Raw genomic sequence first — 72,089 nt, 5'->3', positions numbered from 1 at the left:
CTGCATGACTATAAAATATTCACCTCCCACTATTGCTAAGCACATTATTTAGTGTTCTTCTCACATTATTATACCCTATTTATCTCAGAAACCAGATGGGCTTGATTGAATGAGGCGGCTAATCCCTTGCACTGTGGAGGATGAAAAGGTTCATTTTACTGTAGTGTTATTCGCCGAACAGATTGTTTATATGTGGTGTGAGCTTTTGTTCCTTAACTTTATCAATCATATTGCCACATAGAGTAAGGCAAATACATTTCAATACAAAGACGTTTAGTCTTTTGTGTTAAATAGGAGGGTAATTCGTCAGCTGGTTGTCAACTTGTCACACAGCCAGTGATGGAAGAAGTAGGCTACTCATATTTTTTACTGAAGTAAAAGTATCAATACCACAATGAAGAAATACTCTGATACAAGTAAAAGTCCTGTATTCGTAAATGTACTTGAATAAAAGTACAAAAATATTGGCATAAAAATGTACTTAAAGTACCAAAAGTAATTATGCAGAATGTCCTCATTTCTCAAGGTTTCACAATGTTTTGAAAATAGCCAAAGTATATTCTGTATAGGGCTGAAGTGATTATTGTATGTTTTGTAATAATAATAAAAATCTACAAAGTAACTAGTAACTAAAGTTTTCAAATAATTGCAGTGGAGTAAAAGTACAATATTTGCCTAAAGAGATGTAGTAGAAGTAAAATGAGTGAAAATTGGAAATAATCCAGTGAAGTAATACTTAAGTACTTGCGTAACTGTAATGAGTTACTTTCCACCACTGCACACCGCAATTTGTAGACAGTGTACAGTACCTTGCTGTTTAAACGGAGCATCTCAGACCTAAACTAGTGTTCAAACTTAGAGGTCGTATTTGTGCTCAACATGTGATTAGATAAAAACACAGCATCAGGTCAGCTTCTTGTGAGCCAGAAAACCTGAACCTCTTGTTATTTAAAAGGTTATTAAATGATATTCAAGGACTATCTGACAGTATCATATGAAAAGTATGCTTAAGGGAGTAGTTCACCCAAAAAAAATCTTATTTTCTATGAATTGACTTATTGACTTATTGATGGACTTTTTTTTCTTATTTTCTATTAATTGACTTAATGATAGACTTATTCTCTACCAATTACACACCCCATGAAGCCTTAAATTCATGGAGACTGTTTTGTTTGTGGGTGTGTAATTAGTAGAAAATAAGTCATTGTTTGCGTGAACTACTCCTTTAAAGGACCATACAGCCATCAGTACATTTCAAAGTCTATTCACATCAGCTTCAGTCATATGATAACATGCAGTAGACCATTTTCCCGCTAATGGCTTTATTGTCTCCGCCAGGCCGAAAGGCATGGCGAGAGAGTATGTTTTGCCCCCTGTCCGTCCGTCCGTGTGTCCGTCCGTGTGTGTGTGTGTGTGTGTCATTCTGTGTACAGCTAATCTCCGGCACCGTTGGCTTGATCGCAGCGAAACTGTGCACACACACTCCCTGGATGCCACAGCAGAACCTCTGCCCCAAATGTTTCACATGGCCCTTTTATAGCGCCCCCAGGAGGCCGCTTTGTGCAAAACATATTTTCTGACAGTACTCCTACAGATTTTGTCCAAAAATCTTGCAAATCGGTACACGGTATCTCTATAGTCATTAAACGAAACAGGTCTTTCAGATTTTTCATATTCCATCCTGATTGGCTAAAAATGGCTTCCAAAGTTTGCAGGAGTGCTCCGTTTTGAACTAAATGCCTGAAATCATGAACACAGCATGCAATTTCCGTGACATTTCGCATGCACATTCCCATTAGGCTGAGGAAGAAATGCCACTTAAACATTTTCAAAACAGCCTCATGGTGGCGCTATAACAGGCCGATTCGTGTTTTTACCTATAACTAATCTGTGTAAAACTTTGTATGCGCACTCCCTAGAGGTCAAGGAACAACCTTTGCCCTGCATTTTTCACATTTGCGTGTTATAGCGCCACCAGGAGGCAGACTTATGTAAAACAATTTTTTTTATATTACCCCTTCCGATTTTATCCAAATTTCACGCAAATTGGTAAACAGGATGTCTATAGTCATGTGATCAAGACGGATGTGTCTGATATTTCATATTCCATCCTAATTGGCTAACATTGGCTTCCAAAGTTTGCAGGAGAGGTCCGTTTACAACAAAATGCCTCAAATCATGTGCGCAGTGTGCAATTTCCGTGAATTTTTACACACACATTCCCACTAGGCAGAGGAAGAAATGCCACCCTTTTCACATTGGCCTGTTATAGCGCCACCAGCAGGTCTAATTTAACAAAACATATTTTTGGAACAAAATGCCTCAAATCATGAATGCAGTGTCCGATTGCCGTGAAAGGCCTAAGAACAAATGGCACCCTTTTCACCTTGGCCTATTATAGCGCCACCATGAGGCCACAATAACCTACCTGACCTGGCGGAGACCTGTGCTCCGAGGAGCACTTTTTCTAGTTTTTAGATTGTGTTCACATTCTTTCCATAGTCATTACAATGTCATCGAACTCACCTGTCATTGCGCAATTAATAAGTCATGGATAGACGTTCGAATTTTGGTTGTAAATCAATCTTTTCATCCGGGAACTATTGTTGGCTATACTTTCCAGATGAGTATCTTTGACAGAAAATAAAGGCAAAATGAGGCTCAGTGTTGGAAGTTGATTTTCATGCCACGCTGAAATTAATGGGAATCCAATGGCTTACTCAAAAATCAAGCAAACCATGTTATGAGTCATAACTGAGGCTAAACAAGCCAGGCCATTTTGATCCTTCAATATGAATTTGCAAACTAACCCAGCATAGCACAAAAGCATTATGAAGCATAGCAAACACCCACTCCCCTCTCAGTTTGAAATCATAATACAATCATGTATACCTGTTAACCTTCCATTAGGATAAATATTAAGAATGACAGAGTCATTATTTGTCATGAGCAGGGAACACATGTTCTAAGAGCACCGGCAAGATAATGAATCACAATGCAATCAAAAGGGCTGCCTTTCCTCTGAGCGCCATACTGACTAGAGATATTGTTTTATAATTGCTCATTAGAAAATGTGTCTGTGACATTTAGACTGTGAATTTACATAAAGCTACCAGCAGAGGGAGCCAGAGGCTATTGCCTGGATGAGCCAGTCAGTTCCTCCACTGTCAGTACTATGTGTCCTTGTGCATTGGAATACTAATACTCTTGTATTGTTAAGAGGCAGTGCTATGACAATCAGCTTGTGTTTTATACTACATTCTATATTAATAACATCAGATGAGGAATTAATCATTCAGCAGGAATAAATGGGTTCGGCCCAAAGTCTAGTAAGGTGTCTTTATTATTGCTTATTAGCTAATTATAATATAGGATAGGTTGAAAAGAAAATACATAACACCATGTCAGTCTTTAATAGGTAAAATAAAAGCTAGACATTTTCAAAGTTGTGTATGTGTTATGAGTAAACTTAAAGTTAGGGTAAGTGATTTATTTGGTTAAAATAAATGTTAAATAGCTCTATATTCTGATAGTACTCATTTCTATAAAGTGTTTGTTCAGTAAAAGGAGTCTCCCATGTCTCTCCAGCTCTTTATTAAACAGAAAATGCATTTTTAGTGCTCTCTCCTGATTGGCCTAAATGTTGTCACCTACCTGAAAATGTATATTCTGTTTACTAAAGAGCTGGAGAGACCCCTGCGACCAAACAAACGCTCTGTAACAATGATTACTATTGTACTTTAGTACTTTAACCATTTTTAACAAAATAAATAATAATGCCAAAAAATGTCACTTACTCTACCTTTAAGTACATGTACTGTGGCTTAACATTAGCATTGTATATACAGTATATATATATATATATATATATATATATATATATATATAAACATACATACATATGTATACATACAAAAGAACACTCGTCTAGACCCCATTAATACAAAACATGAACCTTCAAAAGAAGAAACCGCACACTCCAACAGAAATGCAGCATGACTTGCTTTATTGCACAACGTGTTGTGTACACACACACACACACACACACACACACACACACACACACACACACACACACACTCACACTCACACTCACACTCACACACACACACTATTATTTTTACACCATTATATACTGTATATAAAATCAGCTTTGAAAGAGCCTTGGAAGATAATGCCTGTATTTGAGTAGGAATCTTGGTGATAATAGTTCCTTTGTTTTCATGTGTCACATTTGGCTGATGGTCTTGGACCCTGTGTCTCGATTGTCCAGTTCTTCTGCAGTGTCCCCTGGTTCTGCAGTGTCCCTTGCTTGATGTGGTTGAAACGCTCTCTTGGCGATTTTTTGGAATGCAGGGCTGGAGAGGTAGTAGACAACAGGATTCAACGTGCTGTTGAGATAGGTCAGGGTAAGGGCGACGTAAAATGCTTCGTCCAGATCTTCCACTTCGTCGTGATGGCCATGATCGTCATGATGTTCAGACGCAGAATGGCTCTGGATCCAGGCCTGTACCTGTGTAATGTTACTTGGGAGGAAGCAGACAATGAAGACGACCACCACTGCTGTGATGAGCCACAGAGCCTTTTTGATCTTGGCATGTTGAGCCAGCTGTCCCCTTCTCAGATGAGCAATGATTTGGAACGTGCAGTAGAGTATTACGACCAGGGGCAGCCAGAAGGAGAGCACAAACACAGATCTATGCCACGTCAGACTAAACCCCTCTTCTTCCAACTCAACCGTAAAGCTCTCGCAGTGGATTGTATCGTTTCTTCTTGGTATAGCCAGGATATGAGCAGTCATGGAGATGGTGACCACCCACAGTCCAGCCGCACAGCACACGGCTTTGCAGATACTTAAAGAATTGATGGGATGGTGGGGATGCACCACACGCACATACCTGTCCACAGCAACAGCCAACAAGAACATGATACTTCCGGTGCGGTTCATTGCAAACATGAAGAGATTGACGTTGCAGAAAGTATAGCCGAACTCCCAGTTCATCTCAGATAAATAGTAGCTTGCACGGAACGGCAGAGCTGCAATGAGCAGAAAGTCCGCCAGTGCCAGGTTGAATAGGAGGACGGTGCTGCTCTTCCAGGGCTTCAGATGGAAACAGAAGATCCAGAGAGCCAGGCCATTACCGACAACACCCAGAATAAACTCGATGATAAGTACTGGAGGTAGCGCTTGGATGAGCAAAGTTTCGTTGAAATGGTGGTGCATTTTCGCGTGCGGTATGTCTCGGTTTGTTGGATACAGGTCCACCGCACCGAATAAGCAAATTGTTATTGCGTGCTTATAAGAGGCGGCACTTGCTGAGCATACTGTGGAAGCACTGTGGTTTGGAGGATGGCGCTTTTAGTCAGTCACAGGAAACCCACCAAGGGGGTTTATTAGAAGATGTTTGTTTTTTGCACAGCACATCCCCAAAATGTGGTCACTTTACTGGCGCTATGTGCATGTTAGTATAAAACGGAACCTCTCTCTGCGATGCGAGTGTGTGTAATGCGTATAGCCAACGCCCTCCACTCCTTCCTAACCCATTCGATCCGGGAACTCATCTATGTCATTTTAGATTTATTTGGCTATTAAAAAATAGCAGATGTACAAGCTCGTGAAAATTTGTGCAAATCTTTGAATATGTATAAATATTTAACTCAAATCTTTGCCTCTGCATGTCCCTGAAACAAAATATTTTGAGATGGGGCCAAGTACATTTTGGGTGGTCCTTGACAAGTTTGAGAACCACTGATATTATAGCAACATATATGTTTTTTTTCTAAAAAAAAAAACTGTTAGGATTTAGAAGACATTTGTAGAATCCCCAGAAGCAAAGATTTCGCTTTAAAAAAACTTTTTGCAGATCTACAAGCTCTTTCATTCAAAAATAGCAGATCTTCGGTGCCGCGCTACAAGCTTGTAGATCTGCTATTTTTGAATAGCCCAAAGTATACAATAATGGTTATAGCAAAAATGTAAAATGACACAGTATGTGTTCCCCGATTGAATGGGCTAATAATATCCAGCATCAGGGTCTGGACCGCTGTCATGCCTCAGTCTGTCCACGTAGGTGGTGCTCCCCCTTCCCATCCTAGTTGTGCCTTGAGTTGGCTCCCACAGTATCAGTGGCCTGTGCCTGACATAGTGCCCAGCCAGCCTAATCCTTCTCTTTCTGTTATTACCCGTGACCTGTGGACTGAAATGTTTTTTCTTTCCCTCACTCACACCAGTGTTAATTTCGTCGACTAAAACTATGACGAAAAATGTTTGTCGACTACCTTTTTTTCTTTGACGAAAACTAAATAAAAACTAAGCTATGATGACTAAAACTAAGATAATATATCTATATTGTCAATTTTGTCAACAAATAAAAAGTAGACGTTTTTGTGGAGAAGAGATCCAGTAGAACTAAGACAAGTAATTTTATGTTTGGTTGCACTCTGGAGTTGCCCTCTGAAAATAGTCGATCTACATTAAGCTCACAACATGTCGCGCTGTGATGCGTTGTGAGCTTATAGATCGGCTACTTTCAGCATGCAACCAAGTGTAAAATCAGGCACTATACAACGCCAACAAGGCACCGCCAAAATACATTTTAGTCGACTAAATCAACTGTAGATTTAGTCGACTATAATCTTTTGATATTTAGTCGACTAAAACTAGACCAAAACTAAAATATTTCAGATGACTAAAATATGACTAAAACTAAATGAAATTTTATTCAAAAGACTATGACTAAAACTTAATAAAAATGTACTGTCAAAATTAATGCTGATTCACACACAAAGGTACCAGACACAGTAAGTAAGTAACACAGAAAGTTACAAAACATCATACTGCACAAGAAAAACCTCATACCAGACAGGAAATGCAATAAAAAAAAGAAAAAAAAAGGAACTGTCTGTGGCATGGTGACTGGCATTTTAAGTACTGTATATTGTGCACACCCGAATGTAATGAACAGAGTAGCCATGAATGACAGAATAAAATAGATATTGAATCAGAATAAAAACAGAGTGATTAGGCTATTACTAGATTTCTCTCACAGTATAATTTTTTTTGCATAATAAAAAAATCATGCCTAACACATACCTCAAACTAGAAAAAGTGGTCTCCGCCAGGTCAGGTAGGTTATTGTGGGCCAGCAATGTTCGGAATTCGCCAATCAGAATGGAATATGAAAAATCGGATGGAACCATCGATTTGCATGATGTTTGGACAAAATTTGTATGAGTAATTAAAAAAAAAATCAGCCTCCTGGTGGTGCTAATAGGGCAATGTTAAAAGGGTGGCATTTGTTCCTCAACGTATTGCAAATGTGCGTGCAAAGTTTCACCGCAATCGGACGCTGCGTTCATGATTTGCGGCATTTTGTTCAAAACGGGCCACTCCTGCAAACTTTAGATGTCAACACACTGGTTTCATTGCTTTATTTATTATTGGTCACTTATAAGGGTTTAATGTTGGCAGTTTTTGCAGATCATGCCGCTTTTCAGTAAACTACAATCGAATGTATGACATTCCACTGTTCAGTCAATCAGAATGATTTGGTACATTTACTAGAATGGAGGATGAAACTCTTGTTGAGCAATAGTTAGTATTAATTATACGTATTCATTCTGATGTTTAACTTGCACTTTATGGAGCAGTTATCACATTGAAAGTTAGTTGTAGCTCAGCAAAGGGGCAATAATAAAATTGATTTATTATCATCCTTGAAAACTGCCGGGAGTGTCAGCCAGGTATAATATCAGTGTAGCTATTGCTGTGCTACAGAGCTTGACATAGAATTAAGCACCGGTAAGCAGGCTTTCTGTCGTTATTAATCTTTCAGCATCATCCATCGAGACCGTAATTAGAGAAACACATGTTACTGGGATTTTCAGATTCTTATTGCTGCTGCTGAATTATGTTTTGTTCTAGGCTGGGTCTACAAACATGTTTAATTGGGTAATCTTTATTAAAGCACATTTCATTTTGAGCTGTAAAGAAGATATTGACGGAGGAAACAACTAGTGAATACTTAAGGCTAACTACCTTCAGGTATAGCTGTATGAGCTGTGTATTGAAATTGTTTTAAAAAACGTCTGAATTGATTGCTGAGCCATTTGGTTTCATTAACAGCTGTTGTATTTAGAGTAGAGTAAGAAGGGTGTTTGTGATAATTACACAAAGCACTGTTCCTTGTCGTTTGGGGATATAATAATCAAAACAAAAATAATCTGAAGGTAGAATTGGACCTTCACCTTCCGAAACCTTAATCTTTTAAACAAACCATTTACCTGTAGAACATGGGCAGAGGACGACAAGCCCATTCACAAACACTTCGAAGGACCAGTCAGTGTTTAATGTTTTGTACCTGTTCTGTTCAGCTGGTTGAAGTATTCCCCTCACCACACTTCTTCTATCAGCATAAGGTAATTTTATGACAAAAGGAGCTTAATTGAAAGAGAAACCTATTCAGCATCCCTTCATTTGGTCCAATTAGCTGTACTTTGTTCTGTGGCCAGGGTGACTGTTTTTAAAAGAAAAGGGGTCTAAAATAGATGTCGAAGGCTACATTGTACATAAACAAGGGTGATTCTTCTTGTCGCATGCATTTAGTCTACCAATGCATCTGATGTAACTGTCCCCTGTGAGCTATTACAACGAAAATGAGCACTTATGTTCAAAGCTGGCTCGAGTGGTAATGTGGTTGAGTGCCGATGAATCACTGACGTTATGATGTGTACAGTGCTGTGTTGTCCTGATGTGCCACAGGGTACAAAGCTGCCGTTTGCATGGTGATTAATGATCCTAACCTAAGGGGTTAATTGTCTGTTACCCGCCAACACTTAAGTGCTAGAATTTTATTATGTGCTATAGCTTATATTTAAATTTATGCCACACATACATTAACATGGGCCAATAACAGTGTATGGCAGTGATTCTCAACCTTTTTAATTTCAAGGTCCCCCAGTTTGATGTGCATTAGGCCACAGACGCCAACTGATATTGTTTTTTACGGCGTGGCTCTGCAGAAATCTAGTCATCTAGAAACCTGTCTGTCTGTACTGATTAGTGCCACATTTATTGTGCACTCTGCCTGTAGAACCAATATGTATGTGATGTACTCACCTGCATGCTCACGCCCTCGAGTTTTTTAAATTGAGTTCTTTGGAACATTTTTAACCATACAGTAGTTTTGACTAATGTCTTCCGGCCTCCTGTTCAGCCAGAATTATTTTTGATCAATTCAGTATGAGAGCAATGTGTGCTTCGTTGATTGAAGTCACTTTAGCATCCAGCAGCTCTTTAAGATGTGAATTCGTTAATTCTCTGCTGTTCTCTCAGGGACTGAATTGGAGCTTGCTACTTCATTGAGTTTTATTTAACTTTTATGGCTTATAACAGAAAGCAATATTATATGATGGGGGGTTATTAAGACTTAAAGACTGCCCCAGGAAAGCCCAGAAGCTCAGAATGTAATGGAGACAATTTATTTTTGCTATCACTTTCTTTAGGAGTTTACTGTATGTGTCTGTCTGTGTTTGAGAGAGAAAGTAATTGATCTTTCTTCTGCTATTCCTCCCTGTAGCAAATAACCTGAATATGGTGACGCGAGGAAATTATCTCCCCAAAGCCTGTAGAAGAGTAAATGTTTGTGTTTGCTTTTTTTATTGATGGATATTATTGAGAAAATCAACACGATCTCACCTGTTTTTTCTCTCTCTCTCTCTCTCTCTCTCTCTCTCTCTCTCTCTCTCTCTCTCTCTCTCTCTCTCCCCCCAATGGTCCTTCTCAATGACTGGATTGAAATGTATTATACTAGATTTATGTGCCTTTTGTGTGGTGCTCAGTTTATACATGAAAATAAAAGTAATATTTTGGCCATTAGACTAGGGGTATCAAACTAATTTCAGATCATGGGCCTGATTAGTAAAACAGTAACTTCATGCAGGCCTGCTTCTGCATTATTTTCTTCATGCTGTCCCAAAAAAAAAACAGAAGTCTCGCTAGACGAGATTGAAATCTCGAGATTTCAATCTCGTCTAGCGAGACTTCTGTTTTTAAGCTGTGGCGGCTCAGGGGTGGAGTTATGAAATGTTTCTACTGTACCATTCATCCTAAGATATCATAACGTCATAGAAAAGGTAAGAAAACTTTAGTCCAAAATTCTCCTTTAACACATTGGGTGCCAGAGGTTTATTAAAATATTATACGTTGAGTGCCAGCATTTCTTCCATCCACTTGCGTTATACATTTCGTGCTGTGAGAAGCCCCGACGCGGAAATGCATGTAAACAAAGCGTGCGTGCGAGACGGCGGAGGGTCCCGACTAACGCCTGGAACAATAATATTTCCAACGCGACCCTCCATTGCAGCGTGATCGCCGATCGAAAACGGCTCGTTTCCACCACATTAAAAAGAAATGGAGATATTAAGCTTTTAATCAAGGAGATAACATTGAAAACGCCGACCGGAAGGATTTTTGACATGGAGCCTCATCCAGCCTCTTCTTCTCAGAAACTGCTTGGGTGATGTCAAAGTTTCGTTTTAGCGCCCCACGTGGCCCACATGTATAAAAATAGAATTGGGTCAAAAACGGTCCGGACCGTTTTCGGCACTTCTCGTTTGGACCCTCAAAAACGGTCCGGACCGTTTTTGGCATTCAATGTGTTAACTACAGTGCCTCATTTTACAATTTTTGTTTTGTTACTGGTATTACGTTTGTAGGCTACAAGAAATTGTAATGAGAGATGAAAAAAAAGACGTGTCCATCCTGAACTTGTCTGTGGATTGCAAATATGTTTTAATAGTAAATAGGAGCACTGTGCATCTTTGTTTACATTAATTTGGTTTAGATTTCTGACAGCAATTTGGAAAACACAAAGCCTGGTTAATTCCACTAAATAAGCATTTCATGTCTGCAAAGTGTTTTGCATCGTCAGAACCCAATCCCCCCCACTTTGTGATCCCTACCAGAGACGAGCTCCTCTATTGATTCACTCTCCTCCTCCATTTCATCTTGGTGAACTCTGCCCGTCATATCTCATGCCGTGGACAGTGGCTCCAGCCATCGTCTGTTCATCTGCCATTTAATTCCCCCCCCCTCCCCCTGTCTGCCTGCTCTCACTTTCCCTGCAAAATCATAGACTTCATTGACCTTCACGTGTAAAGTTGAACTTGCCTGGCACTTTTCAAATGAAGGATAACGCACTGTAAATCAGCGGTACAAGCCTGGCCCTTCGAATAGATAAGACTTAACGTCCGACGGCTTTGCTGTACAAATGCGTCCGTCGCGATCGCTCAGATACAGTAGCCGCACTGCCGCTAATATGCCTAAGATAAATGGAAAGGAACATCAATGTTATCGGCTGCAGCACCTTGCCCTTAGCATTGTGACACTATGTCCACTTGCAGATAACGCCATTGACTGATTTAAACCATTACAATGGGGTTCAGACATCCTACAACATGTGTGGCGTCCGTCAGTGCAGTCCATTAACCTTGAACCACAATGTGCGCTTATAACGTTGTGACCTACTACCATGATTTCTGTGATTCTACCCTTATATACTTGACCGGGCCCCCCAGGGCTCTATACTAGATTCTCTTGCAAACTCTGTTTCTTCCCAGGCCACATCATCATTATGGTTGCCCCCAAAGGGTCGGTTGTAAATGTGAGACTATTATAAATGTATCAACTTGTTATCATAATTAAATAACTGCCTCTGATTTGACTATTATTGAAGTAATAACTAAATAATTAATAATTACCTCTGATAGCAGATTTCTAGTAAAAAAAATAATAATGGCAAGCATTCACGTGTACAGGAAGAGAAAGTCTGTAGTTTGTTATAGCTTGGAATCCCCATCGACGATGTCATTGGTACAGGCAGGTTTCTGAACAGTCAACTGCCCACTTTTGAGACACATAAATGGTGCCACCTTATAATTAGCATTAGTGAGAGACAATTATAAGAAGATAGGGTTGAAAATGGGTGAAGTGCTCCTTTAAGTGTATCTCGAGAGTTTGTCATTCGTGCGTTGTGGACGAACAGTCTGCAAAAACTCCAGCATACAGTATGCTTTGGGATTTCATCAGGCCCCTATGCTATATATAGCAAATTAGCAGCAGTATGATTTTGTGAGCACATGGCTACATGCAATGTGCGACAGTGTGATGCTGAGGAAGACCTGTTATGTTGAAACGCGTCCGTTGCCCTGTTCGTGGAGAGGTAAAATAAACGATGTGAACGATGTGAAAAGGACTGTATGCTGGCTATGTTTTTCTCAGTTACAGTACATGTGTGTGTGTGAGCTTGCAAGATCCCAATGCGTCCACAAACTAATACCTCCGTGAAGCAGAAACACCCCGTGCTACTCCCACGGTTGATTGCGCATGCAGCTTCGCCGAGGGTCACCCCGGTTCAGAACTCATAATTGCCTTCTACTTCACAGGCACTCTGCTTCTGCAAAGTATGACAGGTTCATTTTGGGGTGCCATCCAAAAAACACAACACCGAGCCACAATACTGTTTTGCATGCCTGAGTGACTTCCAGGTGTCACCTAATTACATCACCCGAAACGTACTGTAGCCAGGCTGATCCGTAAACAGCGGCACAATCTCTTCTCTGCCTATTTGCCCATCTGCCTATCAGCGTCATTTTGATTGATGATGGCTACAATTTACGATACAATATCTTGTAGTTTCACGGTTGCCCAATTTCTACCCCCATAATCGTAAGGAAAGATAACAGCTGTGCAGGAGTTAACAGAAATTAGTTATCCAGGGGCTGTTTTGATGAATACACTTCAGTTCAGAGCTACATATTTTGGAGAAAATAGAGAGTATGGGTACGGGTCCACACATGAACAGTTTTAATTGCCTGCCCACCTGTGACATTAAACTTATTTAGAGATTTACTTTTTGAGAATCATCTATCCTGGTTTGACAGCATATGAATCCATATGGTTAGATTCAGGTGTTACAGATGATGTTTAGGAGGCCCACAGCCACACATTTACTGTAGTAGGTTTGTTTTCAAGCTATGAATTGTATTTGTATCCGGCCAATGGCCATGCTAACGGGAGACTTCAGTGACCTCTACTACTGGCTTTTGTGTCCTCTGTCCAGCCATCCCAGACAAGGGGCGATCAGATCCTCCCCCTGTGACTGCTGTGCAGAGGAGGGAGCAAGATGGTGGCACGTTGAGTGAGAAGAAAATGTAATCTCCCCCAAAATCAATGTCTAATCCATTAAAACCGGGAAAGCATCTGTGTCATCTTAGATTTTAGCTATATATATATAGCACATTGGTTGGCTATTCAAAAATAGCAGATCTACAAGCTCATAGCGCGTCACTTCGTGCCGCGCTATGAGCTTGTAGATCTGCTATTTTTGAAAAATCATGAAAATTTGTGCAAATCTTTGAATATATATTTTTCAAAGCAAACATTTGTAACTAAAATCTTTGCTTCTGAGGGTCCCTGGCACAACATATTTTGGGATGGGGGTTCACGGCCAAATACATGTAATTTTGGGGGTCAATAAAGGACATTTTTATAATCGTCCTCAGGTCTTAATGGGCTAATAGTCTGCAGAGGCAGATGAACAAAAAAGGAGCCCAGGTTTGTCATTCAAGCTTATCCCACTCCATCACGCTGATAAGCAATAGGGGAGTTGTGGAATAAAGACATGGACAGCATCGACGGCCTGACATTTCAGACTTTGTCATGGTTGAAGGCACCCCTTGCTAGAGGTTACGGAGGGGAAGGCCGTGGAGGCTTTTATTCTTCTTTGGAGACACGGGTGGCATGTGGTGATTTGGGTGGGATAAGCTGCCATTGATTGTATTGTGCCGTCTGGAAAGTTCAGAGATGGTAATCAGTGCAGGGCAGGATTGCATCAGGGAATAGGCTTTTTTGTAAAAGTTTGTTTCTAAACTGCCATTTACCTTCGTAACGATACGAAGGTGAAACACTCAGCTGTAAAAGTCACATTTATATTACTTTTAGTAGTCTGGTGTTGTTTAAATCCTCAGAAAAATCATTATAGTAAAAATAGACCAGTGCCCTTTCGGCACTCGGGGACCAAACAAAGTTGGGAACGATGCAAGTTGGGAATGCAAGTTGGGAACAAACGTGAAGCAAAGCTCCACCAATCTGAAGCCGATGCCTACACCCCCCTCGAACGCACAGCGATTTGGCACGTCCTCCACAGACCTGCGGACAGACAGATACAGACATTTGTGGTTTCTAGTTTCTTAGAAAACATTGGTCCGACCAAATTGCACACCCTCGGGTCATCTGAGATGCAGATGGCAAGTTTAAAATCGGTCAGACGGTGTCTGAGTTATGTCCTAGACAGACCACACACACACACACACACACACACACACACACACACACACACACACACACACACACACACACACACACACAGGTTTCTGCAATTTATAGATATAGCTGAAGCATGGAGGAAGTGCAGTAGACCAGATATACTGTACCAATATCTGCTATTTTTCATTGCTACAATGTAGCTACGATCCTTACAGTAACTTGCAGATGTTATATGGCGTGGTATAAGGTTATGATTGGTCTGTCATTTTTAGCATGTTTGAATAACTCAACACCTCCCAGGGCCTGTATGTAGAGCCTATCCATCAGGGTAAAAGACTAGAGGGCCACTGCTTACAGTGTGTTGCTGTGTGATGTGGATGTACATGTATGTTCACTGATGTGGTGCCAGTATCCACATGCTGGCACCTCTACTGTGAATTTGATATGGCAGCCCATCAGACGTTCATTGAGCATTTGGGCGTGCACGATAAAGTCTCTGCTGAAGAGGAGAGCCCAGGAGGTCAGTTGACAAGTGGGATACTTTCTTTCTGTGGACTAAAACCACGCTTCTTCTCATTTATTATTACACAGCAAACTTTATGAAAGTTTATGAAACAGAAAACATACTCGATAAGATATATGCTGATGTATTATATAGATTGTATTATGAGAATGTAGATGCTTACTTTTACTCTAACAGAGTATTTCTACTTTCACTTTAAGCAGCACTATGTAACTTTCCTCTTTTACCTCGGATTTGAACCCGGTTTCCTGCGCAAGTGCTGAAATATTTACCAATCGGCCGATAGAGCCGGCCTGCTTGCTCGGGAGATAAATTGAATCTTGACTATCAGGTCAAAATTCGTGCCAGATCCTGTGTCAAGGTGAGACATGACCTTTGACCAGGGGTGTATTGGTGATTTCTTTCCGGCCAAACAGTATTTTAATGACATCACGCGCATGCACTGCACGCGCACGCACTGCACGCGCACACTGTGCGTATTTTATTTTGCCATGTTTGTATAGGAAATGTTTTTTAGCTTAGTTTTAGTCTTTTTAAACTAGTCTTTTTTTTAGTACTTTTAAACAGATTCAAGGAATGCCATGAATTATAGAGCTGAAACTAAAAGTTTGCTTTGAACGAGTATCTTTCTCTTACTTCGACGGTGGCTGAGGCATTGCTGCGTGCAGATAGGATACTGGCAGCAGAGGCTACTGAAGCCAAGATGCTGCATTGCTTATAGGACACATTTTCACACTCACATGTAAACCTGTTATGCAAAGTAGCCATTTGGGTAATTGGCTGGTGAATCTAGTGCAAGTGCGCGCACGCGCGTGCTGTGCTCTGTACCGTGCCGTACCTTGCGCGTGCAAAATTTACCAGCCACACACTGTCCTACTCCGTGTGTGTGGCCCCCATGACACCACTGCCTTTGACTCTAATATAAATGTCTCAATAGAAGAGCAGGGAGATAAAATACACAACCTTATCAGCTCAGGGACATGTGCATTGGTAGAGCAGACGTTTAGATCAAATAGAATAACTTGCAGTGCACATTGTCTTCACTTGCTCAATAGAGAAAACTTTTGGGCTGAAATGTTGCCTTAATAAAAGTGTTCTCTATTGAGCAAGTGAAGACAGTGTGTGGGTTATTCTATTTGATCTATAATTTCACATCAGAGTACTTTTCCCTCCACTGCTGATTTCACACAATTACAGCATGATATTCACAGTGTTTTTTTTATTATCTATTTATTTGTTTAGCCTTCTGTTGTATGAGACATCCATACTAATTAGCCCTCACATAGCCAACAGCCATGTAGATTACAATTTACAATTTAAATGAACTGGAATGACTTTGGTGTCCTTTTCAAAAACCACATGCTACTAAATTATGCATGTGGAAAGAGGGAAATATTGATGTTGTCCAGATTGGAACAAACACAGACAGATTAAATGTAAATTAATGTTTCTGTGGACAATATTCCTCCTTTGGAACTCGCAACTTTTTCTTCCTTTGATGAAATACAAGCCTCATAGGTATTGAATCATTTATTATTGGAGCATTTGATGAATGGTTCCGTCCCATTATAGTATAGTCAACTGTCATGTTTCAAATCATGTGCTGGGTATTGTGTTTGCACTCAGCTGGTTATGCCAATTGTTTAGCAATTGATAAATGGATTGATTGGTTTTCCAAAGAATAAACTGCCAGATGCCACACCAAGCTACTCTGCATTTCAGATTGTGTTCTTAAATGCCTCTCAACCACCTTTGTTCCAATCTGGGTACCCAGTAGAATCTGTCTTGAGAGATTACTTCTGTTTTTACTTGTTATCTATAACTATCCCCATACGGCCAGTAGGTGGTGCTATGTTCACTCTTAACTAAGTGTATTTCTTCTTTCTTTCACTCACTCATCCACTTATTTACACACAGACAATTTATACAAGAAAGAAGAGTGAGAGAAACAATTTATCATTACAAGAATGTTACATCTTGATGCAACCAAGAACACTATAGGCTAGGCTGATGAAGCATATTGAACACACAGGCTCATTCGAGGTCACTGCCATTGATTGGGTTCATGAGACACTTCATTTAAAGACAACTCAATGTCACTGAAATGTGTTGGATAGAGATTGAGAGGTACAGTATAGTATAGTGGAATTGAGTTAGAGTTGCCTTTTAAATTAAGTGTCATGGTGAACCCAATCAGTGGCCTTTAAATTAGCCAATGTGATCAATATGCTTTATCAGCCAGGTGCTCTTGATTACACATGTAAAGAAACATATTTAATGTAACGTTATATCGTTTCGCTCACTCTTCAGTGTCCTATTTTGTATGGCTCTGATAGGCTCTTTGCTTTAATCAATGTTTTATGAGTGATGTGATCTTTCCTTTTCTCATTGTTACAGGGGAATTAGTAAACGTTTATTTTGCAAAGTGAGACATGAATAAGGTTGGTTATTATCATGAATGAGCTTGTCATTATTTCCTTTTTTACATCTTGTTTGTTATTGTTGTTGTTGTTGATATGAATAATAACAAAGAAAAGAAGGCCCTATAACTGGCTACTCAGCGTACTTGTGAAAGCCACCTTTGGTTACTGCTGGTAGGATATTTAGAAGGCTTCATGGCCATTCACAGCAAGTCCACACCACAACTATAATGAAGACAATGGTGAACGATATAGTTTCAGTTATCGTTACAGTGCTTGATGTGTGAAAGGCCCTTTTATTATTATTTTTTATTTTATTTAACCTTTATTTAACCAGTAAAAACCACATTGAGACTAGAGTCTCTTTTACGAGTGTGAACTGGCCAAGAGGCATAAATGTTACACAGCTTCCCCAGTAACAATAAATACCGGACAATAACATCTTCTAGCGCTTCAACTCCCTCCTCTCCCTGCTGTGTCCCCTCCCTCTCTCACTGCCATGCTCATATCCACTCCCTCTCCCCTGCCCTCCCCTCTCTGTGAGGCAGACTGTGCCTGAAAGAGTGAGTACGAGAGAGAACCGGAGTAGAGTACAGCAGAGTTTGTGCTCGCTGGTTTTTCAAGCTCTCTCGCATGTCATTCGGGGGAACAGAGAAAAAAGTGCCAGAAGGGAAGAACGTTGAGGTTTCTGGGACAAGGCATTCATTCCACACCGAGTCAACAAATTCTTGGTGACTCCTGGAGATCAGGCAGATAGAACCTCTATGACTTCAGAATCTTCACAGACCTGAGGCAGGATATCGCTTCTTGACCTACTGACCTCGCTCCCAGCCCTCCCCCCCGTCCCCGTCCCATCCCAACCTTTGCCCAGACTGGATTTAGGGAGTGAGGAGCGGGAGGCAGGCGGGTGCCGCGGGGCGCCTGGCCCCTGCGTGTGGGCAGGCGCGGAGGTGGAGTGGACACTGGGGAACTGGAGCGCGGAGGGTGGCGGGGAGGGTGGCACGGCCGGAGTCAGCCCCGAGGGCGAGGAGGCCGCCTCGGGCTCCGGCGGCTCCGGGTACGGGTCGGGCAATGGTGGGGCGGACAGGCACGAGAGCGGCAACATGCTGAGCGTCTTATGGGAAACGGAGGGTTTGCAGACGGTGGGAATCGTGTTGTTGGTGTGCGCCTCCATCAAGCTGCTGCACCTGATGGGACTCATCAACTTCTCAGAGGGTAAGGCGAGTAAACGAGGAAGGTGCGTGATGAAGGAGCAGAAAGAGAGAGAGAGAGTGGGTGAAATGAAGAGAAGGCGACATGCCTTGCTGATAGAGGCAGATGCAATGTCTGTCGTGGAAACTGGTGTAATTGAAATGGCATTTCCAGTGTAAATGTAAACTGGGTCACCCTTTTGTGGCCAATGCTCTTTTGAAACAGATATGAGGTTTCTGAAATGGAAGTTGCACACGTGAGTAGGTCACGTTACAAGAGAGCGATTGACTTTATTGAATCTTATCTGTACTGCGCTGGACTGGAATGGTCATTGAATTACAAAAACAAACGTGAATGTTTGTTCCAGAGAGTTTGAGGAGCTTTGGGTATATAATCGTATCTTATTCACATTAAAGTCCCCCTTAGTTTTCCCTTCCAAGGCTTTGACTTTCTAAAACTGGTGTGTATGTGTTTATTAATAAAAGAAAAAGAAAAGATTAACACTTCAGAGTCCTAAATAAGGCGCCAATGAGATTCTCTGAAGAGCTCTCTGTGGCCACTAAGTATTACTAATGATAGCCTGTTAACGATTGTCAAGTCAATTGAGAAACAGAGTTGGCAGGCTGTGTGTGTGTGCGTGTGCGTGTACGGTACTTACAGTACTTACCCATTTGTCTGTGTTGCCATGTAAAATTTTGGTCATGATGAAACTTCAGAAGTACAAATGCAGTCATGTGTTGAAAGTGGAAACCACTGCACGACCCAGTATGTGTTCAAGCATTGTGTCGTGTACAGTATGCATGCTTGTTTGTTTGCTTTGTCTGCACGTATGTCCCTCGACTCTACCCCCTCACTCTGCTCAAAACTCGGTCATACGAGGTGTAAATTACGGGCCGCGAGTAGAGTACTCGGCACACGCGTCTCTGTGTGCACTCTAGGGGAAGCGGCCCCCATCATAATATGCTACTAAGTAAGGGCAGAGCCGGGTTCGTCAGGCACAGAACGTGTCAGGCCCTAAATAAACTGTTTAGCTTGGCCCTACCACAGTGGTCTCATTAAATAAAGTAGAGCAGCACAGTAAGCAGTTTGCCATCCGTCACGGCACTGTTTGGTAAACATGTTTTATCTCCTAATTAACATAATACATCAAGCGTCCCTGATGCCGTATTCCTAGTTGCACGACTGCAAGTAAATAGAAAAGTGATACGTGTATTAAGAGAGATATGCAGTTGGAAAACGCTGACCCCGACCTATGGTGGGTGGAAGATGTTTCCATAAGGTGCTGAAAGTTTAGCGTCTCCTGAGCTGGTTTTGTTCCCCTGTGAATCATTAAATGGTGTGCACTTTTAGAAACTGTACAGCATGTCTGGAACTTTGAGAGCACATCGTAAAAAACTGCTGCAGTTTCTGTGCATCTGTAAAAAGCAGCCAGTTGGAAATATAATGCCACCCCTCCCACACTGTCTCCTACTTGATGCTTGTCTAACTATCATATTATTGATCTGTCGCCAGGGAGGGCGATAAAGAGATCAAAGCCAATTCGTTGAGTTGCCATTCATCGGCTGCGAGCCGTATTCCACGCCACACGTCGGTTGTGTGCAATTACCTTCAACGTATCTGCTGTCTGTGCATGTGGTTCTCCCGACAGCCACTCAATGAAGAAGGATGCTAGACAATCCCAGTCACATTGATGAAACCATGTAGTCACTATAGCTCACATCTCTATAACCCTTAGGCCTCAGGGTATACTTGTGTATGTGTGTACATGTCCAAATATGAGATATGCATGCTTGTCAATACCTTTCGACGTGTGTGCACACGATTGATTCCTCGCAACGTTGCCCTGTGCCTCGCAGGTGAGCTCATAGCATTGAATCATCAAAGGAAAGTCGGTATGCTGCTGCAAACTGACTCCATGGAGAGCAAACGCGGAGAGCAAACTCTTGATGTATATTGTATACCTGTTTGACTTTACGGTAGTATAAACTTGCATCATCCCAGAAGGTGTGCATGTATCCAGTCAGTGAGACCATATAATAATAATAATATTAACTAGAAAATGTGCTCCTCGGAGGACAAGTCTCCGCCAGCAGACCCGTGCTATTTTAATAGCACGGGTCGTCTTGGTAGAACGGGTCGTCTTGGTAGAATGCGCGTGGTTTTTGGTGTTCTATAGGGGCGACTGAATATGTAGTGTCTGCATCTAAAAAATGTTCTTCTTGAAGCAATGTGTCATATGGGAGTCCTCGTAATTGACTGGTTTGTTCAAATGCTTGTTTGTCTTCTTCATCTTCATTGTCTTGAACAGTTTCAGCAGTTGATTGGTGTGTTTGATCTATGTCAGTTTTCTCTAGTGCTACATAATGTATTTGATCAAGGTGGCCAATTGTTACAGTATTAAGACTTCGGCCTTGTTGTGGGATCAATTAAACTCTATAGTCCTCTTCTGTGTTACTGTTGTAGATGAGTATGCTTTCTTAGCTTTGGCCTTCTGCGCCTTTGCTTGACCAATGTTAGGTGTTCTCAGAGGGACACACACACGCACGGACGGGTGATTTGTACTGATTGATCCTGTCTTACCTCACTTCAAAAATGTAAACAGCTTTTTGAAGTGACACACCTATTTATAGAATTTTATTTCGTCATACGTCCCTCTAGCCAATCAAAGGCATTGGTGTCAACATATTGTCACGTGGAGCTTGACCAATGTTAGCTTGGCTAGGGGCCATGCTCACACACGGCGGGACGAAGCGAAAACATACTCTCCACCTACGGCGGAGACAATAATACAACTCTTTGTGCTTTAAATACAACTGAGGAAATAAAATACAATTGGATCAGCAAGAGAATAAAACAAAAACACAATAATGACAGTGGCCATGGCAATTTGCTCAGGAGGTAATGGAGAATGGCCGACTTGCATTGCTTCCTCTGCCATTGGTGCGTAACTTTGTGTGAATGGGTGAATGTAATGCAAATAGTAAAGCGCTTTGGAGAAAGGCTCTATAGAAATGGACCATTTACCATTTATGTATGTAATGAGAAGAGAAATAAAACATTAAGAGTATCAAACATCAAACATCATTTCCAAATTTGACATTATGGAAAGGCCTTTCTGTACATAGGGTTAGGGTTAGTAGTTACAAGAAGGGATTAAGCCTGAGCTCCTCGGGCAGGTCGATCAAGAGTTGAGGAACCCCAACAGCAAAGGTACGGTCTTTGCTGTTAGGGTTTGTCTTCAGCCTCGACTCGGCAACAACCGGCAGGTTCCTGCCACAGGACATCAGGCTGCGCACATTCTTGTAAGGAGCTGTTCATTTCGTCGATTACAAACTATGACGAAATGTTTTCGTCAAATACCTTTTTTCACTGACCAACACTAAATATAAACGAAATAAAAACTAAGCTATGATGACTGAAACTAGAATAAATATATTGACAATTTCGTCAAAAAATAGAAAAGAGATCCAGAAGAACTAAAAGACAAGTCATTTTATTTTTGGTTGCGCTCGGATGTTGCGCTTTGAAAATAGCAGATCTACAAGCTCACAACGCGTCACGTTGCGCATGCAACCAAGCGTAAAATCAGCCATTGCGACGCCATCAAGGCCTGCCAAATTTATTTTTTTGATTTAGTTGTCTAAACATCTTATGATATTTAGTCGACTAAAACTAGACAAAAACTTTTTAGATTAATCAAATTTTACTAAAACCGAATGAAATTTTATTCAAAAGACTATGACTAAACTAAATCTAAATTTGCTGTAAAAATTAGCACTGGAGTTAATAGAAAAGGTATTTAGGGGGCCAGGACATGAAAGTAAACCGTAAAATCTTAAAATCAATCCTGAAACAGCCAAGGCAACGAGTATTCCCATTCATAGCAGTACACCCCATGAGATGAGCACAATGCTGAGTTTTCACAATTCACATATTGTCAATCACTTCTCCACAGAATGAGATTCATCTTCAGAAGTTTATTTTTATTTTTTTCCCTCCCATTTATGCTTTGACATTTCAGAAAATATTACATGATCATTGCGTCAGACATCGTTTGTCGCCTGCTCTCAGTAGTTTAATTATAAATGTATTGGAACAGATTTCTGTATATCTACTTTTGCTAACTATCCAATACCGCCTGAGGAAGAGTTTGAAATGCGTAGCATGCAATATGCATGTACGTCTTGCTACAGCCTCCTCCTGGCTGTAGCATGTTCTGTATAGGAAACAATCTGCATGCCCCGCTATATACCGCCTTCTCTTTCTTTTTTTTACTACGTTTTTTATCCCAAGATTTTGTAAGTTTTTCAGCCAGTGCCAATTGCCTATGTAATCCTAGGCGCTACTCTCCCTTTGTTAGCTTGGGGAGAGCCCAGAACTGAGCTCATGCCTCCTTCAATGCATGAGGAGCTAGCAAGCCGCTTCTTATCACCTGACACGTAGCACATGGAAGGAACATGTTATTCTAACCAGTTCCTTTCCCTCCATCAGGCACCCCAGCTGATCGGGGGGGGGGGGGGGGGGGCAGTATAGAGACCAGCAAACTCCACACAGAAAGGCCTTCTCTTGGCTGTAACATGGATCCTGCTTCCTGCTTCCTGGCTTCCTGGCTTCTATGCACTTTATAGCTTAAAGCTGCAATTCAGAACTTATTTTAACCAATCTGTATGGTAGAGCAGGGGTCTTCAACATGGGATCCGGGATCCCTAGGGGGTCCTTAGAGTTACTACAGGGGGTCCACCAAATCTTTGTATGATGGGGAACATTAGCCGGAAATAGCAGATCTACAAGCTCACAACGCCTCGCGTTGTGAGCTTGTAGATCGGCTATTTTTGGAGAGTTGGTGAAGAGGGAAAAAGAGCAGACCAACCAAGTACAGAGCCAACGGTCAAGTTGACTAAATATTAAGGGTTTAAAAGGTTAACTGTATCTGAAAATACACATGAATCCAACTATCTATGAAATCTATGAAAAAGTTTAATCTGCAACACAATTTTATACAATATGTAGTGGGGGTCCCTGCTTCATCTCTAACTTAGCTACTTAGCCTAAAAACATCCCTATGGTAGAGGATGTATATAACTACTGTTGGTGGTCTGCCTACCTACTCTTCCATTGAGAATTTTAGACCCTGGTGTCGGATAGGACACTACCAGTTGACGAGTAATACTGCCTGAAGCTGATAAGTGCCTTGGCCAAGCCGTGATTTCCTCATGAGCAGTAGAAATTTGGTCTCTTGTGTGGTAGACCCACAACAACTGGTATGTCCTACCAGGTTTAGTAAGACATAAAAAGGTACGGACTGCAGCTTTAATTACAGTAGATATTCACAGTTGTTGGATCTAAGGTGCTTCCTGCCTGGTACTATAATTTGTATGTTTTGGGGCCTGCATGGAAGCCAATGTTTTCAGTGACTAACTAGCCAGGCTGTCACAGCCTTAAGATTTGAATAATAGTTAAAGGATATTATGTGTGTGGGTGGCAGAACAGTCTGCTGAATGTTGTTGTTTGGGAGACTCAGTAATAAATTAGATATTTGGCCTTTGTCGAATCTGATTATCCGTGTCAGAGGCAGATTTGGCTGCTCTGCGACATCCTGTAAGCAGCTTGCAAAGACGTATAATGCAAAACAACCAAGTGTGCTCCAAAAGTTAAATATATTTATAACCTCCCTCCACGCAAACACTCACCCCCCCCCCCCCCCCACCATGATTTCACATGCATTTCTACGTAGACTTGAACACCCCACTGTGTTATTAGTGCGCTGTGCTGAGCGAGGTCTCATAGGGCCCACAGACTAATCAGTGTGTCAGAGGATGATAAATATTTCTCTGGTACAATCAGAGAACACGCACGCACGCATGCACGCACACACACAGGCAGGGATAAAAATGCTGTGTCAATTTAAACTTGCATGTTTGCAAAAAGAACATTTGAGAGTATTGTAGAGCAGATAACGATCCACTGTAACAAGGTCTATGTCGTCTCTGAGGATTTATGGCCATGCTACAGCGTTAACTGCCGCCCCTGACCAAGGTGAGGTTCGGTGGTGTGAAATGTGAGATTAAAAGCCCATTTGGTCAGCTCTTGCTTATTGGAAAGCATTGTGGTCTCTCCATGATAATCAAAGGGTCCCGTTTGATGGCGAGTGTCCTGCTTGGAACAAGTTGCAGTCAGGGTTTGATTTGCATGCTTAATCGCACTGCAAAAAAATCCTCTGGAAACATTCCAGTGTGTGTGTGGACTCCACTTTGATTATCACCAACACCGAAGCAGACGATTCATTGCCTGAAACAGCGGCCAGAGTCATCGCAGGACTTTGAGGATCACTAGAGGGCAAAAGAGCGCCTGATGGATCAAAAACGTCTAAGGATGAATGAATAAAACATGATTTCCGATAACAGTATTCCTCTGTAATGCACAAACTCAACACTGGCCCTTTGATTTATTTTGTATTACATCATTTTATGAATAATCTTTCAAATGATGATATTCAGCCAGCAGATTTTAGACAGATTATTGCATTAGTGATAAAGCAGGCCTGGGAGTTTGTTTGTTTGTTTGTTTTTTGTTCTTTTTTTAGAAAGAATGTTATTATCTGTTCTTCTATATTGTAGAGAGCACAGCTTTTTACGTTTTTCTCCCCTTTACTTCCAATTTAGTTGTTATTCTAAATCCCAATACCCCCCCACACTAGTGTGTCACTGCTGACCCATACAGTTGGTCATGTGGGAGGTTGAAGACTAGCATGTGTCTCCTCTGATAAACAAGATAAGATGCCGGCCACGAGGAGTTTCACTGGGAGGAGGTACAGTAATGCGTATGGAGGAATACTCTATATACGTATCTTTCTGCTGAACAAGCAACTTGACCAACAACTTGACCAACGTCCCCCCGTCCCCGTCCCCACTTCCCAACAGCCAATTTGGGTTTGTAGTACAGCAGAAAGGAACATTAGAAAGAATAATATATACACATATATACATATATACAATATATACATTCATATATCTATCTATCCGTCTATCAGTCTATCAGTCTATCAGTCTGTCTGTCTGTCCTTCTGTCTGTCATGACTCAATACAAAGTATGCGTACTGTATATAATAATTTTCCAGCCCCTGTAGAGACTTACTGTAGGTTGAGAGTCATTGTAGATAGTGAGAGTTATCTTGTTCAGGTTTAGATTAAGCATAAAGGTTATGTTGTATTGCAGCTTAGGCTAGCATGCTTTCTTTGCTAGAATAATAAGTAGCCTGTATTTAAGCTGGCATTTGTGTCCTGAGTGTAGTATAAATCACATTGTGACTTTATGGGCTAGTTTTTATGGAGTTATCAAATTGGAGCCATTGACGTTAATTACCTTTTCATTGTTCATGACACATTTTCAGCCAGGTTGGTCTTTTGAATTGGGGCGATTCATCACCTCTCTTTCTCCCGAAATTGCTTTGGTAATATCCAATGGAACAAGTAATTCACACGATCCTATACCACCAGGCAATTCTAATTTAATAGAAGTAGCTTTGGGTGATGGCTTGTATCGTACATTTTGTCATGAGAAATGACATGGTCGATGGAAACTCTCTTCGCAATTTTTCTAAGGTTATTAGAGGACAACTTTATCAGCTTCCCCACTTAGGCCTGGGGAGAGCGCCGACATGAGTGACTGCATGGTTTGATGGAGCTTCATAACTTATGGGTCTCTCTGGTGTCTTTGATCGCAATCATAGGAAGGAAGCACATGAAGTGAGTTCAATTGAAAGGAGGCAGACTCCCGACTCTCACCATCATCAATTGCAACTAAGAAAAGGCAAAGTATCACTTGAGGAATCAATATTGATGAAACCATCACAGATAATCAGTTGCGATGATGGCCGAATGTGAGATAACGATGCGCTTGAATGCAAGAGTGATATTGAGGTTGTTACTGAGACGCGTAGACTATTCTCAGAGATACGTTTCATTGAATGACCTCTGCTCAACAGCATTTGAGAAAAGAGTGTTTCACATAACAATAATTCATTTCATTATATAATGGGAACATTACTGGGCAAGGTGACCATGAATATGAAAGTACACCTGTTGAGCTGCTGGGGTTCATTAACTTGAAACCTCAGTGAAGGAAACCATAACGGTATTTTCATTCATAGACGAAGAAAAAATTGCATCATTAAAACGTTATTATAGTGCTTTCGATATGAAAAAAGTTCGAATTTTGTGCTCCCATTGAACCTTCTCAATTTTCTGCCTGGACAGCTTTGAAGCTCTGTATGTGCCCTAATGGAACTGATCCGCTATCTATTATTCAATCAAAACATTATACGTGTTGTGCTCATTCAGCACTTTCACCAGTTTAATTAACTATAGCTAAATGAATAGGCATGATGATGGCGCCACAAAATTCCAGCAATATCACTTTACATAAGTATGCCATGGTCATAGGTGCTCATGCATAATGCAGGACTATGCAGACATTATGAATAAACGAGGGCTTTTAGCAGTTTGTTTGTGTTTGCAAATGTTCAAGGCTGCTAAGAGCCTGTCCATTTACTGAAAAACATTGCCAAAAATCTATTATTTTTCGAGATCTGGAGTGAAAAAAAAAAAAAGATTTATAGCATGGATTCATGTTTGCTCCACTCTATTATAATGCCTAAACCTGTGTATTATATACAGTATTTATTGAGATAAGAAATGTGGTGAGAAATAGCCTGTGTACTCTCAGCAAACTTTTAAACCAGTGGGGGTTTCTTTGATACAAAGAATATTGCTACCCAGCAATGGAAAGTGCTTACTTGTGCGTACGGTGAACCAATTTAATTACCAGTGACTCATATAGCATGATATATAGAAACCATTAGCTATACACTGCTCCATTGTAATTTGCTTTGAGTCTGAAAGTTTTATTGAATTGGATATGACAAAGTGCCATGTATCATCAGCTGCCAAACCAACAATGCCAGGGAGCTCAGTTTGGACTATACTGTAGCCTATATATGACAATAGAAATGCCTACAATTTTGATTCCTGCTATCACACAAATCACTTTACTCCTTTTAGGGAAATTGGCTGGTGCCTCTGAAGTTCACAGCACATCAATCATCATCAACACCGTCAAAATAAATTGCATTGGAAAGATGTGAGCAAGCTTTGGCTTCAACCCTCAAGCCAATTGTGTTTGGCTGTAGCTGACTGACTATATTCACACGGTGGCCATTCTGCTCATACGTCATACTTGGGGGTATATGACAGGCTATGACATACGACTAAAGAGCAAAATGGCCACCGTTTGAGTATGGCCAATTGTTGGGTAACTCTCTGCATGTCAATTAGTTGTCACTGTCTCGGATCCCAAACTGTTGAAGTTTGGATACTGATGGAAGATTATTTATTTTTTGTTAATCACTTGAACCCTTTGTTGACCGGAGTCCCTCGGGGTCTATACTAGGCCCCTTTATTTTCCCCCTACACCAAGTATCTTTGCAGAATATAGACGAGCTTACACGTCGCTCCCAGCATAGGAACGCTACTACGCTAGGGTTCAAGTGGATAATGATGACAATGCATGTTCCATGACATCTACATGCAAGTTCAATATGAACTATGGTCCTGATATGTTCCCTTTGTTTCCTCCCTCCTTGTTTTTTTTATCATAATCTTTGAATGGATTCTGAGGACAGAGGTAATTAATTTCCACTCAGGGACAGGCTAGGTTTTTTCTTTTTAGACAGATTAATGTATTGCACTATATATAGGCCTACTTCCAAGTGACAAACTATTGCAATTAAAAGTGTAGATTACTGTTATCATGGCCGGTATGAAAGCAGCCCTCATATAGAAGCTTGGCACCTTGGCACTGCTCTCCATCGCAGTCAATCATACTCAGCTCATAACAGCCAAGGACAGCCTTTCATTTTGACATCCCACTGAAGAATAGGAATGCATCTGAGACTTAAAGGGGCAGAGGGGGGAGAAGAATAACCAACATCTTCTATAGGTGCTTATTTATTTCGTCCTAATTTGGTCCTGAGAATTTGTTGTTGTTTTTTCACCTTGTTCCAACTCTTTTCTTTTTTTTTCTTTTTTCTCTTTTGCAGCACATTTTTTACACATGTGCTGCAGTAATTTGCACAGATTATGTGTCATCGCAGTAATATAGTAAAATCTGGTTCATTTATGATATGATAATGGACTGGTACAGACCCACAAGAATCCATTTCTACATGGACCCTTTTAACATTTTTACTGTTATAAGTAACACTCAATATTTTGCTGTGTAGATGTCTTTGGCCAAAGCATTATTTGGCCACCAACAGAGCTGGTTTATTTTGTCATTATATACAGTACAATTTGTCTACTGTAAGGCAGGATCCAGTGCATGCTGACTAGCAGAGTATAATCAAGAGCTCTGTACAGTTTAGTCCATATCTGATGTAAGTCATTGTACTGCCAGTCCTTTGCGCCAGTGTCTCTGAGTGACTGATGAAGTTACACCATTGGTTAGCCCTTTGGCTTACTGTAACAACGAACCAGCCAGTCCTGGCATAAACACTCTGTATGCGGTTGTTACGGCCACAACTGCTAGGGGTGCTTTTTAACAAGCCCTTCAAAAGGGAAGTGAATTACTTATAAACATTCTATGGCATGAGTCTTCAACAGGGGGTCCGGGAGTTAAGAAATACTACAGGGAGGCCATCACATTTTTATGTGATATAATCTTTTTTTTCTTTCTTTTCTGTACATTTACTTGAACCCAAGCATCCCTATTCTGGGGGGGAACATTCGCCGAAAACTTTATATAGGATAAAGTTAAAGTCTGCCGAAGTTTACTTTCTAACAAGCAAGATTGGACAAAGTAGGGTAGTTCATACCATCTTATCATTTGCAGTGCTCTACAGTGTGTGTATTTCACTCGTATTTGCCCCTAACAAGATCATGTAGAGAGAGAGGGAGAGAGACTCCTTGTAAACACTTCCAGATTGCACTTATCTTTTACAGTCTATATGGAACACATTAATTTCTGACGAAAGAACATCTTGGTTCATAAGAGATGACAGACATCCTTGTATTCGTAATGGTGGATATAGCCCCTGTAGCTTATCAAATCATTTGATGATTTGATAAGTTTGGATGAACTTGTGCAGAGCCCCAGTCTGCAGTTTTCACTTCTGCTCTGCTCAGCAGTGAATCAAGTAGAGAGGCACTGGTGCTACTTGTGCTACCATAGTTCCAGTCCAAGCTTGGTTGGTCTATTAAACTGGCACAACCAAACCTCTACTGGAATAATAGGAAAACCTGAACATCACTGACTGATGAAGTTATACCATGGAAGTTACACTGGTTAATTCTTGCCGATTCCTGCATCTATTATTTCAAATTAAAACCACAGTATTTCATACATGGTCCAGCCATATGCTAGGTTCTGACCTACAGTATTTCCTCACTAATAATGACAAGTATCTGCAGTAATTTACCAAAATAATCACCTTTAGTCGAACTCCCCCCCAAGTTTTCAAAGGCAAGGCACTTTCACCTAGAGATGTTGTGTGAAGATTTATGGTCTTGGTGGTGTCAATGATTTTGCCTAAATTGATTTGGATCATACTGTAGATGGTCTAGACTCTACGCAGTATGACCCTGTCTTCCTATCCAAGTCAATTTCTTGCCTTTTTTCACGCCAGCCACATGGAATTGGATCCCGCTTTATTGAGTAACACTAACAGCAACAGCATTGGTCTCCTAGACTCCAATCTCAGAGCCTATTTGTATTTTCACCCTGCAAAAATAAGAATAAACGACTGATTTTATTTACCGCCATACTTTATCTTCTTTCAGACTTTTCCATTATAGAGCAGAGAGAGTGTTTTGGAATACTTGTTCAAGATATTGATTTGCATCTCTGCAGATCAAAACTCACAAGAGCAGAAAATTAATTGGAGACGTGACTTTCTGTTGACATCATGTAGCGTTACGTTTGCACATTATTTGTCATTGTGACGGAGCTAAGAGGAATTCATTGCGCAGGAGGAAAGTGAACTCACAACTTTCAGCATGCTCACTGTGCTGTGTTGTGAGCTTGTAGATCGGCTATCTTCGGTTGACTGGGATTCCCCAGGGGTCTATACTTGGCCTCCCTATTTTTTCCCCTCTACACCAAATCTCACCACAAGCTTCTTTTTTTTCTTTTTTTTCGACTGTCATGACATGCCCAGAGTAGGGAGGCTATAGGTCTGTATGGTTAAACAATCATATGGCATTATTCTTTACAGAGTGACACTAAAACATGGTGTGACATTTTGCTGTCTCCCAGTCGGAATTGTCCAGAAAACTGCTGTAAAGATACAGAAACGTGGCAGGTGTGCAGGAAGTGATTCTGGAACATTTGGCTCGTTTGATAATGACTCAATTTGAGCCAGTAGTGGAATGAAGCACATATGGGATATTTCTCTAGGGAAATATTGAGCAAATCAAACCAACGTCAACAAGTACATCACCACCGGCACTGACAGCCTGGCACCTACTGTATAATGTAGCATTTCAACAAGCCACAGCGTTTCTTGAATCCATAATTTGGCATTATGGCCCATGAGTGTGAATGTATGAAAATAAGCGAACAAATTCTGTTTGTGTGTCGATGGAGAGTCGGGAGCCAGGTGTACTCATGAGACAAACAGCAGTTTAAATGTAAAGTAATCGTCGCAAAATAAACGCTCCCAGTGTGTAAGGTGCCAAGGACACCCCCAGAAGAGAAGATTTAAAAATATATATATTCAACAGTATTAAAAAATGTCCTAACATTTTCAATATTTTTCCAAAAATGTTCAAAAATAGCAGATGTACAAGTTCACAGCGTGGCACGAAGTGATGCGCTGTGAGCTTGTACATCTGCTTGTACATCTGCTATTTTTGATTGTGATGCTATGTTAACTGCTTTTGCTGGGGACCCCCCTGGAACACCCCCAAGGATCCCTGGGGGTCCCCGGACCCCACTTTGAGAACCAATGCTGTGAGGAACTTAAAAGTTCTTAATGAATGTCTGTTACCTCCGTCTATCTGTTTGTGCTTGTCTCATAGCAGGATATCTTGAGCCATTTGGATATTTATACTGAAATTAATCAAATTAATGATTAATCTATTGGTTACTACTTACTAAACAAAATGTATCAAATTAACCAAGGCCCACGTATTTTGTTCCTTTGAAAATGCCTCTCATCCCCAGAAACGTATGTAAATGTTTACCTTCGCATTTTCTTGATAAGCTGTTCCTACAGGGTTTTTTAACACATTTCATTTTTGTTATTTAGATTAGATTATTTGATTAGAATGCATTTTCCCAGAGGGAGATTTGTTTTCAGTCCATTCAACACAGAAACACAGTAGCATACGACACAGCAAGATACAGATAAAGACAATAGAATCTCCTTAAATACATCTGTACCTCCTAGCACACAACATTGTGTGCTTTAAAAATGTTTAAGTCCTACAGTTTATCTCCATCCAGATGGCAGTAATGTGAATTGAAGTGAGGAATTTACATTGAGCAACAGATGAGAGACTGTATGTTAGTTAGCCAGGTAAGAGCAGACAAAACTGTGTTACACATTTACTCATTTAGCTTGAATGCAGATGTGCTCATGAACAGACTAACATAATAGTGTGTGTACAATATTATTGTACATGATGTTATATTGGTGTCAAGTCTTGTCATTTCTCTTCATCTTTGATGTTGCTTCAGCTCACTTGTTGTCATGTTGTTTAAAGGCCCACCCCTCAATATGTAATTCATTCAAATTTAGGGTCGATCGGATGATGAGTATACGTTTTTGGCATTCTTTCTAAAATAGGCCCCTCCTTTGAGTGGTATCCAATCGAAATGGAATATGAAAAATTGTTATGATACATCTTTATATCATGACTCCAGAGATAATGTGTAGTGATTTGTGTGAGTTTTGGAATACATTTTTTGTGGAAAATCTAGTTAGGCGGAAATGGGAGTGGCCTATATAGGGAGTTGTTGCATTATGATCCAAGGAATCCAGGGGGGAAAAAAACACAAAAAATGTGAGATTAGATCTACATAGACAAACGCTCGCTCACACACACACACACACACACACACACACACACACACACACACACACACACACACACACATGAAAACATAATTTCCGCCTCCGGCCTTCCGGCCTGGCAGAGATAATTAGCTGTTGTCACATAAAAGCACCTTCCCTTTTTCAAAACCTCAATCTTTATTGCTGACGTTTTACTCAACAGACCTTCATACAGAGCATACAAATAATCAACTATTAAATAATCATATCAGGACGTTTGAGATGATCTGAAATGCCTACTGTTGTCGAACACACCTGACCTCGTAGCATCTATTCCAATATTTATAAATGCAACAGCTTGCACAGCGATTTGCACTATACGATGGATCCCCTGTGCATCATGTCTGGCTTAACTCCCAGACAGACCTGAAAACAAGTAGGCCTACGTGGCTCAATGTTTGTAATTTAGAAAAGGATAGGCAAAGAACTCCCCTCTAATGTTGTGAAGTGGGTCATTATGGGTCAAAACAGTTGCACATCCTGTCAATTGCCTGTTTAGAAATCTGCCAGCTGAGCATGCTTGCCAAAAACATTGGTAGAACAGGTCAGTTTAATGTCAGATAAGCCACAAGAAACATGCCAAATTGGATACAATCCAATACTGGCCTAAATTCACCCATATTTCTTCATTGTTCTTTCACTAAATACTTTTCCTTCACCATTTCATTTTTGTACACTATAATTTCAGCTTGTTAAGCCCAGTCAAATTATTGTCCTCGTTGCAATCAGTATTTAGGCCTAAACACACAGGGATTAACACTCCCTTTCCAGCCAAGCCTTGTTATACCACCATGATGATAAATATTGGATTTACATTGCAAATTTTTAATTACCGTTTTTACAACCACCGTCCACCACCCTTCTGGTTTGCAATGATTAGGTTTAGATTTATTTTTGCCTGAGGGGATTTTGCTTAACTGCAGTTGATGTATTGATCAAATGCACATTTTTATAAGTATGCCATACGTCTATCCCCATGGGTGGATCAATGCTGTGACTTTCAGTAATGAGTTTTGACTTGAAGTCATAATCGAAAGGTTATTGAGTAGATTGAACGATCGCCATAGCATGTTCAAAATCATCAGATTCCACTTATATGTCTTGTGGTAAAAACACAATTTTTTCATTCTATTTTTCTTTATTTAAAACTCAAACAACGATCAACATCAAGGATAACATCCCTCCTTTAATCGTTCCTGGAATTGTCTTTTAATCGGACAGTGTTATAAGGGATTAGCAAATACAGATCACAGACCAATGATTATTGAATGCCTCTTTCAAACTGACACTCACAATAAGCTCAGGTTTAAAGCCATGCCTGCAATTACACGTTCCTCTGCCAGCCTCCTCCAGGGTATGTGGAGATGAGAAACCCAGCAGTTATGTGCATGTTTCTCCTGGTTAATTTATAATGCAAACAGGTACTAAAATAATAATGTAGTGGGATCATTGTGCTGAGAATCATACTCAAATCAAAATGGGAGCCATTTTCATTACAAGAACCATTTCTGCTCATATTCAGCTGACACTCTGGCAATATCAATCTGACAGGCTCAGGGCCCGCAGCGCTCTTTCACACCTTGACTTATTGTCTATGTAGCAATATAGTGCTATTGTATAGTCTGCCCTAGTGCCTGCAGCCATACAGGTATTGTGACCTATCCTGTATACTTTGCCCTTAGATGGACGGTCACAGACACAGCGCAGATTTGCGTTGGAACATGATACCATGAAGTTGGTGGTTCTTAGTTCTCTGTTGTCCTGCCAAGGCTCAAAGCACACTGTATTAGGAGTGGAGTGAGACCACGATAAGATCTAGTTGTCTAAAATGTGTGTGTGTGTGTGTGTGTGTGTGTGTCTACAAGGAAAACAACTTTGTAAGCTTCAGTGATTTAATTTTGATTCATTGCTGTAATAGGATTATTATCCATGTAGGGAATCATTTGTTATAGTAGTATATTTGTTATAGTTATGTAATAGTTAATCATAACAATAAACTCATTTTTGATTTGACAGTGCTACAGTATGTTTCATTGTCAGACTGCAGTCTAGGGTTGTAATTGTCACCTATTCCACAGTTCAAGGTGCTTGAATGAGTAGCTACAAACTACAGTGAACCAAATACCAAGTCATTACTCAAACACTATGTGCATTTAAGCCTGATCTCTTCCGAGGAGAGCAGAGGGTTTAAATGTTTAATGTAGGTAATAATCTCTTATTGAATACATTATCAAAATGTCCCCACTGGCTCTTTCACAGAGGTGAATTTTCAAATCATGGTCAGCCAGAATATTTGTCACATGCCTCAGTTTGTGTTGTTTGAGGCAATTTCTTTGGGAATAAGGATAAAGCGATCCTACTATATTAACCGATCGATTGTTCTCATGTAACCTCAATCACTGACAACTGAACTAGGTCTTGACTTAACCTAAATTGTGTTGTTTCAATCATAACCTTTGTAATAGAAATATAAAAATCACACCCAGTGTGAAGTGAGCGGTGCTATTTATGAGTTATTAGTTTCATGCCGTGCCGTGACGCCACAACATGGCATGGATCAATTCACACCTAGTGTAAATTGAGCGGTGCTTACATTTTTTACATTATTATTAATTTCATCATGCGTCTCGCTAGTCAATCACAGCGCGTCTGCGAAGTTTGAAGTTCATTTCATCATGTGTCTCGCTAGCCAATCACAGCACGTCCTGCAAAGCTTAGCCTATGGGCGTGTTTTCCACAGCATGGCGTCACAGCGAAAGACAAATTTTCACGACCGAAAGAAACTTTCACCACGGATGGGTCCTAAACCCTCTTATAGGAGCGGTTGCACCGCTCAAAAATAACAATAAATAATGGCATGTGGTAGAGGTGTGGCATCCAATGGGTCTTTTTTATTATTTAAAGGGGTTTTCAGATTTCACATCACCTACGGAAACGAGCGTTTCCCTTTCCCCAACAAGACAAGGCCAACGGCCTGGCAAGGTAACTCTAAAGAGGTCACAGAGATTTCAGGCAATTAGACTAAAGGCCTTTGCAGACAGGGTGCGATTAGTCAATCAGTTTTTACCGCATGCGAAAAGATGCACGAATCGAACGGGGTTCGATTGCATCGCATCGCCGCACGGTAAATTCGGAGCCGGTGTGCATAAGGTCATAGCATGTGTTCATTTAAAAAATGATATTGTCCGTTTTTTCCGTGCGAAAAATCGCACCCTGTCTGCAAAGGCCTTAAATCTCCCATTAACTGTAAAATGGCACCGGTGTCCACGCATGGTCAGACATTCCTCACTCCACTGTTTGTAAGCCAGCAGTCACGCTAACCTGTAACGACATCATCATGGGCAGGTGCAAGTTGAATTGTGGTCCATTGGAGTAGACGAGTAGTGGCCTACTTTTGTGCCTTTAATGGCCTGCCTTGACGGTGCCATGGTGCTAACATACCATCTCGCTGAAGTTTATTTGCACTCTAGTATGCAGGTTAGATCCTGTCGGGCTCTTATAAGAATGAGCCTCTTAGAATGAGGCCCAAGGGGCCCAATACCCTGATTCTCAATTTCAATTAGTCTTAATGAAAAAGTTGATAAATAAGTATGGGGATGGTGGTTGGGGGCTTTGGGGACAGATGAAAGAGTGGTTCAATAAATGCAATATGGAAGAGCTCAGAGCTAGTGTAGTAGATCAATGGGGAATATCAACCGTGTTCCATCTTGCCATAACTTGTGAAAGAGAATCGATGAAACTTGATCGTGTGTTACATCTACAGTATAGTTGAGTCCTGCCTTTGAATTTAATCACTTCAACAAGGAGTGCCAGTTCATGTTAAGTCTCAGAGGGTTTTCTGACAGAAAAGGCTTCAAGGGCTTTCTGACTGAAAGGGGGGCGCTTATTTTTTTTATTGAATACTATATTAGTCCAAAATGTAAATAGCACGTGCTACAGTCAGACATTATGGCTAAAAGGATAACACAAAAAAGTCCTGGGGATGTTTCCATTGTGGTCCTATGTATTCAATTAATCAACATAGCATAAAAATAACACAATAATAATGTCATCATCAATTTAGTTGCAAAACTACAAGGAAGAAGTTGGACCAATAGACTTTTGCACAAGGAAGAACATGGGCGTGGTCAAGTTTTTCTGGCAGAAAGCCTTGAGGGAAAACTTCTTTCTCCCTGTCGTTAGTTAGTGCACACGTCATTATGGATCTTGTGGGCGCGAGGAGCCAGGTTAGAATCCCGACCGTATCCGTCTTGTCCCGGATCTCTCTCTGCCCTTATGGTTTCCTGTGTGTCTATACACGGACCTATCTGAAATAAAGCAGGACATGCCACAAATAAATCTAAAAATAAAAAGTTAAGTCTAGAACTATAAGAGTGTAGGCTGGTCACATATCCCAGGACAGCTGAGTACTTTGCACTTTACTGAGGCTAAGTCAGCAACTTTGTGAAATCCCTAAGGGCAAAAGCTACCTTGTATGTAGCCTACCACCTCATTTCTGAACAAAGACCCTGCTAGCATATCAGCAAACTCATGTTTCATGATGTTTCAGCATAAAATTGGACTTACAGGTGCAGGTTGCATTGATTGGGATCAGCCGTGCATGGCTAACGAAATATGGCACTGTACATACAGGTACAGTAGTATAGATTTATCAGAACAATTATTAATCATTTTGTTTTGCCCCATAGACCATATTGATTGAGAATGAGCAGGGTTGGCTTTTCCTTCGAGAAAGGAAAAGCCAACCCTACTACGTTGCTATGATGGATCACTCCAATCAAAATTTCTGTGTGTGTGTGTGTGTGTGTGTGTGTGTGTGTGTGTGTGTGTGTGTGTGTGTGTGTGTGTGTGTGTGTGTGTGTGTGTGTGTGTGTGTGTGTGTGTGTGTGTGTGTGTGTGTGTGTGTGTGTGTGTGTGTGTGTGTGTGTGTGTGTGTGTGTGTGTGTGTGTGTGTGTGCGCGCGCGCGCCAACTGCCAAGTCTACAGACAGAACAGCTGAAACAGCTTGCTTTTCACTGCGAAACGGTTTAATGCGAGCCACGGCGGTATACAAACACTGAGCTTCGTGCAGACATGGGTCATATGCAGTCAGTGTATGCAGTCATATACAGTAGGTGCATATACAGAAGGTCCCAGGCAGACCTATGCTACGGTCTGCTATTGCATCATTTTAGACCCCAGCAGAGTGTTCTGCCCTTTAGGTTGTAATATGTATATATATATTTGTAATGATGACAGCATGCCACACTGCTTGTTGATATTCACTGTTCAAAATATTTGTCTCCGTATAGCCTGTCACTCTGGTTGCACCATAATGATGTAATGAGTCCTTTATTATATCCCTTCCCCACATTGCCCTGTGCCTTTTCATACACGTACACAACCCCAAAACATTGTCATCACTTGCCCCAGACAGACAGAAAGATGGCATGCCTCCCGAAGGAGATTTGGGCTCTAATGAGTGGACATTTCTAGTTAGTATTTTTATTTACTTGCGCCACTGTGTATTTTTGGTGGTTTCGTCAATGCTTTGGTGAAGACGGCACCAGGTAGCAAATGGCTTTTCACAATTCAAGGCTAGTTGCAGTGCGTCCCCCTTGGTAATTTGTTTTTTGCTGAGGTGTAAATTTTTACTCCACTCTCTTCTAACCCTCGCAGGGCATTCAATCTCAATCCCTTGTAATGCCTATAGGGCAAACTGTGTGAGGCAGTCTCTTTGTTACTGACATGTGAGTGTATTAAATACATCAAAGTGAAATGCCTGTGAATTTTCAATGAGCTAGCCCATACAGTGAGTTACCATCTGCAATTATGCTAGGAATCAATATTCTGATAAACCATCTGTTGCCACCAGCTACAGTACACGTTGTTCTCTCAAAGAAGGCAAAAGTGGGACATGACTTTATATTTGCATGCAATTTCATCAGCCCTTGCTCGATGTTCTCTTCAGGACAACAATAAAGAGGTTTTGACATATACTGTAGGCAACAATGTCATAATGATGCCTTTAAGCTATGACACAAAATTCAACAATTTAATTAACTTTGACCATAGTGAGTATGTGGCACTGGCGTGTCTGCTAACTCACAGGGTTAGCTGCTGTCTTTCATCCTGACATCATATCAATTTAGACAATACAGAAAGAAAGGGCAAACGTTTTTTCCCGACACCGCTGGCTGTGTGCCCTTTTCCTGCTCTATTAAGAGCTGTGTCACTCTGGCTCCACGTTACACGTCGCTTTGGAGAACACGTTTTATTAGCTTTTTGTTTGTTTAGTTCCTCGCAAACAATGGTTAATGGATGCATACCCAGGCTGTACATTACATCCAGACGCTGATGTTATTTGCCTGTATTTACCCAAATTGTTATGGCTCTACTATTAACACCGGCATAAATCTGGAGATACTGCAGTCCATAATCTTGAGATTGTGTACGTAATATAAAAAAATTAGCTATTAGAGCCTCTTCTCATCACTATTTGTGACTTGTGCTGAAATTCTAATAGTCGTGTGGGATCCTAAAATCCTGCGTTATTCAGATCCAACAAAATAATGTCTCTTTGTAGAGCACTAATGATTCCAAATCATGTCTGCTTGCCATCACGACCAGTATGCTGCCTAGAGTGATCCATTTCTACAGTTCAGACACCCAGCTCAGTCTTAATGAGGACACCCAGACCTCTCCTTTCCCCTCAGAGAGCTTGTGCGTGTGTGTGTGTCTATTATCTTTAACACAGAGATATTGTAGGGCATCCAGGTGGCACAGGGCTAAAGTTCCTGCTTACCACTGTGGACGCTGACGTTTGATTCCTCTGCGATGCCCCAGCATGACAGGGCGCTCAAATGAACACATGTGTTGGCCATGTTTGTGGTTGGTAAGTTGGCAGGAGACTGAGGGAGATATTGTTTTAAAGGACGGTGTGAACTGGCAATGAACAGTGTAATTTCCTGGGGAATCCTTGAAGTCCATAATACTGGCAATGAAGAATGTAATTTCCTGGGGAGTCCTTGAAGTCCATAACTGTGCCGGCCTTTGACTTTGATGGGAGATAGGATTATTACGGTTTAGTTTATTACGTTGTTTTGGTGCAGCCATTGGCTTCTGTACCTGTGCTTTATTTTGTGGTTGAGATCAAAGTGTATTTTTACTTTGTAACTTCTTCATCTGTCAGTGCAGTTTTACTTATTATGATGCAAGTGTTGCAGCCACATCCTTAAAAGTCCAGGTTTAGTGAAGTATATGTAGGTCTTACTATCTTTCCAGCTCAGAGCCTCCATCCGTAATAATAATAATATTTTTTGCTAGACAGGGCAGCCTCGGAATTAATTATGCTAATTTGCCCATGATTGACAAATGGCTTTCACCCAAGAGTTTAATGCTCTCCTACAGTCAAACCCATCACAACATATTTCACAACAGCCTTGAGCAGGAGAGGGAATTAACTTGTTTTGAACTTAATGACATGCATATCCTTGGCGCGACGCTTAAAGTGGCATTAGACGGTTGATATGTGGTGCTTTTAATGCTCAGCATGCAGGTGAGGTGATGGATTCACACCCTGAATGGGACACTTTACTTTGGCAGCTACAGTATATGCATTACCGTGGTGAAAGCGCTAGACGTTAGCTCTTGTCAAATGATACACTTGGCTGTGCGTGAAAAGAGTTGACAGCTGTGTGTGAAACGAGTTGACAGATGATAATGATAAGCTATCGAATTTCATCCTGACCCAACATCTTCCACTCCATATCATATTTAAACTCATTCACTAATTTACACTGGTGACCGTACAGTATGCTGTGCTGGGATGCATTAATTAGTAATGTGGACCAGTGAACTAGTTGGGGCTGAGCTGCCGTAATGGTGTCTTTAAGTACTGTACCTCTGGCCTGCTGTTGGTCTGTTGCTGCAAATTAGAACTGTCTATATACCTGTATGTATTTGTCCAAGTCAGCAAAGCATTTCGAACAAACAAGCCAACAGAAAATGAGAAAACTCACCACTGGTGTATGCATTCATTCATATAGGCTGCTTGTGGACAGTCAATCTGTCTCTGCTAAAGTAAGATTAGCAATGCAACCCTAGATCTGACTTTCACAGATCTAGGGTTGTCCACTGTTAACAGTAAGTCAGTATCATGATAGCCTACAAGTTAGAACGATTTTCAAGATAACAGAGATTAAGGAGAGACTGATACCAACTACTCAGTGTATGCGAATGGCCCGACTTGCGTATGGATTTGCATAGGCCTATTAGCAACAACCAACATTTTCATATTGTCTTCGCTATACCACATTATTACACGGCTTGGTTGAATGCTCGATTCTGATTGGTCAGTCATCGGTCATTATTTCTGGATAATGACCGATGAGCTCTATAACGGACCGCTGTGTAATCGGAGACTCAGAGCACCTGCTCATATCAACCTGCGCTGCTTGGTTTTATGCTTTATCCAACATGACAGCCATGTAAACAAACAACCAATGTCATTTACAACTAAACGTTGCTCTCAAGAATGTTTTTGAAAACATTTGAAGTGAGAAATAGACGATGCAATAACCGAAAAATGATTCTATTTGATCCACTGCACTTCCTTGTTTATCGTGGCACAATAACGGGGGAATACCAAAACGCTCGCCCCAAAACACAGTCGCCCCGGGGCAAATCCGGCGGTATTACAGGCAAATCGGCGGTATATAGAATGGGGGCAAGTGTGTTTTGGGGGGAGTCTTCTGGTTACCTTATGGTCTGGACTACTGTAATTTTTTTCCGAGGCGAACTTGTCAGCCCAGCCCAATACTTATGGAATACTTTCAATGCCGTAAGCAAGGAAATACTTAGTTTTGTTGTTACTTTTGGGTCAATTTATTTATTTATTTATTAAGTAGTCGTGTAATAAGCGGAATGATGTATGAGGGTGATTCAGGGTGATTATGCACCTCCGCTCCGCGTCGGTGCATAATCACCCTGTCGGGCTTTACATTTCAATAATGACCACCTCCTCATACATTATCCCTTGCTTATACAGCACCACATGTTTATACAATGGTAAATGTACTCCTGCATGAGTTGTTGTCCTGAAGAACCGTCTGCTGCCCACGACGACCCCGAAACTCACATCAACTTGACCACACCCCTTACCACTTTCACTGAGTTCTCCCTGCATGTACTGCACAGTTTATCTTAGGGCTAGTTGGCTGCGTAACTGCAAGACTCAATGCTGTATTTCCTAGGCTATGTCAACCCACAGAACGGACACAAACACGGGGTGAGAGCGCGACTACGGAGCCTTTTTCCATGCTCAACTGCCAAAAAGACATCCTCCAGTATTCAAAGCAAGTGGCTTTCTTCCAAGGCTCTCTCTCTCTCTCTCTCTCTCTCTCTCTCTCTCTCTCTGAATGCGTCTTACCATAAAAACAAACACTTGTTGTGTGTCATGGTTGTTCGGCAAAGTATATATTACCCTGAAGATTATGTTGCTTGACTGCTCTCTCTGTTGTCTAGTGTCATATTCTGTTTTGTCCTCTGTGGTCTTGAAGCCAATATACTATACTACAGTAGATGTAAGCCATGATTACACAGATCTGCTTTAGCCTTAGTTTGGACACACAATCACAAGGTACTCATCAAGTCCTCTTAGTCTTCTCAGAAGGTCAACTGACCAGATGTTTTTGTTTGGATAATGCACTGGATAATCCAAACCTGTCTTGGGGATAATTTCATATTTGAGATGATATGAAATGAGGGAGGGCGTTGTTAAGGCCCTGGGGAGTGGGGGTTGTTGGAGAGAAGGGGAAAAAAGTGAATGACTTGAAAGTCTTGATTTGCCACACTAAAGGTTATTCAAACTATGAAATGTGCACACACAAATTACTACTTTACGGAGAATATTGTGTGCACCAAAAAATCCTGGAGGGGGCGTCAACAAGTGTCATTTGGTAGTGTGGACATCTTGGGGGGGCATAAACAGGTTGACTTAACATTGACCCCCACCAGTATGTCTGCAGCTACTATGCCACGCCCCCTGTGGTGACGACACGTTGGCAAACACTATTGGGTTATAATCTGTATTATAACTTTTGCTAAATGAGTGAATTGGTTGAGAATTGGGTGAAAAGTCGACCTGTAAACAAGGCTGTTATAAAAAATATTAATACATTTATATTATTTTAAAATGCTGATCAAAGGGAACATATTCGATCAAACAATCATAAAACAATTCTGCTATGCAAAAGAAGTGTAATCCTTAATCCACTCTAACACATGCACACAAACACACACTGTTTACCCACTGTACACTAGCTGTGTCTTGCAGCCAGTTAATTTAATAGGCAGATAGGAGACATGGCCTATTGGCAGAGGGCTACACAGTGTGACTGTTTTGGCTAATGAGACATTTAGATGTTTTTGCACTTCAGGTACAGTAGGGGGTCTGCGGCAGCGAGACAAGTGAAACACTCCACTCTAAGGACACTGCCGCCAGTTACAGGGCCCAGACGGTGGCTGTCATCGTTACAGGCCCATTAAAAAGTTTCCACAGAGTCCAGTGGCCGCTGTCTTAAAGAGGCTTTCTGCCAGAGGATCTCTGCACTTGGGTATTCGACGGCACTAATTACCTCTGAAGTCAGAACCAGTAGAGGTGGAAATGCTCGTTTGAGTGAAATAACATTTGCCAAAGAACAGAGAGCTGGCACACTTGTTTCTTAATGGCATCACTTTTCAATGGGTTTTTTCGCTTTGAAGGAGAGAATCTGTGGTAAATGACTCATTTAAAATGGGTCAGGTTAGTCTACACATGATACAGGTTAACAGCAGTATTTGGAACGGCATTTGCTTAATTATTACGTATGTTTGGATATTCATTTGGAGAATGAAATGCTGGCTCTCTACCACCTACAAATAACAGTTATTTTATTTGAATGTTTTTAGCCCATTAAAACCGGGAAAGCATCTATGTCATTTTAGATTTTAGCGTTGGCTATTTAACGCTATTTAAATAGCCGATGTACAAGCTCACAACGCTTGAACATTTTAGAAAAATCTTGAATGAACAACTGGTTTAGATGGCATTTTGTAGAATCTGCCTCAGGTCTTAATGGGTTAAGACAGATAATAACTAGCATCCGTGTTCATCCGACATTAACCCTCTTTCTTACTCGTCCACAGACAGCGTCGAGGATGAGCTGGAGCTATCTGCAGTCCGCCATCGCCCTGAGTGCCTGGAGCAACTGGAGTCTCGGACACAATTTTCTCGTAAGGAGCTACAGATTCTGTACCGGGGCTTCAAGAATGTAAGTGACCCGACAGCCACTGCCAGTACCCCTCACCAAATACATTCAGTACATGTTGCATGAAGTCTTTGATCCCTGATCTTTGTTCTCCTACAGACATCAAAAACATTCCCCTCGGATAGAATTGTTTTATTTATTGGTCTTCCCGCTTTTGAAGAGTTGAAGTTTCAATATTGAATCGGCGGAGAAACTCCAGTAGTTCAGTTTCGTTGAGTTTTTGTTTTCAAGGTTAACCATTCAAACCCCATATGGTTGACCGGAGTCCCTCAGGGCTCTATACTAGTTTATTTTCTGTGTTCTGTTATTGTGGGGAAAGCTTTCGCTGAAAATAGCCGATCTGCGACGCGCTGTGAGCTTGTTGATCTGCTATTTTCTATGAAAGCTTTCTCCACAATACGGATGCTGGGGTTTAAGTGGTTAACTAAACTATTTTCCTGTCTTGATGGTGGAATCTATAGTGCTGGTAATTTAGTAATATCATGTTGCTGAATCACGTTCATATTGCGGTAAATGTCTGTCACCATTCCTAAGGAAAATTGAAATTGTAGCCTATATTCATTCCGGTGCAGTCACTTTGCATAATTAGCTCATGCCTCGAAGCACGTTCTGGAAGATTACTGATGATGATGAGCAATCCAGGTCACAAACGGTTCCTAAGCGTGGCCCATAAAAAGAAATCTACTTGGTACACTGTCACCTTTGCAGTAATGCCGTAATGAGATGACCCAGAATGATCTCAGCCCAAATTGTCTGGCGACAGAAGGGAGAAGGTTGGTGAGTTGGAGCACGTGTCCACGATGACACAGGAATCCCCTAGCAGCTTCAGCTTCCTATTGCACTTACACAAGGATTCAGACCCTGCACAGCCTGCCCATTAGCCAACTGCCCCTGGAGACCCCGACTAAGAAGAGACAAAGGTTTTTAATTTGTGACCCACAGTCTGCCCGATCTCCACAAGTCCTGCAAGCCCTGTCATGTTATGCTAAGGGTGGATTTTTTAATTGTTTGAGGTTGAATCAAGCCCCATGTTTTATAGTTATAGTCAAAATGACTTGTCACTGCTGTGCAATTACTCTAGGCAGATAAGTTGGAGGGGGCTTGGCTTGGCACTGAAAGTTACACCTTGTACTGTACTGAGCTGAGTTCATCGTCTGTCTATTGCTCATCTGTGTCTGTAGCCCAGTGGCAGATTAAAGGCAGGGATTTAAGACCTGACAGACTACATAGGCTGGCACAGGCCCAATTATGAGCAGTTTGGCCCTTCGTCCTTGGTGTCTGGGGTTTGGAAGCAAATCAAACGGCTCCAGGGTTATCAGCTGCGGGCGGCTGGAGGAGGTCATCCGTCTTTACAATGGTCTTTATGAGGCATCCATTTATAACCAACATGTGGTCGAGGTCAGGTCAAGGCCTAGGTTCAGAATAAGCACCAGGGTTAAGAATAAGACCTTTGAACTTCAAGAACTTACGCAGAATGTGACCTTCAGGTATGGCATTAAAACTGTAGCAGTATGACTGCTCACTCAGTCGTACAAATCCCTTCACCCCATCCTAGAAATGATTGTAAAGTATGACCACAATGTCGTCACATCTGAGGACATTGTGGGTCTGGACGTCAAGTCCAGTAGGCTTCCACACTGTATAGTCCAGAATGTCAGCAAGGGGCATTGCATTCTCTGATTAGCGGACACCCGCTGTTTAGACTTTCCCACAATAGATTCATTTCCACATACAGCCTGCAAGCTTTCCTCGATTAGCGCTGGGAAGACATTTCACGCCTGGCTGGGTTTTTTGCTTTTCACAAATTGCATCTGTGAGTTCTGTGGTCATGGGTGAGCATTTTCACAAGCATATCAAATGAATGCAAATGCAGTTTGTCACCTCTCACTCTTTCCAATAATACTGGCAATGAATAAAAAACGTATTGGGATGGACATGGACAACTGGAAAGCTTGCGCCCCCATTCGTTATCCAGTTAACCCAAGGTGTCAGAATGCTGATATTGCAGTTCTAGCTCCCCAGACTCATTCACCTCAATAGAGTTCCACCGTGAGGTGCTGGAAGTGAAAATCCCAATTCATTTTCTGCATAGAGGATTGTATTATCTCCTATAATGCTGTAATAATCCATAGACTTACCACGAGCTACTGTACGTGGTTGTTGTAAACAATGCTATATGCTCCTGTAGAGGACATGTCTGCATGCAATCAGTCTAGTTTTAAGAAAAACATGTTTATTTTGCGATGTCATGGAGAAATTGTCTTCAACATGTGGCCCGGGACCCTCAGGGGGTCCTCAGAGTTACTACAGGGGGCCGTAAAATCTTTGTGTGACAGGAACTTCCTTTTTTTCTATTTTTTTTTACATTATCAAAAATTACAGAAAACAGCAGATCTACAAGCTCACAACGCCTCACGCTGCGAGGCGTTGTGGGCTTGTAGATCGGCTATTTTCGGCAAAGAGGTGTGTAGTGGGGAAAAAGAACGGACCAAGCACAAGTTTTCTGAGTATTGAGGTTGTTAACTGTCTGAAAATACACATTAACATGTATCCAACACAACGCTACACATGATAGTGCTGTCAAACAAGTCTTTGAAATCTATGAAAAAGTTTAATCTACAGCACAATTTTGTAATATGTAGTGGGGATCCCTGCTTCATCTCTCTCTCAGCTAGGGGGTCCTTGGCCTGAAAAACGTTGAAGACCCCTGGTTTATGGGATGAGTAGTTCCTTCACTCTTAAAATATCCACACAGTCTTGTACCTTCATCTTTTTGTGTTTTACAATTCTTTGTTTTGACCCGAATCTAATGTTTTATGGTCAGGATTAATCATGTAGCTGGCTGGCTTGATTCCAGGCTTAAAACTCTTTATATGATTAAGGATTTTCTAAAATGTCTATGGAGTAAATTAATGGGAAATTCACTTTGGGCACTTACTTATTTATAGATGACCATCACTCAGGGTGACACAGTCACACTGCATTTTAGCGGCATTAATCTCAAATATCAATATATCTTCTACACAAACTCTTGTGAGTGAACAAAAGTGCCACTTTTATTGAGCTGTGTTGTAATAATTTGGAACTCAGTTGTACTGACATTGGGCAATGAGATTCTACATAATCACATTGTTACTCTACAATACATGATTCTTAATGAAAATTCTCCCCCTTTGCATCGCTGTGTCTTTGAAAGGGCATGATACAAAAGATCATTGGGAGGAAAGTGCAATGTTGCTGTGCTCTTTGCTTTAATGATCACTACTAGACTAGTCCATACCCGGGGACTTGGGACTGCAACTGCAAATCCCATAGCTTGTAGCAAAAATGCTAATAAACAGCTTACATCTGGGGAGAGTGAAAAATCAGTCAATCTTTGTCAGTCCCTGCATAATTATGCCAATGGTCAATGCAGATGTGAAATTTCAGATCGATTGGCCAACCCACTGAGGAGAAAACATGCCATTGGCCAGTTGCATGTGCCATTTCAGATGGATTGGCCAGCCCACTATAATGAGAAAAATGCATGTGAATGGGTAAGAATGGACAGAGACTTAATTGAGTGTCAGAGAATCTGCTCCCTCACTCCCAGCACATGCCAATGGTCAATGCCCATGTGTGCAATTTCAGATGGCTAACCCACTGAGGAGAAAGTGGACAGAATGAGTTCTCTCCATTTTAAAGTAGGATATATTTTTGTCCTATCATTAATCAGTGTTTTATTTAGAATTGACAGCTGTTATTTTCTAAGTATCCTGTTATTTGCTATGTATCCTCTCTCTCTCCCTCTCTCTCACTCTCACTCTCACTCTCTCACTCTCTCACACACACACACACACACACACACACTTGCTCTGATGTATTGTAAACACACTCTGGCACAAGCATACACAACACGGCTCGAAGCACAAGGCAGGAGGTGAAATTAGATCGTACAGTGTTTAAATTGGTTTTACGTTTGCACTTTTAAGTGCACAAGTATTTGACACTGCACTCTGCACTGCTCTGCTCCACATTAAGAATAGTTGGAGGGCAAGAACACACAACAGCCCCTCTAATTAACTGAGACTGAGAACAAAGCAAGCCAGCAAAGAAATGGTGTATGTCAAATCTGCATTCAATGCAGAAACCATGGTTTATTTTGATTCCTTTTGTTTTACCATTTTTGGAACGGAGAGGATGTTTGATGTCCAAGGTCTGTTCTCCCCCTCTGTCCAATTACTGCACATCCTTTGATATAACTTAACCCATTAAGACCTGAGGCCGATTAAAAAAAAGTTTTCTAAATCCTAAAGGTCCTTACACACGGGGCGATTTTTTCGTGCGAATAATACGTTTTTTTTAAAAACCTTATAAAGTCAATGCAAGCGTACATGGCGCGAAAAAGCGGAAAAGCGAAGCGAAAAAGCGTCTTTTAATTATTCGGAACGAGTCCGAATTTTGCGTATATTCGCACATTCGCCGGTGTGTAAGGACCTTCAGGCTTTAAAAAATATATATATATTCAAAGATTTGCACAAATTTTCACAATGTTACAAAAATAGCAGATCTACAAGCTCGTAGCGTGGCGCTATGAGCTTGTATATCTGCTATTTTTGAATAGCCAAAGAAATCTAAAAATCACACAGATGCGTTCCCGGTCTTAATGGGTTAAACGTTTTGTCTGCTTTTGGGGATAGAGGTAAAACATGTATACCCAGCTTCTGTTGTTGTTTAAAAAATCTTTAAAATGTCACCCGCATTGTTCCATTTTCATCCCTGCATTCCGCTCCTGACTGATATAGAAGTTGTCATTATTAACGTCAGGATGATCAATATTATGAAGCTATACAGTGAAAAGTAATAGAGGCTCAGCTTAGGAGGATTTTATGAAGATGCAATGAAATGGAATTCAATTACACTTAATCTCCTATACTATAGAATCAGGTCAAGATCAGAAAAAGTTATACTCCGGTCCCCGGGATAGACTTGAGCTCATTTAGTTTCCTTCATCTTCACTTACCCCAAACTTCAAAGCAAAGCGAGAGACATTCTTGGCCTTGCCTGGCAAGACGTGAAACTGGGTTTTTGAAAAAAACTAAAATACTAGTCTCAAGGGACCTTTGCAACAATTCTGGAGGCATCCTCTTCAAGTGGAAACACAAACAGCCTGTTTGACACAAGACAAAAGAGGCTCTATCTACTTTCCTCCAGTGGCCTGCCCTCACACAGCCTACAATTTTCTCACTGATGGAGTGGTTGGTCAAAATGGAAACGCGGTCACAAATTCCTCACTGGAGGAGTGGTTGGGCAAAATGGCAACGCGGTCACAATAATAAAGAAACCCCACAGGGTCCCATGATGATACCTCCTAGTGTTCTCACACTGGGGAGAGTCCTGCTACCACCCGTGCAGGTCCTCCTCATCAACATCACAGTGAATATCACTGCACACTTCATTACATGTCATTTAGATCATGCAGCACCATTCAACATACATGAAAGGTAATCATATCAACAGCCAGTGACACCCAGGGCCGAACTTAGGGGGGTATTGGCCCCCCTTACAGTACAAAATAATAAGCTACAACTACTACAACCTGAACATAATTATGACCAGAAACACATTCATTCCAATGGAGTATATTGGCATAATCTAAAGCACATGAAGAACAAAATAAGGCCATTCTGTGAGGATGACAGAAAAACTAGTATGCAACACAAGTGGTACCTATAGAGCATCGCAGTTCCCGCCCCTTCCGGGTTCCACCGCAAAATACTCAATGCATTTTTCCCATTGACATTTCCAAAAATATTTATATCAATTAATTTAAGCCTAGAATCAAGCCATCCAGGGTCCTGGTGAATCATGACCATAAAACGTTTGATTCTGTGATTATTATTTTTTTAAAACGGCAAAACAAAGGGTATCTATTAAATATAGTATATCATATAATTAAATATAAAATAAAAAAAATCACAGAAAAAAACGTTTTATGGTCATGATTCACCAGGACCCTGGATGGCTTGATTCTAGGCTTAAATTAATTGATATAAATATTTTTGGAAATGTCAATGGGAAAAATGCATTGAGTTTTTCCTTCCGGCACCAGGAAGTGGGCGGGAACTGCGATCATAGAGTTAAAAATAATAGAGAGGGCACCGGATATCGCCCTCCCATCCACTTGCATTGAGTTGCTCACCCAGCGCATGGGCTCAATTGAACCCTTCTTCCGGGTTGGAAATTTGGTGGGCGCGGCCTATTTGGGGCTCCAAACGCGTCACAGTGACGCGTTTTGCGTCACAGAAGCGCGCAGCCCCGTGCGCAAGCTCGTGCGCATGCTCGTGAGTCGAGCCCATTGGTCGAAACCGTTTTCGCTCGTTCCTGTAACGGTACTAAGCTGCAGTACCATGAATGGCCAGCATGTCCATTTGGCTTCAATGAAACCACTGGGTTCTGGGGGCTTGACTGCGATGCTCATCCACACGGCCTAGTGTCATCAGTGGGTTGTACCTAGGGGGGCGGAGTTGCACTCGGGGGAAAACACAGATTTCCCCCAGCTGGTATAGACGGTGGGATGCAGGGTTTTCAAACTCATATGCAGTATACTTTTACTGTAAAAGCAGGCGTCATGGCTTGCCAGATCACAGGCACAGAACCTTGTTGCCACTCGACAAGGAATGCTACATTAGCAAATTAAACAAGAGTCCGACTGGAATGTTGTCCTGACTGGACAAAGGATCCAACACAACACAATGGCCCGAGGTTATCGGATTTAATCGCCTGGTAAGAGACACTATTACATTTTCTATAGATATGATCAATTAAACTCATCATAATATCAAAAAGCAAAAGCCATTCATTCATCAATGATGTTTATAGAACACGTTTTAGTGAATTCCAAGTACAGGAGACATCGCCATTACAGTTTGGAAACGCAGTCAACATGCAGCGATTTACACACAAAACAAGCGAAACCCTAGACTATCCTCGTTTAAAAACCTACAGAAAACACAATTGTTAATCTGGCAATGAACACGGAGCTAAAGCAGTGTGTAAATCCTGCATGATATTAAATGACGCACTTTGCCAAATCGTAATGGCGTCGGTACGTGCTGTTCACAAAACAGTCTCTAAACTGTACTTCAAATTCACTATAAACATTATTGATGACTTAATGGCTGTTGGGTTTTGATATTATGGTAAGTTTAATTGATCATATCTTGTAATAGTGTCTCTACCAGGCGATTAAACACTGTGCATATGTAAACATGTTTGGTAACAAAGAGGACAAAGGAGGTAACCAGAAGACTCGCCCCAAAACACCCTCGCCCCCATTTTTTCACCGACCAGCGGTTCTTGTATTCTTGTATTTGTTTTTACAGAGGATAAGGTTTGAAATAAGTTCAGGGTTAGGCATAGTTTTACTGAGGTTCAGTTTAGTAATAAGGTTATGTTTTGGCACAGTTTTACTGAGGTTACGTTTAGGAACACCAGGTGAATCCCGGCGGGTTTGCCCCGGGGCGACTTTGTTTTGGGGCGAGTGTTTTGGTATTCAGACGGAGATGGAAAGGGAAACAGATCTCCGGTCTCAGTGGTGCTTGTGCTGAAACTTGACTCATACAATAAGATATAAAGATAATCTGATAAACCACATGAACCCCAGCTTACGTATTCTGGGGGGAACATAAACCAAACATTGCCAATCTAGCTCACAGTTACAACGCGTCGCGTTCCGACGCGCTGTGAGCTCATAGATTGTCAATGTTTGGTCTTTTTAGTCACATATATCTTAAGTCAACTTTTCCGAGGGCGAGTGGACGATTGTGTTCCAGCTGTCCTTCTGATGGATTTTTCTTAGCTGACAATGTTTCTATACATAAAATAGCTCTGAAAGTTATCCAAACGATCGTGTATGATGTAACTCTATGAGGCAGATCGTTCTGTTTTCCCCCGGGACAAAATCGAATGGGCGTTCCTGGGCGTTCCCGTCTATCTCCGTGTGTATCTTGGGTAAGGCAGTGGTGGAAAGTAACTAAGTACGTTTACTCAAGTACTGTACTTAAGTACAATTTTGAGGTATTTGTACTTTACTTGAGTATTTCCAATTTCCAATACTTTTACTTCTACTCCACTACATCTCAGAGGCAAAAATTGTACTTTTACTCCACTACAATTATTTGAAAACTTTAGATACTAGTTACTTTTCAGATATAAATTATTACATTATAAAACATACATTAACCACTTTAGCCCCATTTTATACATAGGCTATTTGAAAATAGCCGATCTACAAGCTCACAACGCGTCGCGGTGCGAGGCGTTGTGAGCTTGTAGATCTGCTATTTTCAAACATTTAGTACTTTTACTTTTGGTACTTTAAGTACATTTTGATACCAATACTTTTGTACTTTTACTCTGGGCAACGGTGTTATAAAATACCATAGCATGCATTGCATCATGTGCGCAAATTCTAAACAGATTTATCTTATTTGACCCCCTGTGTCAATTCTGTTTTCTTCATCAGTCAAGAGTGTACAAATGTAGATGTTGGGTTTAGCTGCCTGCACTACCCTCACTTTGTGAGGCCATTCAAGAGAGAGAGAGAGAGAGAGAGAGAGAAAGTGTTTACTGCCATTCATTTGACAGAGGTTCCCAAACTGTATTCAAATAAGAGCTCACAATGAACCATACATAGCCTATCAATCATAACAGCAGTTATTAAAGAAAATATAACACCAGTATTTTTTTTTCTAATGAAATTGCAACTCTCCTTTCATGACTGATAACTTTAGATATCTCTCTGCCGGACAGCTTCCCTGATTTTAATCACTTCTGCATATTTGCATTATTGACCTACAGCAGTGGTTCTCAAACTTTTTCATGTCAAGGACCCCCAAATTGACACTTATTAGCCCGCGGACCACCATTTCAAAAGATATGCCAGGGACCCCCATAAGAGAAGATTTTTTACAGCTCTAGCAGTGATTCTCAACCATTTTAATTTCAAGGACCCCCAGTTTGACATGCATTAGGGCTACAGACCCCCATTTAATGGCATTTCTATCACTTGGACCGCAATTTATATTGTAAAATCTATGTTAATTTAACTCTGAGAGTGTACAAATGGAACCAAATGGACCCGTTAGGTCCATTTGTACACTCTCAGAGTTACAGACCCATAAGGGTCAGAATCAGTTCAGAATCAGTTCAGTTTTATTTATTGTCACATCACAGGTTTACAAGGTAAAAAAGTGGGTGAAATTCTTTTTTGTACATCGTTCCCATCGCAACGTTAGTTTCCATAGAAAGAAGAGGGGGGGGGAGAAGAAGAGGGTGGTGGGTAAGTGGGAAGGAGATCAAAACAAGAGAGCAACAGAAGGCCAGACAAGTTATCTACATATTTACAAATTACCTGAGATAATAAAAACTAAACTAAGGTGCCTGAGCATAGCAGCAATGTATTGTATACTGTGCATGTTATACTTATACTGTGCATGATAGACAATGGACGTTAAGGTGCTTAGAGGAAAAGGAGCACAATAAAAAAGACCAAAAAAAATCAGTGCGTTATACAAGGGATTAAGGTGCAAAAGGTCAGTGCGTGTCCACCTAGAGTGGACCGACCCTAGTATAATCCGCAGGTAGCTCCATGAGGGAGTGCAACAAAAAGTCATTTGTACCTGGTGTAGTCCACAGGTGTGTCCGAGGGGGGGCTAAAGTCCAAGTCATTGTCCCTGGTATAATCCACAGGTGTGTTCAGGAAGAGCCAGAAAAGTCTGCGCTGCCTGTTGTCAGGCTGCTGAACAAGGCCTATGCCTCATTCAGGCTTATGCCCCATTCAGCATTCTGACAGCAGCCGGATTGAAACTACACCAGTACCTGGTGGTGGAACTCTTGATACTGCGGTAGAGCCCCTTGCCCGGTCGCGGTCGTTGTAGGGGGTTGAACAGTCTGTGACTTGGGTGGTGCTTGTCCTTGATGATGCGCTTGGCTTTGACCACGCACCGCTTTTTGTACAGATCCTGGAGCGCTGGGAGCTCGATTCCCATTATCCGCTCTGCCGATCGCACTACTCGTTGTAGGCTGATCTTTTCTCGGGCAGTGCAGTTCCCGTACCAGGCCGTGACACAGCCTGTTAGGATGCCTTCGACAGAACTGTTGTAGTACAGCCTGAGGATGCGACGTCCTACTCCGAGCTTCTTCAGGCGGCGGAGCCAGTACAGTCGCTGCTGAGCCTTTTTCCTCACGTGTGTGGAGTGCGTCTCCCATTTGAGGTCCTCCTCGATGTGTACTCCGAGGAACTTGAACTCGCTGACCCTTTCCACTGCAGCACCGTCGATGAGGATGGGCGCATGGTCTCTCCGCGGCCTCCTGAAGTCCACGATCAGTTCTTTGGTCTTGTCGACGTTAAGAGAGAGGTTGTTCTCTCGGCACCAGCGTGCTAGTGATTTGATCTCCTCTCTGTAGTCAGACTCGTCGTTGTTGACGATTCGGCCTATCACTGTCGTGTCGTCCGCGTACTTTATGATGGTGTTGGAGACATGTGTGGCTATGCAGTCATACGTGTACAGGGAGTAGAGGAGAGGGCTCAGCACGCATCCCTGGGGTGCTCCGGTGTTGAGGGTCAGGGGGTCGGATGTGATGCTGCCCATTCTCACCACCTGATGTCGGTTGGACAAGAAGTCCTGTATCCAGTCGCACATGCTTGGGTGTAGCCCTAGGTCTCTGAGCTTTTTGTCAAGTATTGCTGGGACAATGGTGTTGAATGCTGAGCTGTAGTCCACGAACAGCATACGTACATATTTGTCCTTCAGCAGCTTGTTGTCCATGTGCGAGAGGACGGTGTGGAGAGCCATGGCAATAGCGTCGTCGGTGGATCTGTTTTTGCGGTATGCATACTGCCACGGATCCAGCGAGGCAGGTAGCGTGGAGCTGATGTATTCCCTCACCAGTTTCTCGAAACACTTGCTGACGATCGGGGTGAGAGCAACAGGTCTCCAGTCGTTCAGGCATGTCACTTTGGCCTTTTTGGGAATGGGCACAATGGTTGACATTTTGAACCCTGCAGGGACCACAGCCAGGGAGAGGGAGAGGTTAAAGATGTCAGCGAAGACACCCGCCAGCTGGTCTGCACATGTCTTAAGGACCCGGCCTGGAATCCCATCAGGTCCGGCTGCCTTGTGGATGTTGACCCGTGTGAAGGCTGTGCGCACTTCTCTCTCCGAGATGGTTAGAGGGTTCACCTCTGCTGGTGCTGCTGATGGCCCCGCTTGGCTGCCGCGGTTGGAGCTGATCTCAAACCGGCCGTAGAAAGTGTTCAGTTCGTTGGGGAGGCAGGCAGGCGGGTTCACCTCGCTTCTGGTTCTTGTTTTGCAGTCTGTCAAGGTGTGTACCGCCTGCCATGTGCTCCTGATGTCGCCATTGCTGAGTTTGTCTTGCATCTTTTTTGTGTAGGCCTTTTTCGCCTTCCTGATGGCGCTGTTTAGGGCCACGCGCGTCGTGTTGCGCGTTTCCACGTCGCCAGATTTGAAACCAGCATCCCGTTCATGCAGATGTGCACGTACTCCGCTGTCCATCCATGGTTTCTGATTGGGATAGATCCGAACTGTCTTTTTTGGGACTATGTCATCTATGCACTTACTGATAAAGCCAGTGACTGAGTCTGAGAGTTCGTTGATGTTATTCCCAGCGGCGTTCTTAAACATCCCCCAGTCAGTCTGGTAGAAGCAGGATTGTAGCATAGCGTCTGTGTCCTCAGACCAGATTCGGATTTCCTTCTCAACGACCGGCTCCCTTTTTAGCCTCTGTTTGTAGGCAGGTAGCAGCTGGATGGCGTCGTGGTCAGAGCTTCCTAGCGGTGGGCGTCGGAGGGCTTTGTATCCATCCTTGAAGGGCGTGTAGCAGTGGTCAAGAATATTGTCACCACGGGTACTGCAGGCGACATGCTGGTGGAATTTGGGAAAGACCTTTTTTAAGTCTGTCCGGTTGAAGTCGCCTAGGCAGATGACTGCGCAGTCCGGGTGGCGATTTTCTTGTGCACTGATCGCCTGGTGTAATTCCCTCATAGCTGTGTCCTTATTAGCTCCAGGATGAATGTAAACAACGGCTACAATCACAATGCTGAAGTCGCGTGGTAGGTAGAAAGGACGGCAGGCTATGATTAAAAGTTCAAGGTCTGGTGAGCAGTGACTATCTAGGATTTTAACATCTTTGCACCAGTTGTTGTTGATCAAGGCACAAACTCCCCCCCCACGTTGCTTACCGCTCAGTACAGGGTCTCTGTCCTTCCTATACGCGGTGAAGCCAGGAGGAGTGATGGAAGAATCAGATGCTAACTCCGTTAGCCACGTCTCTGTTAGCACAACAATACAAGTGCTCCTCGTCTCGGCGTTGTATTTAACGCGCGCCAGTAAGTCGTCCATAGTGGTCACTGTTCTTGATTCACACAGAGATCTAACGTTCGCTAGCAGGATTGAAGGCAGTGCAGGTTTATATCCACGTTTTGTTGTCCTTACGAGGAGACCTGCTCTTGTCCCTCGTTGCCACGGTCTTTTCCGTCGCCTCGGGTAACTTTTTGTTCCAGCCGGAACAAAGGGGACCCCTCCCCCCTCCCAGCCGAGTGGAAGGTTTTCGGCAAAAAAGTCCGGAATTCTGTGTGTAATCGCTGTGCTGATGTCCATAAGTGCTTGTCTGTCATAACTCCTTAGACACGCGACGGTGTAGGGAAAAAGGAGAAGGCTAAAAAATACTAAAAAGATGGAAAAACGTTGCGATGTTACGGAGCGCGTACAGATGCGGCCGTCTTTCATGGCGCTCCCATGTCCAAAGGTCCATTTGGTGCCTAATCTATCATTTAGCTGGGGACCCCCTGGAACTCCCTCAAGGACCCCTGGGGGTCCCCGGACCGCACTTTGAGAACCAATGACCTACAGTGTACGTGCTATGCTGACACAAGCTACGTGCCTGGTATTCCTGCTGGCATGCTTTTATATAGTGAAAAATCTATTTTGAATGAATGTATTTAAAATCTATTTTGAATGAATGTTATTTATTCTTAGTAATTATCACACCAGCACCACGGTTAATGTCACACTATTAATGTCACGCAACCCCTAGAGAGGGGTTTTGACTCTGAGGAAGATGAAAGTCAAAACGTCAGTCACCTCTGCAAAACAACAAAACCTATGCAGACCAGTCGAGTGCTCCAGTACATTTTATTTGGGTAGTCTCTCCTGAAGTGCCCAGGTATTATTTTCTCTGATGCAAGTTGTCCCTGTTGAGCACCGACGAGCCCTTCTACCCTCTCTCTACTGGCTGAAGCACGTTGGACTTCTCTTAACCCCTAGGGGGAGCTTGCGCACCCCAGGAGGAGCACACACACACACACACACCACAGTTTGCTATACTATAGCACATTTCATACTCAAAGGCAAATCAATGTGCTTTACATAAAGAATAAACAAACAATAAAACAGAAATAAAAGGAACAAAGGTCAAAGTTATTTCTGCAATAACCTTTTTAACTGTTCAATTGATCTTAAATCCGTATTGTACTGTATTCTCAAACATTTTACTTACATTACGGTGGGGTTCCACTCTCTTCTTGAATAAGAGCATTTTACAAAATTGTAATTTCGTAATCACTTGACTTCCTGTATGTAGTTATGAAACATTTTAGAATCATTCCACCCTTTCAGTTCTTATAAAACACAAATATATCTCAAGTCAGTTCTAGTGTGAACAGTGAATTACAATTAATAGTATTCATTTTCTTTGGCATAGATCAAATAATTAAACACACTGAATTGCGCATTACATGAACTGTGTGCCGTCTGAATGAACAACCTTCGTGAACGAGTCACTTTTATAGATGTGAGTAAGCCTTGGATGTATTACCCATGCCATGCTATGACCTTTATTGGAAAGAGCACCAGGGGGAGGGCTGTCTAGAAATTCTAAATTCTAAATCTAAATTACCTTGATTATTTTACCAATGGCTCCTCCCATGCATTACTTTATAATGCCAGAGTTCATATAGTTCAAGAAGATCCGGTCTGTACCTTGAAATTCACTATAAGCTGTTTTTTCATTCTGAACAGGACTCCCAAGTCTATTTTGAAAGATAATGGCTCGTGCATTTTCACTTAGGCCTATCTATTTGCTCATTCAGGCTGGATAATGGGACCTAATGGTTCTGAGATGAGTCTCTGCTACACCCACAAATAAGCCCACAAAGAACCTGTCACAAAGAGGAATATGGAATATGGATAATAATAATAATATAAATAAGACTTGACAGCCCCTGCTATACCTTCAAAAACACCCTAACAAAACCTTAAAAAAAAAATCTAATCTGTATGATAGAGAATGTTAATACAATATAACTAATACAATTGGGGTGGCAATTTGTCTCCCTGCTCTTCTATTGAGACATTTAGATTGTGTCAGAGGTTATGTCTCACCTAGACACAGGATCTGACACAATTGATTAAATGTATCCCCTGAGCAAGCAGGTAGGCTGTATTAGCTCAATGGTAAACATTTCAGCACTTGCGCAGGACACCGGGTTCAAATCCGGGGTAGAAGAGGAAAGTTACATAGTGCAGCTTTAATCAACATTTTACAAGATAAAAAGTATTTGTGTGAGAATGTTTTCTGACACATTACAAGTCTTGAAGACGAGAAATGTTCCGTCTTGTTCTTGAACCTACATATTCCACAATTGAACGCTCATAATAACTAGTGCTTCACCCTGACAGATAAACCAGCTTCATTATGTGTTCATATTATTGCCCACTGCCGTTGCAAAGTTTTCATGAACATTCAATACACCCACTCAGAGATAGTGTAGCTTGTCTGTTCAACCCTGGTTCAGATCATGTCTAATACAGCAAATGGAGGTGTGCGGGTGAGCAGGGACAGCTTGAGGTTTAACCATTAAGACCTGAAGTTATTGCTTTTTTAGCTCAAATCAAAAAGTGACACAGACGTGTTCCAGGTCTTAATGGGTTCACTTGTTGGAATAACGGGTGAATGAATGGGCCAGTCAAATATTGACTGACCCTAGTAATAATTTCTCACCTGAAGGTGAGATTGCTTTCTTACAGGAAAAAGACTTGGTCATGAAGGAGCATGCTAAACTATAAAGATATATTGGTTGGCTCACATTTTTCATTTTCTTTTAACCCAAAGGCTCTGGGTACTGCCGTTTTAATCCACAAAGAGATTCAATTCCCCCCAAAGGTTATTATCTCTGACCCCCAACGGTCATTTTTATTATAGTGTCAGGGTGCTTCTTTAACACTCCTGTACACCTAATAAACATTTACGCTCCCAAGTGAGAGGACAAAGCGTTTATCAGTGAGGTTATTTCTCTCCTGTCTGACTTGATATCATCAGATTTTTGGAGGTCATCTAAACTGCCACATTTTGCTTCGTGTCGCTTTTCACTTCTTGTACCTGTATGAGTAGACAAATAAACCTTCTTGATTCTTGAGATAGATACATAGATACAGACAGACAGACAGACAGACAGACATAGATAGATACATAGATACAAGATACATTTATGAATCTAGTAGGATTTCTACTGTTAGATCTCTTAGATTGATTAATTCCTTTTAAACAACGAATACATTCTGTATCCCCATCCTTACTTTGGAAAACCCTGAAGGTGGTAATAAGAGGAAAAATATATGCTATTCTAAGCATAACAAATCAAAGAAACAACAGCAGGATGAGTTCATTGATTGCAGAGCAAAATTGTGTAATGATTACTCAACATCACCTTCTTCCTGTACTTTATGAATACAGTAGCCTGTAGGCTACAAATGCAAATATACTATTTTACAAATGCATTTATAATCTACTTACAACAGAGAAAACTGAGAGACTGTTACCGCGCTCAAGAGTTCTTGAAGTCAGTCTGTCCATTCATGACATATCACAGGCTGCAGGGCTAATAGCGTATTTACTTAATTGTGTATTAAGTCCTCTAAAAGGAGACAGGACAGCGTGTTTTGTTTTCTAGTGATGCATTAGTATTATGTGTCTGCCTCTACTGACTGCTGCCAGATAATCTAAGTTGTATTTCTTTGAATGGCTTTGCACAGCATTACTAGGTTTGCAATTGGGGTCTTTCTTCCATTAGCCTACATATCTGTGACATGCTCAGTGCGGCAAAGCACTTTCTAAAACATTAACAATAAATAAAACATTTCATGTCTGTGCTTGCCACTGTAATTAGCCTAATTTGCAGGGTCAGGCAAATGATGGCATATATTAATTACATTATAGACTGGGTTCCTCATGTCTGCTAGTAAAGTTGGCAAGAGTTGGTTTCTACCCTCTCTTCTATCTTCTATTCTACAGCATTGCTTGGCTGAGCATTTCTCTCTTCACATACTGTGTGTTATGGTGCAAGACTCAGCAATACTGTCTGTGCACTGTGGCTCTGGGCCTTTCTACTCTGCACTGTTGTGTACATAGAATGTTTGGACTGATGTTTTAACTCACTCAGGATAAGAGCATCAGCTATACTTTTTTAACGTATAAAATGTGATTTAATGCAGTGTACGTGATGAGAAGTGTATATTGATCTGTGGAATTGTATTTCTCTTTCCAGGAGTGCCCCAGTGGTGTGGTCGATGAAGAAACCTTTAAGCATATCTACTCGCAGTTCTTTCCTCAAGGAGGTACAGTAAACTTCAGTTTTCTTGTCTATGAGGGGGAAAAAAAAAAGAAAAAAAAAGAAGACACAAATATTTCATTTTCTGCTTTGCTCCACCAAGCACATAAACACAGTACTTTGAAGCTCTAACAAGCCTTGCTTTTTTATGTGACATTGTGTGTGTGTGCAGCTTGAAATGAATATTCATGCATTATACTTGGCCTTTTATTGAAAGTAGCGTCCCGGGGTGTTTCCCAGCATGCCTCGGGACGGGGTGTACACACAGTTATTGATTTACTGTTGTGCTATTTAGTTATTTGGATTTGGGAATATTTGTCATGTTTATTGAGATTAATGTTATTGTTTAATGCTGGTTATTTAGTTTATTCCTTTGTTTTCATAATATGTGCAATGGTTATGAAACCATAGGCGATGGTCTTCCTTTCTGTTGCACTAGGCTGAGCTTTGATGGATTCCAATTATATTGTGAGAGCTACAATAAAAATAGTTTGGCATATACCGCTGAGGATGCCAACCTCCTGCTGGTCTGAGGGCAAGAGCAGCCGCCACACACTGCCAACCCCAGGGTTCTCCAGCAGCCATCAGCCGGCAGCAAGCTACTGCTCAACTCAACGGCTGGTCAGACGGTGAGATGTCACTCTGGCATTGGAAGGGCAGGTATTGGAGTTAGACCACTGCCAAGCAGAGATTTGGCTAGCTCCAATCGGAACCTCTCCCTCCGCTTTATAGCTCCGAGATGAGGTTCCACGGCGTCGGGTGCCGCCAGGTGACGACACCGGCGAATATTGGCCACTATGCATGATTCTTACCTTTTCCGCACATCATATACAAAAAGTAAAGGTCAGCCCCCCTTCTCTCAGATGTTTTACATTTTAGCAGCCAAGACAATTTTACAGACGGGATGAAACCGTTTAAATCGCTTTTTGTCAGCCTGTGGACAGTCAACCCCCGTCCGCATGCGTTGTACTGCTCCCGTAAGATTGCATTGGGAAAACATGGCACCGGCTGACTAAATAAGCGATTTAAACGCTTGTTTCAACCCGTCGGTAAAATTTTCTTGGCCGCTAAAAGAAAGAAGGGGGGACGACCTTTAGGTTTTGGATACGATGTGCGGAAAAAGGTAAGAATCATGCATAGTGGCCAATTTTCATCGGTGTCGTCACCTGCCGGCACCCGACTCTGTGGAACCTCATCTCGGAGCCATACAGCGGCGGGAGAGGTTCCAAATGGGACTACGATTAAGTGGATGCCAAGAATAAACTGACGTCCAGAACAATGGGAGAAAAGGAGAGCTTTGGAACCAGTCCAATAAGAATTGTCCCTGCAGGCTTTTATTCATGGGACACCGCACTGACTATCTTCGGAAGCACATGCACCTGTCTGGCCCACGGATGCCCTGCGATGCCCTATGAGAAGCAGAACTGGCTGAATTAATTCTACATGCTGCCAGCCGGGCTCCGCATGCCCATGCCCCGCGTAAGACAAGCTGGGTGGAAGGTGACATGATTGTCAAGGAGATGCAGTAGGCATCTCCAGTTTTCAACCACCAGTCACGAGGGAGAGCAATGAGGCATTGGAGGGGCTACCGCCCTCAGTGTGGCTGCTAGCAATTCATAGAACCGGGACACTGCACAACCCACGGCTGGTTCCCCAGCCATTGCCGCTGTTAAAGTACAGAGGGCTGGCACAGTGAGGCAACTGCCTTCCAATCCTTCAGCCCCTCCCAGTGAGCACAGACTCAGGCGGATAGGCCAACCTGGAGGGCTATATTTTAATAGCGACCTAAATGGCGTTTCGGGGCTCAGTGACACGGGGGTGACCTGTCCACAGTTTTGTTGCAGACTATGAAACGGATTAGAACTGTGATGTGGGAATGGGCCCCGATGAGAGGAAAAGGGTCCCTCCGGATACTGTAGCTGTGGCCAGTAAGAAGCTGCACCATGAGTTCTGACATCCAAGACGAGTGCATCATCAGCGTGGACCGCTGGGGAGCCATTGTGTATGTACTGTACCCAGGGGCCCGTCTCTATCTGGGCTCAGAAACCATAACGTGGCCGCCGAGTAAGAGCGCCTAACCATGGCAGCATTCAGCTTCGGGCGCAGCCTGCACTCTCTTCCGTACCAGCAGCCAGAAAAGACACCACGACAGTATATCAGCCCAGTCCCCCAGGGCGCTACGGCAGTCGGCAGCTGATGAGGGGTCTGAGCCCATCCAGATGTCCAGGGTTCTACAACGGGTATACGGGGGTCCATGAAGCCTGGCTCTACTTCACTGACGACCGTCCAGCCCCCACTAACCAACACCACCAACCCAGGGCCCATCAGAGCAGTCTCGCAAAGCTGTGCAGGAACTCTCCCCCATATAGAGACAACAGCTGCGGGGGCTACTGGGACACTTCCTAGACATCTTTGCTGCCTGTGCTGTGATGAGGACTGCACCCACACTACGCTGGACCTGACTATGATAACTGCCGTTAGCCAAAAGGGCAGTTGCCAAACAAAAGGGAAGCACTGTAGCAAATGGACTGGGCCATGCACTGGGCTGGCAAAACTCTCTGACGTGGTCGGGCCCGGCTGCGGCTGGATCTTGCCAGCACAGAAAAGAACCGGGTGCATACAGAGACACCTCCCACACCGGTCGAGTCTCACACAGCCTGCTTCCAATATTCTCTAACACCATTTTCTGACTTCAGACAAACCAGGTCTCAGATAGAGAGAGAGAGATGTGTGCAGCCTGGAGTGATGTTCTCTCAACTCTCAACTATGTAACGATTGCTTTCTCAATTCAAGGAACAAGAAAGGCTGCTTTGATAAGCCAATAATACTGAGAGACAGATGATACAGCAGCAAACTCTTGCTAGCGGCATACTATTCTGGAAGCAATACAGCATATCAGAAAGCATAAACAAGCGTTATCTCTTAGCGGTTGTTGTTTTCCTTCAAAGAACAACTTCGGAGAAAGACTTTTAAGTTGAACAAAGAATAAGCTAAAGTCTTCCCCTTGGCTTTCTAAATGTGCTTCTAGTGGGAACAGTTGGTTTGTTACGCCTAATTTAGCCTTCGTCATGTGGCTGTTTCGCTTGATGAAAATAAACATATTTATTTATTTTCATGGAGCAACACCGTTTCAATTGCTAATCAGTTTTTAACCATTTGTTTCCAGCATGCAGCTGTTAAAATATTAGGGATTGTGTCACTATATGTGAATGTATGCGTTTGTCTTTCCAGATGCATCGACGTATGCACATTTCCTCTTTAATGCATTTGATACGGACCACAACGGATCTGTCAGTTTTGAGGTAAGTGGTAGAGATGCCGTTTCACACTGTAGTCTCTGAAACTAATTACAGCTTTACAGCTTCATTGCTTATGTCTGCTAAATTACTCATGGAGGACAATGATGTCTTCCCCCAGCTCACCCCGTCATATGAACTAGTCTTGTGATTATATCAGTGTTGCCAAGGTTCACGAGAGAAACAAGCAGCCAGGTCTATGAAAACAAGCCAAAAGAAAAACAACTGTAAAAAAAAAAAGCCAAAGTGAAAGGCTACAGATGCAATATCTGTGCTTTTGTCAATCATGAGGACATATTGGACATCTCCAAAATCCCTCTGGAGTCCTTTTGTGTGTGTGTGTGTGTGTGTGTGTGTGTGTGTGGGTGTGGGTGTGGGTGTGGGGTCTGCCTCATAGGCACTTTGTAACTGGCTGTTTTCCTATTAGCGGAGCAGATAAGTGCCACGATCTTTCAATTTATGATACAAGCGTGAAAATTGGCGTGAGCAGTCTCCATGGGTCACTTGACAAGAAAATTGTCTGAGCCATTTGTAATTTCAAGATGGCGGCCATTTTTCAAGATGGCCGACACCTTAGTGGGCAGTTAAGTGATATGATGGTTTATTTGGTGATACAAGCATGAAAATTGGCATGAATACTCTCTGTGGGTCACTTGACAATAGGCCACACACAGCTACTTGAAATTTCAAGATGGCGGCCATTTTCCAAGATGGCCAACACTTTAGTGGAGCAATTAAGTTATTTAATGGTTTATTTGGTGATACAAGCATGAAAATGGGCATGAGCAGTCTCTGTGGGTCACTTGACAATAGGCCACCCACAGCTACTTGAAATTTCAAGATGGCGGCCATTTTTTCAAGATGGCCAACACTTTAGTGGAGCAATTAAGTTATATAGTGGTTTATTTGGTGATGCAAGCATGAACATTGGCATGAGCAGTCTCTGTGGGTCACTTGACAATAGGCCACCCACAGCTACTTGAAATTTCAAGATGGCGGCCATTTTTTAAGATGGCCAACACTTTAGCGGAGCAATTAAGTTATATAATGGTTTATTTGGTGATACAAGCATGAAATTAGGCATGAGCAGTCTCTAAGGGTTGCTTGACAAGAAGACACTCCCAGCCACTTGAAATGTCTATTTTCAAGATGGCCGCCCCCTGGATCCTCAAAAGATGTTTTTTTTCCATTAAGGACGATTATACGATTATGATTATTATGCTAAAGAACAACTTTTAACACATCACAATACAGTTGTGTTGATTTTTTGATCATAGATTAGATAAGAGTGAATATATGCACTACCAGGGCACACTGGTGATATATCACTGCTGTTAAACTCAGAGTGGGGTTCAATGTCAGCTAATTGAAAGTTAGTATCCCAAATGCTGTCTAATTTACCCCAAAACCGTTAGATAGCCGCACCTGAATTGACAGGTTGTGCCAGCGCGGGAGAGCCGAGCCAAGGTTAATGGGGTTTTAGTTAACCGGATGGTGTACAGATCGCACAGGATTTAAATGGCATTGGATGAACGATCGGACTAAGTGTAGGTTTAAGGCACGAACTTAGTTGTATCCCATACATCAAAGTGCTTGGTAAAGGGTGGTAAAAGGATAAACCCTCGGCCTCTGCCTATGCTGCAGACATGGCAAGAAGCCATCATAACAGTTGTGAAAACTAACTGGGACAGATGTTTCATTTGTCAGCAGGTCACTAAGGAAAAACTCATTCAGCCGAGTTTATTCAACAGAGAGCACGATCGTACTGGTTATGATACCATTGCAAGAAATGTTCCATTATTTCATAAGATCAATGCTCTGCCTATCTTACTTAGTCCAACCCGACTAGATGAAGGTGATGGCATAGAAAGCACATTGACAAGAAACAGAGCAAAATATCATTCAAGCTGTAAACTTAGGTTCAACAACACAGAGCTGGAAAGGGCCCAAAAGAGAGCATCTACATCTGCTGAAGACACCGAAGATACCAAAGATATCCATGTCAAGAGGCCAAGAAGATCTAATGTATGACAGGTCCAGCGATGTCACAACTGTGAACGAGGCCAGGCTTGATCTCTTTGTCAGAAAGCAAAGACAATATGACTTGATCCCGCCAACTCAAAGAGATTGCAAAGAGATCAAAGAGATCAAAAGCAGCACTCAAAGAGCATGCCAAACATGCTTCTTATGAGGCTGGATACGTGTGGGGACAGGCATTGAAGCGACATCCACAAATACCGAGCCCATCTGACTGGGGATGGGTGGAACAGGACGAGAAGTGGAAAGTCTTCTGGACTCCACTTCCACCTATTGCGGAGAGTTGTTGGGAGTTGACCAAATGTGGGTGCACCAAGGCATGTACTGGAAGGTGTAAGTGCTTCAGATATGGACTCAGTTGCACATGCCTATGTAGTTGCCCCTGCTAGAACCTATTTGCATGTTTATTTTGCCAGAGTTTTTCCCCGTTGTCCTCTGTATTTTCAAGTGTAGGCCTATGGCTCGGCTTCCCCTCGCCACATCATGTTTTACTTTGTCACCAGTCTATTAGTGTGTAATTTTCAGCTGTTACTTTGTAACATTGCTTCCACTGCCTTCCACTGCCATATGTAACAGTGAAGCACATTTTCATTTTAGTTCCTTAGTATAGTTTGTCATGGTTCCGTGGCTACTGCCATTCAGTATTAGCCATTGCTCAATTATAATTTTGGAGCACTGTCCGTTCAGCACCACAACTGTGCTAATCAGCGCCACAACTGTGCTCATTTATTAATCATACTTTTTGTTTCCCCATCTCTTAGTATGTATTTGACACATGTAATGGCTGTTAGTAAAAAAAATATATATATATATATATATATATATATATATATATATATATATATATATATATATATATATATATATATATATCTCCTCCCTTGTGACTGTTACCTTGTCGTGGTAAGGGAGCTTGTGTACCTCAGTGAACCCTGAGAGCTATGCCAGTGGGAGGCAACTCCTGACAGGTTTTACCAAACTGGACAGGTCGTGGGCGAGGAGTCAGACAAAACACAGTCAAACAACCTCTCTTGACAGAGCTTTTTGAGGAACCCAATACATTTATATGAGAAAAGGTATCATTTAAAGATCCACATGGCGGACGGCAGTCATCTTGAAATTTCAAGTGGCTGTGGGCGGTTTCTTGTCAAATGACCTTTTGAGACGGCTCATGGCAATTTTCATGCTTGTATCACCAACCAAATGATTTATTAAGCTTAACTGCTCCACTAAGGTGGTGGCTATCTTGAAAAAATGGCCGCCATCTTGAAATTTCAAGTAGCTGTGGGTGGCCTAAGTGACCCACAGAGACTGCTCATGCCAATTTTCATGCTTGTATCACCAAATAAACCATTATATAACTTAATTGCTCCACTAAAGTGTTGGCCATCTTGAAAAATGGCCGCCATCTTGCAATTTCAAGTAGCTGTGGGTGGCCTATTGTCAAGTGACCCACAGAGAGTATTCATGCCAATTTTCATGCTTGTATCACCAAATAAACCATCATATCACTTAACTGCCCACTAAGGTGTCGGCCATCTTGAAAAATGGCCGCCATCTTGAAATTACAAATGGCTCAGACAATTTTCTTGTCAAGTGACCCATGGAGACTGCTCATGCCAATTTTCACGCTTGTATCCTCAACTGAAAGATTCTGCTAGAAAAAAGTATTTAGCCGCTCCACTATATTGTCTGACTGCACTGGCAGTGTCTATGTCCATTGTACAAGGCATTCTTGTACCTCTGTTTATGTGGACATAAATAAATATTTCAAGTGTGTGTGTGTGTGTATGTGTGCCTGCATATTGGGGGAGGGGAGGGGCAGAGTTGTGGACTGCTGCTGAGGTAAGCCATGGTGATGTGAGGTTAGGTTGTGGATGGATCCTGCAACATGACAGACCATGGAGCACAGCCAAACTTCTAGCGTCGTTTTAAACCACATTAGCAGGCAAGCCCAAATAAGCAACTACACTTTGGAAACAACAACAAGCCCCAAAAACCCAATATTTACAAGCGACTTTACAGCGAAACAAGCCCAAAGTCGCTTATAATAAGTGGACTTGGCAACAAATAGAATACAAGGTCATATGTGGCCCCAATAACCCTAACCCTACGGTGGCTCAGTGGTTAGCGCAGAAAGGATGCCCTGCGTTCACCATTCAGGTGGCGCAGCCTGGAGTAAAGTCCCTGCCTACCACCACGGAGACGGCATTTGGCTTAGGGATTAGAACCCTCTGCGGTGCCTCCGGCTTAAGCCAGGTGTCCATGAGAGCACAATCGGTCGTGTTTGTACAGCCGGGCGGGGGAGTTAGATGAAACACGCACATCTAATACTAAATAAGGCAGGTACCTAAGCCAAAGAACTGTAGAAAGAAATACAACTGCTTGGCTCCAGTTAAAACAATGTTTATGGCGCCCTGAGTGCCCGGCGTTTCAAGCTACATGCTCTTCATCAGAAGCCATGCAAGGAGGGAAATCTCTGTCGTTGCACCAGCGACTCCTACAGGTTGATCAAGGGTGCCTGTCAGTTGGAAGTGTGAGATATAGGGTGTTCCTCCGCACGCACTACATCCTCCTGGTGAGGCTCCTCTCTCTGCAGGCGATTCCATGTGTATTGGAGGATGTTACGTGGTTTTAATACCATCCCTACAAAAGGACCAACCAGTTTTAAGACCAACTGGTGGGAATTCGGGAATTGGCACAATGACTAAATTGATTTAAAAAAAAGTTCTAACGCATATTATCTCCTGTTTCCTTTACAGTACGTGCTCCGCCTTCCCCACAAACTAAAGTGCATGTTTCTATGGACAGGACACTATTGTAAAAAGAACTCAGCCTCAACCTATACCCTGTATAAATAAAGGCAAATACAAATCTCAAACATAACACTACATAGAACTAATCACTGTTGTATTTTGGCAATTACTGCGGTGAAATAATCTGTCCCTGAGCAGCACTGAGGTCAACACATGCAATGTCTGATTTCAATTTAGTCCTTATTAGGATGTAATGTTCAACAAAGCTCAACAAAGCAGATACTTTGATTAATGAAGTAATGCTGTCAAGTTTCTTCTTTTGGCCCCATTTAATGGTTGAGATCAATTTGATATGATTCGACTGGGTGATTTTACAAGATTCTTATGCATTATATGGCATAATAATTCAATTGCAATTAATGTGCTGATGGTTCTTCATTCATATTCATGTATGCTCTTTTGCAGCCTATATGTTGTTTCTATCTATATAGTTTTTAGCCTGTATGTTTTACAGGTGGTACTATGTAACTTCCTTTGAAATGTAATCTTGTCCAATCTGTGTGGTAGAGTATGTTAATACAATATAACTTCTACAATTGGGGTGGTTGTATTTTGTCTCCCTGCTCTTCTATTGAGACATTTAGATTGTGTCAAAGGTCATGTCTCACCTATACACAGGATCTGACATGAATTTTGACCTGATGGTCAAGATTCAATTTATCCCCTGAGCAAGCATGGCTCTATTAGCTCAATGGTAAAAAAAAAATCAACACTTGCGCAGGAAACCGGGTTCAAATCCGGGGTAGAAGAGGAAAGTTACATAGTGCAGCTTTAATGTGTAAACATCTAATAAACGCAAACATGCCGGATGCTCGTGCAAACATAAAGGCTCAGTGAATGCTCTTTCGGTTGCAGGACTTTGTCATGGGTCTCTCCATCCTGCTTCGAGGCACTGTGCAGGAGAAGCTCAACTGGGCGTTTAACCTCTATGATATCAACAAGGACGGATATATTACTAAAGAGGTACTTAAGAATCAAACATAGTATCATCAATCATACTGTACCATGTTGTGGATGGATGATTGCTGACTCGATCATGTGTCACTCTCCACACGCTGGATTACCAAGAGTTATTGGATTACATGTCTGGAGTATGTTTTTAATTAACAGTACAATGCTGCGTCTCCTAGGAAATGCTGGACATCATGAAGGCCATCTATGACATGATGGGGAAATGCACGTATCCAGTCCTCAAGGAGGAAACACCTCGCCAGCACGTGGAGATATTCTTCCAGGCAAGTCTGTCTTTCGACAGGCCAGCCCCTACGCTACCTCCTCCATCATGGGTTCCTTCCTACAACAGATTTACAGTGGAGTGTTAGCATTGGGGCTTGAATAAATCAGGAAAAGAAGCTCTGTAGCAAACGGAGGTTAATGACATTTACCAATTAAGCCCTATTTATGTCCTATTCTGAATGTTTTAAATAGTTTTTTAATCTTATTTACAGCTACAATGATATGCCCAAAATAGGGACACCTGGGTTAAACATTGACATGTTTTGTTCAACAAGATAATCACCACAAATAACACATGCAATTATATTGATATTATGTGGTTCAAAAATCACAAATCACAGTCACAATATGAAGTGCTACAATTTATGTCACATAACAAATCATGAAACTATCCTAAGCTGTGTGTTAAACACAGATTTAACCACATGAACTCTTGTGTTCCTATTCTGGGGAATCTGAAAATTTCCAGAGAATAGTCGATCTACAAGCTTACAACAACACGTTGTGAGCTTGTAGATCGTCTATTTCTGTTGAAGAGATTTGGTGTTGACTAGAGGGTAAAAGGAAGGGCCTAATATAGACCCCTAGGGGACTCTAGTTAATGTTGGAAGCATTGGAAATCTGTTGAGGGAATCCATTGCAAGTTTGCAACACTTCCCGGTTTTAGGACTACAAACTGTCGCACTCTTATTTGAACTGCATGTGTGTTCCTGTTGACACCAATGCATTCACAGTACCTGTTCATTGTTTACACTTGTTATCTTCTAATCTCCCCTTTCTCTCCAACAGAAAATGGATAAGAATAAGGATGGCGTGGTAACCATAGATGAGTTTATAGACTGCTGCCAAAATGTAAGTTCTCCCTGTCTTGTCATCACAGTTCTCCCAATGTTTGTACAAGTAGTTTCTAAATAGTTCATTTGTTTTGACCGCAGGATGAAAATATCATGAGATCAATGCACCTCTTTGAAAACGTCATTTAACTCTCAGCTGACTGCGGAAGATCTGGAAAAGACCATCACCTTTAGCTCTGCACATAGCTGACTTGGACTCATACTGTGTGTGCTATGCAGACTTTAAGGACTTTTGAAAATAGATTATATATTGTCCATTGCAGTTGGCCACAGATGTGAATAGGTATCAGTTATGGTATCAACACTCTGGAATGGCATGCCACCTCAGAATTAGATGAATAGATGTAATCAGTTTTTCAAATAAAAAAATTGTGTAACATAAAACTAGAAGCAAGAAACTGTGGAAAAAAACAGGGTTTACTCGCAGTAGCTTGGTTTAATAATTCTTCTCTGGAAAAACACACTCTGTTTGAAGACTGAGTTTCTCCATTTGTCTCTGGAGTGTCTTTCTGTTTGAACAACTGTTCTGCAGACTGCCTCAGCCCCTGATATTATCAACAGAGTATAATAATGGTTTTACACAGAAGTCAGTGTTTTCTCAGTAGATTTGCTGTTCCACCGGCTGATGAGCACAGCCTGTTTCTACCGCATACAGTCGGCAACACTGGCAGGTTATTTTGAAAGTAAGTGAAATCACTGTGAATTTGTACACACTGCATTAAACAATAAGTCAAGAATGATTGCAAATATTGCATTATACCAGTCACTTTCGACATACAAGTAAACTTTTTAGCCACAGCTTGACACTATTCCAGAATGTTCTTATTATAAGCTCAGTTAACCGCTGTGGTCTATCCTGTGCTCTCTGAAGGGCGTGTTTAGAAGAAGAAATAAATAAATATTTACATTGTTCCATTTTTAAAACTGTATATATTATATAGATAATGCTATAGATGAGAACTCTATGAGAAACCTTTCAACTTTGTTCATGTTTACTTGCCAACTATAATGAGAAAACGCAAGGATTGTGTTATGTCAGAACAGACAGAGGTTTATCAACAGAAGCACACAGGTAGCTATATTTATCATGGGTACAGTATATGAGATTAGAAGAGGGTATCTTTGACACAAGATAAATGCTGCTTTTGATGTATTTCATTTTATTCCTGTACATGTATATTCTTCCCTGTAAAGATGATGTACTGTGTCTATCGATATGTTGCATTTATGTTTTCAAGCACTATTTTGGAGTTTACACGATGAGCAATGTTTGAGTTTATTTATATTGTATTATGGTCATCATTGTACAAAAAGAGGATTGTC

General features: G+C 41.8%; 2 protein-coding genes across 2 annotated transcripts; one reads left to right on the top strand and one right to left on the bottom strand.

Annotated features, from left to right (window-relative positions):
* Window positions 1-3,983: 3,983 nt before the first annotated feature.
* On the bottom strand, window positions 3,984-5,240 carry LOC308101864 (hydroxycarboxylic acid receptor 3-like). Its single transcript, XM_080451374.1, has one exon. The coding sequence runs from the start codon at window positions 5,222-5,224 to the stop codon at window positions 4,229-4,231; it is 996 nt and encodes a 331-aa protein (XP_080307500.1). The 5' UTR covers window positions 5,225-5,240; the 3' UTR covers window positions 3,984-4,228.
* A 13,132-nt stretch (window positions 5,241-18,372) lies between these two features.
* On the top strand, window positions 18,373-70,895 carry kcnip4a (potassium voltage-gated channel interacting protein 4a; the record flags this gene model as incomplete). The annotated part of the gene is made up of 8 exons (XM_080451375.1): window positions 18,373-18,484; window positions 43,737-43,861; window positions 60,465-60,534; window positions 63,759-63,829; window positions 69,532-69,639; window positions 69,807-69,911; window positions 70,702-70,764; window positions 70,848-70,895. 8 exons carry the CDS (start codon window positions 18,373-18,375, stop codon window positions 70,893-70,895), a joined length of 702 nt encoding a protein of 233 aa, XP_080307501.1.
* Between the last annotated feature and the right edge of the window lie 1,194 nt (window positions 70,896-72,089).

Source organism: Gymnoscopelus braueri, assembly GCF_963280865.1.
Source record: "Gymnoscopelus braueri genome assembly, chromosome: 15".
NCBI lineage: Eukaryota > Metazoa > Chordata > Actinopteri > Myctophiformes > Myctophidae > Gymnoscopelus > Gymnoscopelus braueri.
Note: the sequence above shows the minus strand (reverse complement) of the source record. Positions and strands in the feature narration are given on the sequence as shown.

Bases quoted from the DNA above. Each gene is read 5' to 3' on its own strand.
- LOC308101864 (XM_080451374.1), bottom strand. From the start codon at position 5,224: ATGCACCACCATTTCAACGAAACTTTGCTCATCCAAGCGCTACCTCCA.